The sequence below is a fragment of the Lolium perenne genome, chromosome 3 (genome assembly GCF_019359855.2).
Source record: "Lolium perenne isolate Kyuss_39 chromosome 3, Kyuss_2.0, whole genome shotgun sequence".
Lineage (NCBI taxonomy): Eukaryota > Viridiplantae > Streptophyta > Magnoliopsida > Poales > Poaceae > Lolium > Lolium perenne.
In genome coordinates, this window is record NC_067246.2 from 219693770 (window position 1) to 219765858 (window position 72089).

General features: G+C 41.7%; 3 protein-coding genes and 1 long non-coding RNA gene across 10 annotated transcripts in view; 2 read left to right on the forward strand and 2 right to left on the reverse strand.

Annotated features, from left to right (window-relative positions):
• The first annotated feature begins 22830 nt into the window (after window positions 1-22830).
• LOC127343406 (uncharacterized) lies at window positions 22831-27371 on the forward strand. Of its 7 annotated transcripts, none has more exons than XR_011755736.1 (9): window positions 22831-23107; window positions 23194-23819; window positions 23927-24173; window positions 24811-25156; window positions 25251-25412; window positions 25511-25566; window positions 26274-26576; window positions 26815-26884; window positions 26990-27371. It is a non-coding gene; the product is annotated as an uncharacterized lncRNA (long non-coding RNA). The 7 variants fall into 7 exon arrangements; XR_011755733.1 differs by having other exon boundaries at window positions 22832-23107; window positions 23927-23974; window positions 24044-24173; window positions 24811-25412; XR_011755734.1 differs by having other exon boundaries at window positions 22832-23107; window positions 23927-23974; window positions 24047-24173; window positions 24811-25412.
• Window positions 27372-33696: 6325 nt separating this feature from the next.
• On the forward strand, window positions 33697-38540 carry LOC127339817 (coatomer subunit beta-1-like). The gene is made up of 4 exons (XM_051365627.1): window positions 33697-35745; window positions 36720-37235; window positions 37534-37619; window positions 38336-38540. The coding sequence occupies exons 1-4, from the start codon at window positions 33697-33699 to the stop codon at window positions 38538-38540; spliced, it is 2856 nt and encodes a 951-aa protein (XP_051221587.1).
• Window positions 38541-41697: 3157 nt separating this feature from the next.
• Window positions 41698-54197, reverse strand: LOC127343407 (zinc finger protein BRUTUS). The gene is made up of 14 exons (XM_051369537.2): window positions 53778-54197; window positions 52593-52802; window positions 49364-49558; window positions 48988-49280; window positions 47933-48158; window positions 47674-47842; window positions 46343-47572; window positions 45524-45695; window positions 45221-45442; window positions 44482-44619; window positions 43324-43558; window positions 43180-43239; window positions 42255-42326; window positions 41698-42167 (listed from the first exon to the last, which is right to left on the reverse strand). The coding sequence occupies exons 1-14, from the start codon at window positions 54057-54059 to the stop codon at window positions 42033-42035; spliced, it is 3639 nt and encodes a 1212-aa protein (XP_051225497.1). The 5' UTR covers window positions 54060-54197; the 3' UTR covers window positions 41698-42032.
• Window positions 54198-69719: 15522 nt separating this feature from the next.
• Window positions 69720-72089, reverse strand: part of LOC127343408 (uncharacterized) — a 3541-nt gene continuing 1171 nt past the window's right edge. The window contains exons 2-5 of the mRNA XM_051369538.1: window positions 71661-71721; window positions 71427-71542; window positions 70708-70757; window positions 69720-70221 (exon numbers count right to left, since the gene is read on the reverse strand). Of these exons, the coding sequence (XP_051225498.1) occupies window positions 70179-70221; window positions 70708-70757; window positions 71427-71542; window positions 71661-71721 (270 nt within the window). The 3' untranslated portion in view covers window positions 69720-70178. The remainder of the gene's footprint in view (window positions 70222-70707; window positions 70758-71426; window positions 71543-71660; window positions 71722-72089) is intronic.

Sequence of the window (72089 nt, forward strand, 5' to 3'; positions counted from 1 at the left end):
TAGAGTGATGGACATAAAGGTACCTCCAGCAGCTGAATCCAATAGGTTCCGCGAAGAAAAATTCGGTCCTGCATAAAAGGTTTGGATGATCATCCAAGTAGTCAGTCCATGGGTTGGGCAATTTTTAACCAAAGATTTCATTCTTTCCCATGCTTGGGCAACATGCTCATTATCCAATTGTTTAAAATTCATTATGCTACTTCTCAAAGATATAATTTTAGCAGGAGGATAATATCTACCAATAAAAGCATCCTTGCATTTAGTCCATGAATCAATACTATTCTTAGGCAGAGATAGCAACCAATCTTTAGCTCTTCCTCTTAACGAGAAAGGAAACAATTTTAATTTTATAATGTCACCATCTACATCCTTATACTTTTGCATTTCACATAATTCAACAAAATTATTGAGATGGGCAGCAGCATCATCAGAACTAACACCAGAAAATTGCTCTCGCATAACAAGATTCAGTAAAGCAGGTTTAATTTCAAAGAATTCTGCTGTAGTAGCAGGTGGAGCAATAGGTGTGCATAAGAAATCATTATTATTTGTGGTTGTGAAGTCACACAACTTAGTATTTTCAGGAGTACCCATTTTAGTAATAGTAAATAAAGCAAACTAGATAAAGTAAATGCAACTATCTAATTTTTTTGTGTTTTTAATATAGCAAACAAGATAGCAATTAAAGTAAAACTAGCAACTAATTTTTTTGTGTTTTGTTTTAGTGCAGCAAACAAAGTACTAAATAAAGTAAAGCAAGACAAAAACAAAGTAAAGAGATTGGAGGTGGAGACTCCCCTTGCAGCGTGTCTTGATCTCCCCGGCAACGGCGCCAGAAAACGGTCTTGATACGCGTACATCACGCGTCCGTTGGGAACCCCAAGAGGAAGGTGTGATGCGTACAGCGGCAAGTTTTCCCTCAGTAAGAAACCAAGGTTTATCGAACCAGTAGGAGCCAAGAAGCACGTTGAAGGTTGATGGTGGCGGAGTGTAGTGCGGCGCAACACCAGGGATTCCGGTGCCAACGTGGAACCTGCACAACACAACCAAGATACTTTGTCCCAACGTAACAGTGAGGTTGTCAATCTCACCGGCTTGCTGTAACAAAGGATTAGATGTATAGTGTGGATGATGATTGTTGCAGAAAACAGTAGAACTAGTATTGCAGTTGATTGTATTCGATGTAAAAGAATGGACCGGGGTCCACAGTTCACTAGTGGTGTCTCTCCGATAAGAATAAGCATGTTGGGTGAACAAATTACAGTTGGGCAATTGACAAATAAAGAGGGCATGACCATGCACATACATGTTATGATGAGTATTGTGAGATTTAATTGGGCATTACGACAAAGTACATAGACCGCTATCCAGCATGCATCTATGCCTAAAAAGTCCACCTTCAGGTTATCATCCGAACCCCCTCCAGTATTAAGTTGCAAACAACAGACAATTGCATTAAGTATGGTGCGTAATGTAATCAACAAATATATCCTTAGACATAACATTGATGTTTTATCCCTAGTGGCAACAGCACATCCACAACCTTAGAGGTTTCTGTCACTCCCCCAGATTTAATGGAGACATGAACCCACTATCGAGCATAAATACTCCCTCTTGGAGTTACAAGCAAAAACTTGGCTAGAGCCTCTACTAGCAACGGAGAGCATGCAAGATCATAAACAACACATAGATGATATTGATAATCAACATAACATAGCATTCACTTATTCATCAGATCCCAACAAACACAACATGTAGCATTACAGATAGATGATCTTGATCATGTTAGGCAGCTCACAAGATCCAACAATGATAGCACAATTAGGAGAAGACGACCATCTAGCTACTGCTATGGACCCATAGTCGGGGTGAACTACTCACTCATCACTCCGGAGGCGACCATGGCGGTGAAGAGTCCTCCGGGAGATGATTCCCCTCTCCGGCAGGGTGCCAGAGGCGATCTCCTGAATCCCCCGAGATGGGATTGGCGGCGGTGGCGTCTCTGGAAGGTTTTCCGTATCGTGGCTCTCGGTACTGGAGTTATTCTCGACGAAGGCTTAAGTAGGCGGAAGGGTAGGTCAGGGGGCGCCACGAGGGGCCCACACCACAGGCCGGCGCGGCCAGGGCCTGGGCCGCGCCGCCCTGGTGTGGCGTCGCCTCGTCGCCCCACTTCGTTTCCTCTCCGGACTTCTGGAAGCTTCGTGGAAAAATAAGATCCTGGGCGTTGCTTTCGTCCAATTCCGAGAATATTTCCTTACTAGGATTTCTGAAACCAAAAACAGCAGAAAACAGCAACTGGCTCTTAGGCATCTCGTTAATAGGTTAGTGCCGGAAAATGCATAAATATGACATAAAGTATGTATAAAACATGTAGATATCATCAATAAAGTAGCATGGAACATAAGAAATTATCGATACGTTGGAGACGTATCATGGGGCCGCGGGGTGGGTCGTAGTGTTAAATGGACTTTTCGGGCTACCAGGCTCAGCCCAGTCCGGGTATCGAGCCAACATTTTTAGGCCAAGGCCCGAGTTTTTCGGGCCAGGCCTCGGGCCGGGCTGCCCATGGCCAGGCATGAATGAGGAAATCGGCTACCACATTCGCCTTTCCAGGATGATAATGGATGCTGATATCATAATCTTTGATAAGCTCTATCCACCTTCTCTGTCGCATATTCAGCTCCTTTTGAGTGAATATATACTTCAGGCTCTTGTGATCGGTGTAAATTTCACACCGATTCCCGATGAGGTAGTGGCGCCAAGTCTTGAGAGCATGAACTACGGCAGCTAAATCAAGACCATGAGTTGGGTAGTTCACCTCGTGGGGTTTAAGATGTCGAGATAGGTAAGCGATAACTTTTCCTTCTTGCATCAGAACACTACCAAGTCCAAGCTTGGAAGCGTCACAGTAGATGACAAAGTCTTTGGTGACATCTGGCATGGTCAGGATTGGGGCAGAAACAGGTTGCTTCTTGAGCTCTTGGAAACTTTCCTCACACTTGTCAGTCCATTCAAACTTCTTGCCTTTCTTGAGTAATTGGGTCATGGGTTTGGCAATGCTCGAGAATCCCTCAACAAACTTGCGGTAATATCCCGCTAATCCGAGGAAGGATCTCACTTATGTTGGGTTAGTAGGCGTATTCCGTTCCATGATGGACTTGATCAGAGAGGGGTCAACAGAGACTCCTCCGGCTGAGAGGACATGGCCAAGAAATCCAACTTCCTTGAGCCAAAACTGACACTTTCTGAACTTAGCATAGAGTTTGTGCTCTCTCAGGGTGCCCAAAACAAGTCTCAGGTGTTCCTCATGATCTTCTTTAGTCTTTGAATAGACTAGGATGTCATCGATAAATACCACGGCAAACTTGTCGAGGTATTCCATGAAGACCTTGTTCATGAGATTCATGAAGTAGGCGGGAGCATTGGTAAGTCTGAAGGACATTACGGTGTACTCAAACAATATGTATCGAGTGGTGAAATCCGTCTTGAGAATATCTGACTCCCTAACCTTGAGCTGATGGTATCCGGTACAGAGATCAATCTTGGAGAAAACTCGGGCTCCGTTCATTTGATCAAACAGATCATCAATCTTGGGAAGGGGATATTTGGTTTTGATGGTTACATCGTTGAGTTTCTGGTAATCCACACACAAGCGAATGATACCATCTCGCTTGTCCACAAACAACACGGGTGATCCCCATGGCGAGGCACTTGGTTGGATCAGTCCTTTACTCAACATGTCATCCAACTGCTTCTTCAACTCAATCAACTCTTGGGGGTTCATGCGGTAAGGTCTATGTGCTATAGGTGTTGTTCCGGGGATTAACTCTATGATGAACTCGATATCCCTATTTGGGGGCATACCGGGTAACTCTTCTGGGAACACATCTGGGTACTCACAAACGATTGGGACTAGGTCGATGGTTGGCCCGGAGACACTCTTTTTGCAGTAAGATTGGGATGAAGGTATAGTGGCGATGTATTTCACTTGGACTCCTTCACTATTTATCAAGGTAATGGCTTTTCTGGCACAGTCAATGTGTCCTTTGTATTTGGTCATCCAATCCATCCCAAGTATCACCTCTAGACCTTGGGCTCCTAGAACTATGAGTTCAGCTTGGAATGGTACTCCTTGGATGTCTATGGGGACTTGCTTGCAGGATAGGCGAGTTTTGGGAGTGGATCCGGGTATTTGAACTAGCATGAGTATATCCATAAGGTTTGGTGTCATTCCACTTTTCTTAACAAAGGGTTCGGTAACAAAGGAATGCGATGCTCCGGAATCGAATAAAACTCTTGCAGGGGTGGAGTGGACTAGAAACATACCCATCACGATGTCGGGAGATTCTCCCGCTTCCTCAGCATTGACATGGTTCAGATGTCCCCTGGTAGCATTGGCTTGCTTCTTAGGTGGGAGCTTCTTCCCAGTTGCTGCGCGAGCTTGGCCTTGATTGGGTCTGGGTGCATTCGGGCGCTGAGTGGTGTTCATCTTGGAGGGGCACTCACGAGAGAAGTGTCTAGGCTGTTCACAAGCAAAACAACCATCTCCCGGGGTGCGAGAATTGGAGTTGTTGTGGGGGTTGTTGTAGTTTCCTCCTCCAGAACATTGTGGCATAGCTTGGAGATTTGGGTTGTTGTTGGTGGGGCGATATGTGATATCCCACAAGTATAGGGGATCGTTTGTAGCCTTTTAGATAAGTAAGAGTGTCGAACCCAACGAGGAGCTAAAGGTAGGATAAACATTCTCTGAAGTTCTATCAACCACTGATACAACTCTACGCACACTAAGCGTTTGCAATATCTAGGAAATAAAACTAGAGCGATAATGGGTATGAGAGGTGACTTTACAGAACAATAAAATACACGAAATAAATGTTAATGCTGCAGCAATAATAAAAACTAAACTAACAGTACCATGAGTGTGGAAAGGCGGTGGTAATAGTGGCGGCTTTGTCCAAGATCAATTAGTGAGGATCTTGGGTTCAATGTCTTCGATGCAGCTTTCTATGTAGGAGAGGCTAAATATACATGCTCTCCCTCCGGGATTACAAGTACTATATGATTGGCTTGCTAGCAAACATCCGTAAATACTAGCAAGCATTAAGGTTTCCCCAACCATAGCCTTAAGTAAATGGTCCTCTTACTCCCATACATGCAACTATCCGGTTCGCGTCCTCAGGTTTCTGTCACTCCGGCAGAACTTCCCCCTTCTAGTATACAAGTACTACCAACCCTATGGTGCTTGATCCATGCGCGCACAAATATAATGGGCACCAAGGACGGTAACATATCAACATACAACTCTAATAAACCAAAGAGAAACAACCAATCAATCAATGAACAAATAAACTATGGCAACATGACATAGATCATAGGATTATAACTTATAGCATCAAACACCATGTTTACATAGGGCGGTACAGAGGTTTGTGAGAGGATGGACCACTGAATACAATGAGGAGTTGGTGATGGAGATGGCGGTGAAGACGTCGGAGGGGGGCTCAGCGAGGAGCGCCGGGAGGCGGAGGCGTGGGCGGCGCCGGCGCGGGGGACTCCTTCCCCGCTGCCGGCATCATGGGGGAGCGCCGCCCCTTAGCCTTCTTATTCCTTGAGTTGGTGCTAGTGTAGATGAGTGTTTCCCCCTCCTTGGCTGCTGCCAAGGAGGAGGATTTTCGTGACAATGCTGGGGCCCTCCAAAAATAGGGTTTCCCATCAATATATAGTGTTGGAGATGCAATCTAGGCCATGGGATGGATGCCCCTTTGATCCAAGGGCTCTTGGGCACCTCTATAACCTTCCTAGGAATCCCCTCTGTCCTTCATGAGCCTCACAAATCGTGGCTGGGCCGAAATATCCAGGTATGGAAAGAGTTTGTGTCAAATACGTCACCAACTTTCGGAGTCCCGAGACTGCACGAACCTCCACAGTAATTCTGCTCTGCCGGATGCATCCGTTGTCCGTTCTGGACGAATACGATGTCCAAATTGTTCGGCTTGAAATTCTTTACAACTTTGTAGTTTATGACTTTTCCATTGGATGCCTTTTTGATGGAGTTTTGAAGCGATCTTTGAAAAGTGTTCAGCAGGGACAGATTCCAGGAAATTCCAGATTTCACCATAATGAGCTATTTCCTTCCATATTTGCCTATTTCCTGCACAACAAAGTTGAAACCAAGACTTGTGCACTTTTGCAACTATTAATAGGTTAGTCCCTTAAAACATATAGTAATTGGTGTAAAATAAGCATGGAACATCAAAAATTATAGATACGTTTGCGACATATCAACATCCCCAAGCTTAACTCCTGCTCGTCCTCGAGTAGGTAAGTGATAAAAAGAATAATTTTTGAGGTGATATGCACCTTCAAAGTTCAAAGGATGACTAGATACAAATAATTTAAGAACAAGTAATAACACATTCATGATTCAATCAATAATAATTTTGGGACCATGCACATAGAACTAAGAATGACAACTATGCTCTCATAAGACGGTGCATATAACTTAGAAGATGAAGACTCAACATAAAAGTAAAAGAATGGCCCTTCACAGAGGGAAGCAGAGATTAAACATGTGCTAGAGCTTTTTATTTTGAAAACATAGAGATATAAAATTTTAAGAGAGGCAATTATGTCAACGGTAGCAATAAGTAATATAGGTTATGTATAAAACTTCCTATAAGTTGCAAGCCTCATGCATCAAATACTAATAGTGCCCGCACCTTGTCCTAATTAGCTCGGATTTCCATGGATTATCATCGCATTACATATGTTTCAACCAAGTTTCACAGAGGGGTACCTCCATGCCACCTGTACAAAGGTCTAAGGAGAAAGTTCGCATTGGATTTCTCGCTTTTGATTATTCTCAACTTAGACATCCATACCGGGACAACACAGACAACAGACAAATGGACTCCTCTTTAAGCTTAAAGCTTTTGGCAACATAAATTTCTCATAAGAGATTTTGAGGTTTTAATGTCCATGCTGAAACTTCCACCATGTAAACATGGCTTTGGTTAGCGGCCCAATGTTCTTCTCTAACAATATGCATACTCTAACCTTTTATCATGGTTATCTCCTTTGCTTCAGACAAGACGGAAATGCATAGTAACTCACATGATATTTATCAAAAATATGATGATGGTGTCCCCATGTCAGCATGGTTGCTACACAACAAGCAACTTATAAGAACTAAGATACATAAGTGACATATTTCTCACCACAATATTTTTTAGGCTACTTTCCCATGAGCTATGTATTGCAAAAACAAGGAGTTATTTTGAAGGTTTTAAAGGTAGCACATGTAAATTTACTTGGAGTGGCGGTGAAATACCACATATAGGTAGGTATGGTGGACACTTTTGGCATATTTTGGTTTTTGGTGGTTGGATGCACGAGTAGAGATCATACTCAGTACAGAATGAAGGCTAGCTAAAAGAAAGATAGCGACCAACTAAGAGAGCAATAATGATTATAATCATGCATAGCGACAAAACTTATTAATTAAAGCATATGGTGATATTAAAAGTCTAAACTGAATGATCAATTCACCCAATTGAAACATCAGAGGAGATCTTCCATTTGCATCACTATTAATATGAAACCTTTTTACTCGTATCCAACACCAATCAACTTATTTGAAACAACTCTCATTTATAATATTCATTAAAGATCAGAGAGCTAATCATATATAACTGAAGCATACTAACAAGCTCTGAACAAAATAGGAGTGAAAAACCAGAGCTAAACGCAGTACTAGCAAAAATAAAACGCTCGTTCAACAATAAGAGTGAAAACTAGAGCGGTCATACAATTAAAATGGAGCGTGTCTCTCTCCCAAACAAACATGGTATGATGGTGCCCACTTTATTGAAAATAAAATACACAACAGAAAATAAAGACGCTCCAAGAATAACACATAGTATATGAAGCAATAAAAATATAGTGAACATAAACATGACCTGATATTTTTATTGATGAAGAAGGGGATGCCTTGGGCATCCCCAAGCTTTGACGCTTGTACTTCTTGAATATATCTTGGGGTGACATGGGCATCCCCAAGCTTGAGCTTTTGTCCATTCTTCATCTCATCTCATCATTCTTCTTTCCTACACTTGAAAACTTCCTTCATACAAAACTCATCACAAATCTCATTAGCAGCGTTAGCGCAATGATAATATTAATCAAATCTACAAAGTTCAGTATGACATATGAAAAGCATTTTAATAAGCATTAGATACTGTAGCACAACTTTAATAAGGTTCTTTGATCAAGAGAACTCAAAAAGGTGGGCAAAAAGATGCAAATGCAAAACAGTGCAAGAATCTATCAAAACAGAACAGTTCGTAAAAATTGATTTTTGAAAAATAGTTACGCTGCGTAACTCGAAAAACTCTGAACTAATGAAAGTTAGATAAATACCTGGGGAAGATGCTCATAAATTGGCAGCTCAAACTTACGTTCTGATGATTTTTGGCAATTTTTCTCGTGACGAACCAGAAACAGTAAACAAGATTGCAAATCCCCCAAATACCACTTTCTTACCATTAGAGGCAATTCTTGGCACAAAAACAAAACAAACATGATAAGGAGAGGTCATTACAGTAGTAATGACTTCCAAGACTTAACAAAGCAGTAAATAACAGAAATATAAACATATTAGGTTGTCTCCCATAAAGCTCTTTCTTTATAGCCATTTAAGATGGGCATGATTATTTGATGGAGCTCTCAAACCCCCTTTTTTTGTTGTTTTCCAATTATAAGTGAAACTGACAGAGAAACAAGAACCAAATAAAGAACCTAATAAAACTAAATAGGATAAAACCAAAGATAATAAAAGCAACTATATACAATGCTTACATGTGGATGGGTAATATTGAGTTTGAAGGAGACAACCTCATGTTGGTTGATGAATAGGGGGATGCCTTGGGCATCCCCAAGCTTAGATATTTGCATCTTCTTGAATATTCTTGGGATCCATCTACACATCCCCAATCTTGAGCTCCTGCATCCTCTTGATCATCTCATATCACCATATTGATTGGAACTTAAAAACTGCATCCACATAAAGCTTCACAAAACTCATTAGTAGGTTAGTATTCATTAAATAAAATCCACAATTGTTCAAGTATCCCTAATTTCTATAAAATCTATTAAATATTTAGCCACTGTAATACTTAGGTTTCTTATTATTTCAATCGTACGTCGAAAACGAAGGAAACTTTTGAATACTAAGTAAAATATTTAAACAAAGAGAATAGAAATCTGTCAAAACTGAACACTCTGTAAAGATGTCACACAATGAGATAGTTACGTAGCTCAAATAAAAAAACTCATTATTAATGAAAGACAGATCATAACCTCAGGTATATGCACAAAAAATTTCAGATCAAAATGCCATATTGAGATTTTTCACAAATTTTTGCAACACAACACAGGAAATCTGTCTCAACAGAATCAGTCCGTAAAGATTGAATTATTATATCTGTCTACGTACCTCAAATTAGAAAAGTCAGAACTAACGAAAGTTAGAAAGCAAGCACTACTATGCACTCAAGAAATTTCAGATCAAGATCACGTTCTGGTGATTTTTAAAATTTTCTACAGTGGAGCACAGGAAATCTGTTTTCTAGGCAGCATAGTGACAAACTTGCATAACAAACTAGGGGTTATCTATATATTCTATTTACAGCGGGATATGTACACTATATACTAATACACTATTTACAAGTTTTTAATGAAAAGCTTCCATGAAAAGAATTGTTTTGGTTTCGCAGGCATGAACACAAGTGTTCAAGGTCGACCCCCACTTCACCATTACTCATCTTTCCAATCACTTTTCTTTTCTGAAAACATTTTTTATTTTTTTATATAAGAAGTACAACTAATTTTTTTTGTAATTCGCATTCCCTATACATACAAGAGATAGAGAACAACTAGGTACAGGAAGTAAAACTACTTAGAGATAAAGCAAACAAGTGCACACGAAAATATTCACCTACGCTATGGCTCCCCGGCAACGGCGCCAGAAAAGGTCTTGATATCCCACAAGTATAGGGGATCGTTTGTAGCCTTTTCGATAAATAAGAGTGTCGAACCCAATGGGGAGCTAAAGGTAGGATAAACATTCTCTCAAGTTCTATCAACCACTGATACAACTCTACGCACACTAAGCATTTGCAATATCTAGGAATTAAAACTAGAGCGATAACGGGTATGACAGGTGACTTTGCAGAACAATAAAATACACGGAATAAATGTTAATGCTGCAGCAATAATACAAACTAAACTAACAGTACCATGAGTGTGGAAAGGCGGTGGTAATAGTGGTGGCTTTGTCCAAGATCAATTAGTGAGGATCTTGGGTTCAATATCTTCGATGCAGCTTTCTATGTAGGAGAGGCTAAATATACATGCTCTCCCTCCGGGATTACAAGTACTATATGATTGGCTTGCTAGCAAACATCCGTAAATACTAGCAAGCATTAAGGTTTCCCCAACCATAGCCTTAAGTAAATGGGTCCTCTTACTCCCATACATGCAACTATCCAGTTCGCGTCCTCAGGTTTCTGTCACTCCGGCAGAACTTCCCCCTTCTAGTATACAAGTACTACCAACCCTATGGTGCTTGATCCATGCGCGCACAAATATAATGGGCACCAAGGACGGTAACATATCAACATACAACTCTAATGAACCAAAGAGAAACAACCAATCAATCAATGAACAAATAAACTATGGCAACATGACATAGATCATAGGATTATAACTTATAGCATCAAACACCATGTTTACATAGGGCGGTACAGAGGTTTGTGAGAGGATGGACCACTGAATACAATGAGGAGTTGGTGATGGAGATGGCGGTGAAGACGTCGGAGGGGGGCTCAGCGAGGAGCGCCGGGAGGCGGAGGCGTGGGCGGCGCCGGCGCGGGGGACTCCTTCCCCGCTGCCGGCATCATGGGGGAGCGCCGCCCCTTAGCCTTCTTCTTCCTTGAGTTGGTGCTGGTGTAGATGAGTGTTTCCCCCAGCTTGGCTGCTGCCAAGGAGGAGGATTTTCGTGACAATGTTGGGGCCTCCAAAAATAGGGTTTCCCATCAATATATAGTGTTGGAGATGCAATCTAGGCCATGGGATGGATGCCCCTTTGATCCAAGGGCTCTTGGGCACCTCTATAACCTTCCTAGGAATCCCCTCTATCCTTCATGAGCCTCACAACTCGTGGATGGGCCGAAATATCCAGGTATGGAAAGAGTTTGTGTCAAATACGTCACCAACTTTCGGAGTCCCGAGACTGCACGAACCTCCGCAGTAATTCTGCTCTGCCGGATGCATCCGTTGTCCGTTCTGGACGAATAAGATGTCCAAATTGTTCGGTTTGAAATTCTTTACAACTTTGTAGTTTATGACTTTTCCATTGGACGCCTTTTTGATGGAGTTTTGAAGCGATCTTTGAAAAGTATTCAGCAGGGACAGATTCCAGGAAATTCCAGATTTCACCATAATGAGCTATTTCCTTCCATATTTGCCTATTTCCTGCACAACAAAGTTGAAACAAAGACTTGTGCACTTTTGCAACTATTAATAGGTTAGTCCCTTAAACATATAGTAATTGGTGTAAAACAAGCATGGAACATCAAAAATTATAGATACGTTTGCGACGTATCAATATGCTGGGGCTGGAGCTCGCTGGGTCTGGGGCGCCGGCCTTAGTGGAGGCTGGCCGCGGAACCTTGCATTGCTGGGTCCACTCTACTGCTGCTACATGTTGCGCTTGGATTCCACCATGATGGCAGCATCCACCAGTGCTTCAAGGCCAGGATAGGGAACAACCACTAGGATGCTCTGGATCTCTTCTTGCAAACCATTAAGGAAATGGTCCCTCTTCTTCTCATCAGTGTCGGTGTCATGAGGGCATACCTAGCCAGGGTGTTGAACTTGTCAAGGTACTCGACCACACTAGTGTTGTTCTGCTTCAGGTTGAAGAGCTCATCCCTCTTCATCTTGATCAGTCCCGTTGGGATGTGGGCTTTGCGGAACTTAGTGGTAAACTCCTCCCAGTTGATCACATGGTTTTCATCTTGCATGGCCTTGACATTCTCCCACCATGCCCTAGCAGGTCCAGCAAGGAAGTGCGTGGCGAGAATCACTTTCTCATTGTCTCCAACAACAACAACTTCCAGATTGTTCTCAATGGTGCGGAGCCAATCGTCTGCATCAAGAGGTTCAGTGCACTTGGAGAACACGGGTGGGTTGGTATTCTGGAAGTCTCTAAGTCTGGACCTTGGTGCTTCTTCACCATTCCGTTCATTGTTGTTGTTGTTTTCCGTGGCGCGCTGATTCATATGCTGCAGGGCCATGATATTGGCTTGACTTTCCGCGCGAGTGGCTTGGCGATCTTCCATCGGAAGGTGCAAGATCTAGGCCATGTTGGGTTCTGGTGGGGGTGGAGGGTCTTGCTGGCTTTCGGAACCACCACGGCGAGTTTCAACCATCTGATGAGATAAAGGTATAAGGCAAGGGGGAAAACTCTAGTAGGCAAGTCTCTTCTAGGGGGGGGGGATGTGATGCATAAAAACTTGTTGAAAAACCCAAAAAGTGATAAACACATAAACAAATGCAAACATAACCATATCATAGATACTACCAAAAGATCATAGTTCACAACCACGTCAAGGTCACAGCTGAACCAACATCGTACATCGCGATACAAGATCGACAACATAACTGAACATCACTACGAAGGTGCTCAAACTAATCGTTGTTGAGGACAATGGTGTCACCCTTGAAACGGCGGCTCCACAGGGTCCTCCTCCTCCTCGGCCGACTCCTGGGGTGGAAGGGGTGCTAGCTCCTCGGGCTCGTCATTGATGAAGGCGGGGTCTTCCTCATCCTCATCCTTATCCTGCCCGTACCAGTTGTACCCCTCATCCTCCATGTAGTCGTCGTCATCACTCAGGAGTGCGACATTCTCCTTACGGAGATCCTCACCCTCGTCCTCAAGGGTCTGAATCTTGTCCTCGGCCTCACGGAGGGCGGTCTTGAGGTGAGTCACCTTGACCTTCAACATATAGTTGGACTCTCTAACTCGAAGCTTCAGCCTCCTCTGGCGGCGAGCCTCGAGCTTCGCCAACTTCAGCTCCTCCTTGGCCTCCTCAAGCTCGGACTTCAACATCTCATTCTCCATCATGTTGGAGTCGAGGTTGGCTTGAGTCTGGAAGAGCAGGTACTCCATCTGCGTAGCCTGGCGACCGAGGGGGCAGGTGTAAGGAACCACAGTGGGAACTCCCTCCTCATCGCGGCATCCCAAGCAGACGTGGGGCATTCCCTTCGCCTCCAGCTCCACACGGTGGTGGAACACAAGGAGGGCACGGCTGCCTGCATCACCCGAACAGTCCCTCCTCCCAAGTGCGATCAAACAGCTGAATCTCAATCTCCTCGAGGTTCGCAACATGGGAACCCCGGAGAGTACACACCACCATCCAGGACAGTTCTCCATCCTCCATGCTGTCCATCTGGCCACCCTTCAACTCGGGAAGCAAGCGACCAACTGCCTGCGACACCTCGATGAGAGCGGACTCAAAGAGGTGTCGGGGCTGCACAACACCAAGCTAACGGCTCTTGGTGACATAGGCATCCCGAATGGGCCTGCGGAAGAAGGTACCCAGGGATTACTGAAGGCCCACGACCCAAAGATTACAAAGCCCGAAAGCCCAATAAAGCATTCGGGACGAACTCAAAGACCCTCCCGTTGTTTGTAACTTGTACGTCACGAAACCCTCGGCTCCGCCTCCTATATAAGGGGGAGTCGAGGGAGAAAGAAAGGATCGATTCATTGTCAACACAACCCTAGTTTTTAGCAGTCGAGCACCTTTTCGGCAGAAACCTTCGAGATCTACTTGCCCTCTACTTTCCGTGAAACCCTACTCTACAACTTGTAGGCATTGACAAGTTAATACCTTGTCACTTGGTGTACATAACGTCCACCATCTACACAAATTTTTAAGGTTGTAATTATTAATATGACCAAAGTGTGCAAAATTTTAAGAACATAAAGTAAAGCTTTAAGGATTAATGCAAGTAACTTAAATTTAAGAGAACTTAGGGGAGAGACAAGGCATTATTTCAGCATATAGTCATCTCGTTTTTGATATCGAAATTAGTTTTGTCCTAAATTAACGCCCATGCTAACTAAGGTCTCCTACAGTCAGGATGACCCTGATACCAGCTCTGTGGGGACCCCGGACTACCTGTCTGAAATACCCGATATGCATTCAACTCACGATCCCATGATCAGTGTGCCATGAGCGCATAACCAAACTGATAAACAAAGTTACAACATCCATTACATAGTACCGAAATAATAAGTCTTACAACACGGTCACATGACCAAGTCTTACATAGATGCCACTTTGGGCTGAGTTCATACAAACAGTTGCAACGTATACAAATCAACGGCGTCGGGCCCAAGTCATGCCTTAAACCCTACAGGCAGCTGACCGAGAGATCGTCCTAAGTCGCATAGTCGTCATGGTAACCTCCATCATCTTCAAAGTCCTCCTCATAGTCTGACCAAGTTAATAGCCAGGGACAAAGCCGTGAGTACATTGGAATTGTACTCGCAAACTATCACAAAGGTACTTTGCAAGAATGCAAGATAACGAGTGCTAAACTAGGATGACAAGAAGGAAAGACTATTTTCTCTTGTGGATATAGCAAGTAGAAGAGAAGCAGTTTCTCTTGTGGATATAGCATCCCTACATCTTTGTTGAAGAGGACACTTCAAAAAAAGGTTCTACGACATCTTTATATCTTTGTTGAAGAAGATACTTGAAAAGAGTTTCTTCGACATCTCTATATCTTTGTTGAAGAAGATACTTCAAAATAATTTCTACGACATCTCTATATCTTTGCTGAAGAAGATACTTCAAAAGATTTTCTACGACATCTCTATATCTTTGTTTAATAAGATACTTCAAAAGAGTTTCTACGACATAAAACACTAGGATGGGGAGACCCTGTAATTTTTCCCTTTCCCGGCCATCTCCATATGGCCAACCAAACCATTCCCGTACCCTTCTGGTACTCCGAAACAAGTTCCTTTTTTCCTTTGATAAACACTTTCTAAAAACAAAACTCATCAGGCTAACCAACGGCCATTCCCACCGTCCATGACCGCGGACGCGGCTATTCGAATAGATTTGACTCTACCGAGTTTGCACACTTTCCCCACAAGATCCACGAGTCTATCATGTGGGCATCATCCTTTCATATCAACTATGCCATGACAAAAACTCGGACATAACCTTTCGCCTATTCGCATTAATATGGGAACCTACCCTATGGAGTATGTACCTCCCCGGCAAACCATGGAAGCTCACCTCACTTCTTGGATCGCGACTCCATTGCCACGGCGGGAGACCCATAGTGTCTTCCGGATGGGTAGCCTCAAGGGCTTCCCGTCATACGATTATATCCACCAACGACAATCTGGATTCCGGGGTGTCATCATCCTTATATAGTTGCGAGTTTCCCGCATTAATTTGAACAAACTACAAGATAAGCCACGTGCCCATGTTGGGGTATTGTAGTTGCGCGAGTTAATTGGCATGGGTGAATACTTAGGCGCCAAAGTTTTTGAAAACAAGATTCCTCCTTCCAACCAACTTTTTCAAGATCCTTTCCTTTTATAAGCATACACTTGGATAAAACCAACTTACCCAAGGTTTAGAAAATTCTTTCAACAAGGTAGTTTCCAAGGGGTTCCCAACCTATAGTTTTATGGAGGTGAACTACTTCAAGGAGCATGATGCTAACCACCATACCTCTAAGGGGAGATATTTGAGGTGTCAATGGAAATCAAACATACTTAGGGTAAGTATGCATAGGGTCAATCATAAGTAGAATCAACCCAAGATGGATAAAGAGACAACGATAGCAAGAACATAAACAACAACAAGTAATGCAACAACAAGAGATCAAAAGATGGCTTGCCTTGGTTGGCTAGTCCCTGGTATTCTTCAAATCCTTCACCCACTTCTTCTCCTTCAACTTCATCCACGTTCAAATCTATCGTCGCAAAAAAATAAACGAGCAACAACATACAATCAACACCATAAATCTAATCAAAATCAGGGTTTGACTAAAACAAGTCTAAGTATGCAGGGGTATTTGCTTGGCAAGAATAAAACATGAGTTAGAAATTTTCAATCAAAAGGGGTGGTTGAAGATTTGAATCAAATAAAAGGGTTTTGGGTTCAATGTTTCATGTGACACACAACTATCATGAACAGTAACTAAATAGCGTGAACAGAGGATAACACTAATTTTTCTAGATGGCCAGTACTAAAACAGGAATAGAAAAATTGGATTCACTCAAAAATATTAAACCTACAATTTTAGAAATCAACTTGAGTCTGAACTATAAATAGAGCAAGATACACATGCCAAAAATCATAGAAAATCCTAAAAATATGGGACCAGTGGCATCTGAAAGGTCTTGAAATTCTAGTTATAACGCAACTAGTTTCATTCAATTTGGATGTATAAAACTCAAATTAAGTTCTCTGGTTTCAAACAAATTCTAGACAGAAATTTGAATTTTCAAACAATTAAAAAGGGCGGGAAGGAGTTGGGCCGTGCCTGGGTGCAAAGATGTGCCGGCCCAAGGAGAAAATCCAGGTGGCGTGGGAAGACAAAGAAAAAGGAAAAAATAAAATGGGGCGAGCCTGTGGCGGGCTAGGCCTGCATGGCCACCGTGGCGTGCATGGCCCATGCATCCACGGGATGGAGATCGGACAGCCCGAGGGCGTCGTCTCCTCCACGTCCACGCGGTGCCAGGAAAGAATGGAGGGGGCTGGGGAAGGGGCAGGGCTCAACGGTGAGGCTCGGCGGCGGTTGGCGACGGCGAGGCGAGGTAGCGGCTGCACGTGGGCATCTAGGGGCGGCCTTGGCGTCATCCAGATCCTCCTCAGCAGCTCCGGCCGGCGTCTTCCTCCTCATAGATGCTCCTGGCGTGGAGGCGGCGGTGTCATTCTCAAGCGTCCCTAGGCGAAGAAAGGGGCAAGGTTAGGTTGGGCAGAGGTGGAGGATGGCGATGCATCAAGAGGGAGGCACGGGAGCGGCGGTGACGATCTCCACCTCGTGCGTCACCGCGTGGTGACCACGGGCAGCCTACCGGCGTCCTCGATCAGGGGCAGCTCGAGCAGCGCCGCAACGTATGGCAGGGTGGAGTGGGGTGGTGGGGCATTGTGAAAGGAGAGGAGCGGCTGGGGTGGGGGCTTTTATAGGGGAGGAAGGGGGACATGAGGATCGGCCATGGCCAACGGGCGACGCGGGCGACATCCACACGCGGTAGACGAGGCGGCTGTGCTGGCGACAAAGCATTGGGGAGGGGAACGAGGCGCCAAGCGCGTGAAGACGAGGCGGGGGAAGGGAACCGAGGCGCAAGGCTCCAGCACGTGCGCATGTGTCGCCCTGCCCACACCAGGGTTTTGGCGGGAGAGGGTGGGCGGGCGTTGCTGGGCTGGTGAGAGGGAGAGGGAAGGGGCTAGCTAGGGTTTGGGCTGGGCCAGGGGTGATGGGAAGGGTGGAGAAGAGAGGGGGCTTGTCCCCGGCCCAAACAGAGAAGAAAAGTGAGGGAGGGAAAAGAGAGAAAGAAAGAGAGGGGGAAGTGTCCACTCTTAGGATTTGCTCCCTGGAAAAAGAGAGAAAAAGAGAGAGAGGGGCAGGGACCAATGAGAGAGGGTTCATGCAAGAGGCTTGCATGCCCTTGAGGCAAAAATATTGGAAAGAGGGGTATAGCACAAGAAATGGAGAAAATGAAAAGAGAGAGGTGGTGTGATGGTGGTGGTGATGATGCCACCCTAATTGGTGGTGTCCAAAATTAAGGGAGGGAAGTGTTCCCCCTTAGTTTAGAGAATTTTTGGCACAAGAGTCAAGGTCCACTAGGGTATAGTTCAAGTGATGAGGGTCACTTGGGAGAGGGGAATACCAAGTAAGAGGGAAACATTATGGTTCAAGATGGTCTTCTTGGTACTTAGGGTTTAAGGTGGAAAACTACACACAAATAGAATTTTACATACTACCATATGCAAGAATCTACCCTATGCACACACAAAGTAGCATGAAGAAAAGTTTTTGTTGGCTCCAGAATTTTAAAGCTGGAAAATATGCAAAGTTGGAAAAGTGGGTTGTTACAAAGAGGCCCGGCTAGACATGCTTTTCGGGTTTTTGGCCACGCCACACTTGGGTCTAGTTTTCATACGTCGTGTTTTCCTTGGCCTGGCCTGCAACCCAGCCTGGCATCCAGCTTGGTAGTACACCTAGGCACGACCAGCCCGGTGCGGGCGGTTCGACCCTACCCGGCCCGAAAATCCAAGGCCAGGCCAGGTTTGCATGTTGAGTAGGGTTCGGGCCTGAATTTCGAGCCAAACGACGGGCTAGGCTGAGCTCGGGCTTGCAGAATACTAGATTTGGCTTAGTTTGGGCTGGGCTTGTCGGGCCAGGCCTAACTTGTAAGCCTGAAGGTCGGGTTTGGGAATTTAGGTTCGGGCTTTTTTAGGCCCGGACCGAGAAATGCCCAGATGTAATTGGAGGTGACCTCTATAACCTGGAGCGGTATTAGTTGACACACGACCGTAATGCCGCTTAACATTTTCTGGAAAATATGCATTGGAACAACTAGAACTGTGCATTGTCACAACGGGCGGAAAAAGAAGTACCTCCTCAGACTTAAATTGTAGGGTCAATAAATCGAGAGCAGATTTGGTGCATCCAGGTGCCAATGCTCCTAGTTTTTGTAAAATTTAAAAATTATAATTGTGTGTTTCAAAAAATCATAAATTTTATTTCAAGAATACATACACATGTTCTGAATACGTGCAAATTTTTGGTAGAAATTGCATTGCATTTTGATTTACGGAAAAAATACAAATATATAGGGCATGTAATATCCTAGGATTCGATACGTTTGGAGGGTAGAATTAGAAAAGGGTTGTGCATTGCATCGCAAAAGTAGGGAAAATTTCGCTCTTAATTGCATAAAAACCTAACAGGGAACACGTTTCTCTCTCCACACCAGCTAGGGTTAGGGTTTCGAGAGTGCGACAAACTTGGATATGATCTCTTATGAATTAGGGTTTTGCGAAGAGGGGGAACATTTGCATCTCACACTTTGAGTTGTGTGGTTGAATTTGAAATGAGTTTGAGGTGCAATTCAAACTCAAACAACACTAAGACAATTAATAATTCAAATAATAATATATTATAATTGGATAATATAAATAAGAAAAGAATATCACAATAAGCTCATTATAGAAAACTTGAGCTTTATTGATAATCACACACAAGATACATTGTCTTTACAATATTCAAATGGAATAATTATTACATAACACAATTTAGAAAATGATAAATGAAAAAGAAAAAGGAAAATTAAAATATATAGAAGAACTAGCTAAACTAAACCATCTTCATCTTCTTGATCTTCTTGATCAACAACAATTTGAAGGAGAAGTCCTTGATCACCCTGTTTTGATCCCTACATAGATAAAAAGAAAATAGAAAAGCAAATTATGCCAAATGGCAATGCCACTTGGCAAGTCAGAAACAAAGCTAAATAGGCAGGATAAGATCAACCAGGCCGGAGCTGATCCAAAGCTCCACAAGTACCAACCAGTGAGCAGTACAAGCAGCTCACAAGGATGAGTGCATTCTCACCAACACACACACACACAAGAGGAGTCACCAAACTGGCACAACACTTGCTGTCGACCAAGGAAGCCACCACTGGCTGGTATAAAGACTTTTCAGTCACCAAACCCTAGTGTCATCAACACAAGCTCCAGCGAGGTAAGAACAACAAGAACAACAAGAACATCAAAAACAGCAAAAACACCCCAGTCCCAAAACCATCCAGTATCTATTCCACCAAGAACAGATAGATGTTGAGCAAGAATGGAGTAGAACCAACACAGACAGCTAGGAGGAGTAGGACAAGCACCAAACCCAACAGCGAGAAGCAAAACCTCTACACCAACACCATCTAGGAGCAGGAGTGAGGTACACATCAAATCATGGACAAACCAGATGGGTTTGTCCATATAATATTGCACAGGCATGGTACACACAAACACACAAGGGTGGAAAACCCAATTTGATCATCATTTGGTCATAGACCAAGTGACTCTGGTGAAAATGGCAAAGCATCCAGAGAGGAATCAAACTATTGTACATGGTTATGCCAACCATATACATGATAGCATCTTCCAAATGGAAATAGGAAAGAAAACCATCCCAGATCACTCACCACAACTACCAGAATACACTATCCCTTTTAAACCATCAGAAAAAGGAAGTATAAATGTTTCTGCCAAAAAAATTCAACATCAAAAGGTGCTGGCAATCCAAATGGATCACCCAGCAAGCACTTATCCCATCACAGCAAGCCAACAAGGTGGGAGATACCAAAACAGCAGGCTAGATGCTGCTAAGGCAAACTCAACCATCCAAAAAGCATCCAAACAGCTAGCCAAACATAAATATCATCACCCAGAAGGGTTCAAGATGGAGCTAGGGTCCCCAACAACAGTTGGCATCCCTCTAGCTCAAACATACACATCATAAGATTCATCACTGCAAGCAGTTCATCTCATTTATCCAGTAATTCATAATAAGCTATGAAGATAAATGAAGTAAACAAGTAACCAACAATAGAAACACTTGCAAATGATCCAGTAGATCACTGCAAGCATAAGCACATGCTTTATCAAGCATTAGAAACCACCAGTACATGGTGAGGTGCTACACAAGTACATGAAGCACCATTAGCAAGCACAAATAAGGGTACAGTGAGCAATCATCAAGCAACTGATGATCATATGATCATCAGAGCTTGCTAGAACCAACAATAGCATCAGTAACTCCTAACAGTTACTGAATTAACACAGCCAAGACATAACTGAATACACAGTAACTTCATATATAACTTTATAATTGTATCCAGAAGCACATCATCCAAAATGGATGAATTTGTGCCACTGAACAATCAAACAAGCTATATAAATAGATAGAGCTTCACAGTAATGCACACATGCACAACCGACACTTGCAATTGCAAGTACTGCAAGCTGCAGTATGTCAGAAATGCATATAAGGAGGACACGCACATGCATTTGAGCCACAGTAACAATAATAGTCAATCAAGCAAGTAATTGAGGAGACAATAGCATGACCAGAGGCACATCAGGAGCAGCATAGCAGTAAGGGCATGAACAACATAGCAGCAACAATAGTGCAACAGTAGGCCAAGCACTAGAGCAAGCATAGCAGCAACGACAAGCATGGCATAGATGGCAGGAGCACAATCACAACCACAGGAACACAAGCATGGCAGTAGGAGCAACCCTACTGGTGAACTGGCAAGTCCAGTGCACCAGGGCAATCGATGCCAAGGCATCCAGAGGTGGAAGATGAGGTAGCACAGGTGAGAGCTAGAGAGGAGAAGGAGACACCTACCTATTGCAGAAGCACAACGAGTGCCACCGTGGCGGCACGGCGGCATAGCGTGGCCACGACAACGCCAAGACGCGGCCAAGCCAAGGGTCCGCCAAGCATTGGAGCTCTAGCGTAGCACCAGCGAGACGCACAACAACCCCACGGCGTCCCTGAACATCGGCGTACCACGAATCGCCGCGAGCACCGCGCAAGCCCTAGGCGCCGTAGGGTTGGGGGCGAGCGGAGGAGGTCATTCTTTCCAGATCGACGCGGACCAGTAGGTGCGCCATCGAGAGGCGGAGCAGATGCGACCAACCGCGTCGCCGGCGCTGGTGATTTCAGCGTCGCGGGAGCGAGAGGGGTTAGGGTTAGGCATGCGAGAGAGGAAGGGGCGAGTGAGGCCGAACGGGCCGGACCAGGCTGAGCTAGTCCGACCTAACCCACTGGGTTCGCCTGACAGGTGGGCCCAGGGGCAAAATGGTCATTTCACATTTCAATTTAAACAGGAACTTTGACATAAATCCATAAATGATAAATAACTGTAAAAAATATAGAAAAATATGAAAACCACTTAAAATTTTATTCTCTATAATAAACAAATATTAGATGGAATATTTGAACCTAATGAATATTAATCATTATTTATTCCAAGAATAATGCATTAATAAAAGCAATTAAAATAAACTTCATATTTTTAACCATTAAATAAGTCCATAAATTACTTTGGACTTAACCAATGCTTGGAATTATTCCAAGATATTATTTCCACTCTTAAGTAGTACTATTAATTATTCTTATTCGCCACCTCCGACATTTAAATAATTAAACACCGGGAAGGGGGGAACAACCCTAAAAACTGAAAGCATGCATATCTGAATCTTTAAACATTGCTCTTATCGGACAATGATGCTATCTTTCAGAAACAGAGGATCAGGTCAGTCCAAACAATTCAACTGCACTAGCTTGCAGTCACCAGGCAAGTTCATCGCTTGCTCATGTCAATTTGAGTATCTATTATATACTAAAAGCAAAATAAGGGGTTTTAAATAAAGACACGAGGTTAATCCACATCATCCAAATTATTTTTTATCGACACGAGGTTAATCCACATCATCCAAATTATTTTTTATCGTTGGATCTGTAACTTGTGACCAGGATTTAACAAGAGAATTTTTTTTACGTAAACGTACACATGTATAATATGGACGTGAACTTGACACGATCTAATTTTTCTCTACTACTTAAAAAGACTAAAGTGGTTCCTTATTCTGTCATCCACAATACGTTCCTTTCGTCGTCGCGCTTTCTCGTCGTCCGCACCTATCCTCCGTCATCCCGCAAGCGCCAAACTGGGCCAAGCCCAACGCCACAATCCTCCGCATCCACTGCACCCCGCTCCAGCCCACCACTTGATGCGGACGGACGCAACCCCAGACTACGACGAGATCCGGAGGGGGTCGTCCTCCACTGCATCCCGAAACTGGGCGCCGAGCCTGGAGCGGGGCTGTGGCGCCGCGTGCTCGAGTCGTCCTCCACTGCATCCCGAAGCTGGGCGCCGACGAGCTCCGACGGTCCGGATTGACCTCTCCCCAGTCCGCTCGTCGCGGCGGCGCAGGTACAGCCCCTCCCTCCCGTGGCACCCCATCTCTCTCGTGGCACCCCATCCCCACCTCACCAGCCTCAGCCCATCTCATCTCCCAGGCGGAAGAAATTGACCGGAGTTAGGTGAGGGAGATAGAAACCCAAAGAGGGCAGTGGCGGCCTCACAGCCTTCACCACACGGATCCGACCTTCACCATCTCCCCCTCGGTTGTTCTTCGTCTTCCACAACACGTCTCAGTGACATGGAGGCCCGACGCCCTTCCCAGATCGCGAGCAAGAGCAGTTGCCGGGTCGCCCCGGAGTCCTTCTCTCACAGCGCTTGGTCTCCAGTGCCCGCAGCCACGACCCGGTCAGCTGGCCACGACTCCGTGCTATTCGTGGCCACGATCGACATCCGCGCTCCGTAACTGTGAAAGGAGGGTTCTATCTCGGACTACAAGTGCCTGGACACGATTTGTTTATGCTTTCCGGGGTTTCTTATTCGTATTGCTTTAGCCTGAATCCTAACGTAATTTGAAAATGTGCGTTGTTGGGTTCGCCCGTTTGGATGGTTCCTAACATGGGGGCGTCTTGTGTCTGTGGTAGTAGTGGTGGCGCAGACAAGAGCGGTAAGCATGGTGGAGAGCCAGCCGCTGAAGGTCTTTCAGACATTGTGGTTACTTGGATAATCACAAATTTCAGCAGGATCAATAGGATGAAGCACTACTTGGATGTGTTTGTTATAGGTGCATACAAATGTTGAGCCCTTCCTCTTCACTTATTACAAGATGCAACAGTAGAATGATTTCTGAATGTTTTATCTTGATAACATCAGTGGCTTGCTTTGATGCAGGTGTGTTCTTCTTTTCCCCAAAGGGAATAAAGTGGAGCACCTTTTGATGTAAGTACTTGATACTCAACCAACCTCCCATACGATTCGAACTGATCTGCTCAATTTATCTTGGCGCAGAAGGTTCCCTGACGGGACGGTGTCCGACACAGCAGCTACGACCGCGGCAGGCCACTGACGATGTGCATCGGTGCAGGCAAGGTGCAAAGAATTCAGTCACCAAAAAGTACAAATTCAACCTCTTCACAAGGTAGCCATCTCCTCAACATTTTTCCTTGCAATGATCAATATATAAATCCTATCGGTCTTGTATCTTCATGTTCTTATATAAAATAGATTGACGATTGTTTACTGTTCTTATTTGTTGTGATGTCCACATCGCATCCCATAACCCTTTGAAGTTTGTTTGTCTTCTTCACAAAATTTCCAATATTACTTGTACAATGTATTTGTTTTTGGCATCTGAAACATAAATAGATGCAATTTGAATTATGGATTGTTACTGGAAGTTACTTGTTTTCTCTTAAGGCATGAATCCTTGGACTGATGTCTGAATCATGTTTCATTTTATAATAGGAAAACTAAGAAGGTGTAATTTCCAATATCAGGTTTTAGGTCGATGTGTTAGTTTTTGTCTCGTTTCGATTTCGACTATGAATTTTCTTACTCATTTGCTTGTGCATTTACCATGAGAGTACTATGCAAATGATAGCTCATTTTTCCTGGAGATCAATTTGTTTAGCACAGAAGTGACGCGAGTTTGTTTTATGCTTTATTGTGTTGGTCAACTTCTTGAAGTGCTTGCCGTGTATTTGTTAAGGAACATGACGTAATCCTTGCTTTTTATCTCATCCATAATATTTTTGTCTTGTCACTTGATCTGCCAGCCCCACAATCCTTGCTTGCAATACAAAGGAGATACAGGAATTTGGTAACATTGATAGTAAAATAAAATGTGATAGATGGAAGCTAACTGAAGCTGTGACCACACTAAAGGGCTGCAGTGTGTGAAGAACAGCTACGCCTCAATGGCTGAGTACCTAGGCATCCTCGAACCGCTGCTGGTCTGTGTGGTTCCAGAAGGTTCCAGTGGTGTGTCGTACGTTGCCGACATTATTCCCCTTGAAGAAATGAAGGAAATAACCAAGAATTTCAGCAGTGATGCTCTTATGGGAGAGGGGTTGGCATGCGGGAGTTCTATTTGGTGTACTGAAAAATGGCAAGAAATGTGTGGTAAAGATGACCGACTCTAGCAAACAGCGTGACCAAGATTCCCTTGCGTAGGTTCAGACCCTATTTTGTTCTCACATGATCTCTCTTTTGCAAGTGTTGGTTGTTTCAAGACTCAAGCATGACAATGTCATACAGTCTGCGACAAGGTTTACACCATGGTGAGGAACAGTAACTAAGCATTCTACTTTCATAGACTCTTAGTGTGTTGCATTCACGACAGAAGCTTTCAGCCTCAAATTGCATAACGCTTGTTGAGGTAAGATGTCATTTATAGTTGGCCTCATTTCTGTCAGTAATATAAGAGCTACAAAAGCTTCTCTAGAAAACTGATGTATATGCGGTTCTTGATCACAGGTAAAAAGGGTGTCAAGGGATCCCAGCCAGGATAAGTCTTATCATCGATCCATCGGGTGAGGGTTGCTGTAAGCACCACAAGATGGCTTGTAGCATGCCGCGGTGGCCTATCCGACTGATTCTACGCCGCCGCAGCCTACTCCGGCTTGGCCGCAAACTCTTGCCTGGATAAACAATGAACATTACTCTACCCTTTATGTTTAAAATGTGATAGATAAAATCAATTTGTCGTCTGGATAGAACACATTTTGAGTGCTTGTAGCGTGCTATGTGTGATGGAAAAATTCAAAAATGTACTTGTGCTAAAACCTAGCTAATTACAAAAGCACACCTTCTGGAAAGCAATGGATTGAAAGAGCTGTGTTTGTAGTATGATATCGTCCTTAGTACTTACTATTAGTAGCATATGGTGGTTGGAGTAGCAGGTGGGCTTTGCATGCATGTCGCGAAGTCATGTTATAGTTTGTAATTGGGTAGAATCATCTCTTATTCCTTTTAATCTGAAAATGTATCTAGCTAGGTTCGCACCCAAAAATCTGTAGGGAAATATCCAGTTTTGTCATGCATGTACGGGTCATTCTGATGCATAGAACAAATATTTTTCTATTGTGCATATAGGATTCGTAGATCACGTAGTGAAGTGCATCTGTCAAAATCATGTGATGATAGCCCTTTTCTATGTATAAGTTTCTGTTATTCGAATTGAAAAAATAGCCTACATGAGATATGTAACTAGAGTTAACATGTTGCCCTTTTTGTGCAGGCTTTTTCTTTTAGGCATTTTCTCACATCAAAAATTATTTCCAGTGTCCTATGGACATAAGAATTGAAGCAAATCTCTGAAAGTTAATAACTTGCGATAACTCCTTTCTACACATTGGCCAAAACTTCTGTACTGGTGATAAACTATCATGATGGAGCCAAGGTTGCTGTATGAAATCTCAATTGTTATCAGAGATCTGCACCTTCGCGAATCTACGGCCATATCTTTCTGGTACCTGAAGCCTGGTGTCTACTGAACTGAGCGCTGCAACTTAATGGAGCAGTTACACCCAATTTCTTATTTGTGAGTTCTTTGATCCCGCCTCCTTATGTACCTCTTTGCTGGTACCTTCTACTCTTTGTTTGGCTTGCAGGTCACTACTCCTCACATCTCCTAGAACTAACTAACTTGCTTATGCTTATTGTTTCTGCAATTCTACCATGTAGGTTCATGAGAAGCTTTTAGATGGCTTAGAAATGATGAGGAAATTTGTTCTATATTCAAGTATAACTGACATATGATAGTTTTATCTTATTTACAGCCTAGACATTGATAGCCTGAGTGTGCTTGAGGGACATTTTCCGAGTATGATGGCCTGTTCCTACATTAAGGTAGGTACTGAAGAAAGATATGCTTTCTCACTTGCTAATGTCGATTTGATTTAGACCAACGGTAACCCTATACATGACTGGACATCAATATGTGTTCCATGGTAGAGTGCATATCATGTACACGCCACAAGGAAATGGATGATGCGACAAAGAGGCAGGGGAGGACGCGATTGTAGTGGCAGCAACAAGGAGGCAAGGGATGAGGATGAGATGTTTTTCGCCTTAGCAGCGGGGATGGGGCTGTCCTCGCACTGGCGGCGGAGAGGCAGGTCGTTCGGAGAGATAGTGAGAGGGAGTGAGCTTGAGAGTGGAGAATTGGGATTATGAGTGAGGCTGAGTTTTTCTTCTGATGTGTCCATGTCCGTTCGGCTATTTAGCATTAACGAGTTCTTTTTTGTCTATATAAAGGTCAAGATTGTAAAGGGTTCATACAAAATGTTTGTAAAGGGATTAAAACATATGTTATTTAAGATCGTTTTAAATTTAATATCAGTGCATTGATATTTTTGTGATAGTTGTTTTCATTTGATAATGATAAAAAATGTCTCATCAAAATTCGACAATACATGTCGTCTAATTTTCTTTAGTATGTTAACAAGCATTGAAACCGAGTAAAAAGTGGAAGATTTTACCTTCTGTCTAGATGATGAACCGAGCTGGACAGGAGGCCTGGATCGAGTGTTCTAGCTGAAGGTGGTCGTTTTTTGTGTGGGGAGCCGAAGGTGGTCGTTGCCGGCCGTATGCCGTCGGAGGATGCAACCAGGTAAACCAACGATGCTGGTCGACGTGGGCTTGGATGCGGCAACGGTGATGTTGGTATCCTTGCTGTGGGCCTCGAAGGAGGGTGACGGTTGGTCGGCGGAGGAGGAAGTTGCGAGAGATAAGGGAATTTGGTGAGGTTGTGCGCGCTTGGGCTTCGGTGCCGCGGGCAGACTGCGTCTTGACAGCGAAGTCGCGCCGACGCTGATGATTGGAGCTGGCTGGTGGAGGCTGCGGAGCGGATAGGAGGTGGGAAGAGGACAAGGCGGGGAGGCGAGATCCAAAGAGTTGAAGGCGTTGAAGGGGACGTGACGAGAGGAACATAATGGAGACGAACAAGACGGGAGTGATGGGAGCGAGGGGAATGAATGAGGAAGAAAGAGATATATATATGTTTCTTTAGGTAAAAAAAATTTATGCAAGAAGATATAACATCGAGAACCATAGTCCCAGTGTTACAAAAATCCATCGTACTACCGTATATATAAATTCTAGAATCTAGACTATGTAACACCGGAGATTCACTATTGATCATGTATATCTACATGACACCCAAAGCATATATTTTAAATGTGGATTTTTTTTTGAAGAAAAACTTCTGCATATTCAACCTATGCAAGTCAAGTTTCGTGAAAGTCTATCCTTTTTGTGTTATGTGTAAAACAAATATAAAAAATCTTGTAAAAAGCTTTTTTAGCATCAAATTTTATATTTTTTACACACAACATATAAGATATTTGTTTTCTTGAAACAACTTGGTGATACCATAAAACATGGAGATGTACGCGGCATATTCCCGGTCAGAAATTTTAACATTTTAACATACATTTAAAAATCAAGAGCATATTCTATTAGGTTCCAAAATGTCTTAATCTTTACTACTCATCTGATACATATTAAATAACCCTAATTTACGGAAATTTACAAATCGTAGAGTTGCATTCTAAATCAAAAGTTTGATGTAACCTTAACAGTTGCCATGTTTGCCAAATTCACTCTCGGCATTACTTCATGAATGGTTAAATTTACACTCCCATCAATATATTAATTAATCTATTTGGCAGAGAGGTGCATCTAATTTATTGAGTTTGTGGATTGAAAAGATGTATGTAAAGATGTGTTATTGTGCTTTGATCGTAACCATGTTTCACTTCATTTATCCTTGGCTTGCATGTGCTGAAGAGGTTTGAGGAAACAACCTAAAAAACATTAGCATCCGCACCACCGGCTTGCCGATGAAGTTTTTTTAGCTGAAGGTTTTCTAAACCCCTTTTGTATATTTGACACAGAAGACTACGATCCAGGGTTGTCTCTGGATATTTATGAATATCAATGTGTTGTTTGGACTAATCAAAAAATAAATATTTCTTCGGTTATAGCTGTGTTTGCAGCACCCACATTTTGTGAGACAATAATACATCTAAAAGGAGATATCGTTGAGTTTACAGTTATGACGACCCAGAACGCATGTGTGGGACTTACCGCGGAAGAGTAACAAGAAGACCTAGAACTTGGAACCACGAAGATGCACACAAAAATGTTGTCTTGTTATTGCGTTCTGTATTGTTATGTTGTAGTACATTATGATATTCATGATTTCTTTTGAATTTTCATAGTGAGTTGTGAATTATATATATGCATTAAGAAATAAAAATTGAGGTCCCGTGGCAACGCACGGGCATTTATACTAGTCTTTAAAAAAAAATCAAGACCACCACGTTTAGGTTTGTAACTTACGGCTGAGATTTTATGACAAAAATAGTAGTTCCAGTTTCTTTATTTGACACGGGAAATCAAGGAACGTAAAAATGTAGTTCTAGAGGAAACATGGAAACCTGAGTCTCTTTCCCATACAAGTAAAAGGCCATTATTATTATTTTTTAACCATAAGAGTTCAATTTGATCACGTCTAAGTAAACCATGTACGTACATGTTTGCTTATCATGTCACGTTTAGACCAATTGTTTAAAAAAAATCGGTAAGTTGTCCATGTACTATACAGATGCCGGACGCGTCGTGTTTGTAAACTTCTGAAACCACACGATGCATGGCGATGTCTAGACTATGGACGTGAAATGTATTAAAATCAGAATTCAGTTTTTTTTGCGGGAAATTCACCGATCTATTAATAATCATCATCAGTAGTAGTACAAATAACCCAAAAAATAAAAAAAATTATAAATTGGTACTCGGACCACCTAGCGACGAGTACAAACACTAGCACGCCGAATAGTAACCACATGTTCCATAGGCCACGCCAGCAGGAACTGAGCGACAGAGCCAACAAGGAGAACGTGTTGTGCATCGAGTTGCTACCGTCGTCCCGCCTTCGAGCCTAGCAGCCTAGAAGACGAAGATGAACATTGAGATAAATAGTGTGAAGTGATTTTATACTATAAATAAATTGAGTATATTTAAAAAATCGAAAGAACGGAATGTTACCATCTCCCTATCGAGAAGGATGTAGAAGATTCATCTAAATTTAGATGTATCTTTACACTAAATAATGCATAGATATATCTAAAATTAGAAAATATGTGACATCCTTTTCGAGATGGAGGTAGTACAAAGTAGAGCACATGTTTGTATGATATACGAAAAAATATTATGCATAAATATTGAGCACGAATCTTGCTCCACAAGTATTTAGCTTGAAGCGTGACATACCAAGTCTTTTATCGCAGCTTCAGTTGCAGTTAATATGATCGGTTATTGCCCTAAGCGCACACGCTCAAGGTGAGTTCATGTTACCGTGTAGGTCACATATACATGCCATGGGATCTATCACAACTCATTTTTAATCAGTTATTATGAGCAAAGAGTGTAATTGGTTCCGAACGGTAAATAAGTCCCGTGTTAGATAAACTATAATCGATAGAGTGTAATGTTTCAAACAAACATGTTAGAAAAAGCTCTATAAATAATTATGTATAATTTATCATACGATTTTGGATTTAAAGCTCATCGACATGTTTGGCTACATCTGTTTACGATTTTTTACAAATGTTAATTTCAAGATAGACATGTCCAAGTTTTAGGCCGGTACACACAAATTTATGTCTATACTGATTCGGACTCCGGGTGAGAGCTTATGACGCGGTAAAATAAACAACAATTATATTAGTATTTCTAATTTATTCATATTTAATGCTGTTTTGTGCTGATTTAATTTATTTTATCAAAATTTCCACATTTGTGTAAGGATATAGAATCAGGACAAGATTGCTCCATATACATCAAGAGTTAGTTTTATAAATATGATGTGAACAACATCACAGTTTTTATTTGGAATCAAACTGAGTGATACATAAGTAATCAGCAGAAAAGAGACTAAGAACAGTATGCACATGGAGGTGGTTCTTTGTTCTATCATTAGAGAGAACAATGTTGTAAGTGTAAGAGAAATATGTTGGATTGTCATGATAAAAATACACTAATGCAAGGTAACACCTTCGATATCCACTCAACAAATCAGCGGACTTTTAGTTACCAAAAAATAAATTATAAATCATGTGACATGGTATTATTGAAAATTTCATAGTAAATATTCTTCACAATTAAAATGATTCAAAAATAATATCACAACTGTGATTTTTTACCTCATATAATTTTGTGGGAGAATTTTCAATTTCTATTATATATATGACACCATAAATTTATATCATTAAGAGCTTTAACCTGTTAAAGATGATGCCCTCACAATTGCGAGGGCCATCTTGCTAGTTTTTATAAAATTATTTGCGAAGTACTATGCTTATCACTCTTGCATGAAAAGCAAAAATGCTACTTTCATAATTATGAATATGACTATGTGGTGGGCGATGGAACCATGGTATGAGTATGGTGGAGGTTCCATTGCAAAGGATTTGTATCCATCTAGGATTAACAACAAATATCGTTCGGTGATTCTTGTGTCGTTAGACCCGTGTTAACCATAAGATCTGGAGTGGGACAGAATAGTCAGTTGTGTTTCTTCCTCTCGTTCATCAACAGATGTGCTTACCGTAGTTAGTTGAGTCCTGAGGGACAACCAGAGTGGTTGGGGAGCCCTAAGTCCCCACGGTAATGCAGTCTATGATGGGTTGTAACGACCGGCGAAGGTATCATGGTCGTGGAACCTGATAGTAGTCGAGGTCGGATGGTATCCAATGGGTACGCTGACCGGAGAGGACCCAAGGTCTAACTACAACAAAGGGTGGGTATTCGGGGTCGTGGAGGAACACAATGATTGGCTAGGACCTTATACCAGGCCTCACACCACGGAAGTGTGAACGGGAAAGCTGGCCGGTTGGCACCAAGGTTAAGATCTCTTATGGGTAAAGCAACACACCTCTGCAGAGTGTAATGAATCGTGACATGTCACTCCCTGTTCCGGGTTTTGGAACTGCGAACGCGGTTGGAAAGGAACTCCATGAAGTTCTAGACACCCGGTGAAGGCTGACGGACATAGCTCTTCAGAATAAAAGAAACCTTTTGAAGAAATACTTATGAAAACTTGTGTTGGCATTTGACTTTCTGGTCTAATGCCGTAGCTAGTGCATTAAACACCTCTTTCCTATAATGAACTTGTTGAGTACGCTTGTACTCATACCTCTTATAATCTCATGTTTAGATTGTCTGAATCACCTAGAGGAGGCCACTGAAGGACAAGAAGGAGCAGATGGGATCTGCTATGAAGAACCAGACCTCTCTGGAGGAGTAGAGGGGGTCGATTACCTGATTGTGTACGGAACCGGGGAGGTTCCGAAAGAAGACCACGCTTGAGCAACACTAGTAGTAGCAGTAGTCGAGCAACACGAACTCTATAGTATTTAGTTGCTCGAATCGAATGGTGCTAAGCCTTTTTATACCTATATTGTATAAGTTAAGTAGGGTTCACCTAAAACCTAGGAGTTATCCTCTATGAACCCAGGAGGAGCTCCAATGTGATGTATATATATGGTTTGTAATCTTAAGAGACTGAAATAAAGACCAGCTATGCTTCTATTGTACTACTCCGAGGGATATAATATTTGCGGATTGGTACTTCGCACATGTTATGTCAACGACTGGCGTACTACAACATGCAGTGGTATGCAGGGTCACCACAGAGCAGTGGTGATCATGTGCCAAAAAATACTCAAATACTGTGGGCAGTGGTGATCATATGCCAAAAAAGATTTTTCGCAATAAATCTTGATATATTTTCACGTCAAAAAATAGATATATTTTTTTCAAGGATACGTCATGGACAGACGTATCGGTTTCATAGAAGAAGAGACCAAGGGGCCAAAAATACAACACGCCTCTGGCGCCAACGCCATGGGTGCAACACCACGCTAACCGAGGGGGTAGCACACACGGGTAAAGCAACTACTCGCGGCATCTTCAATTTTCTACAGGCGCAAGGATGTCTCTAAGCAGTCTAGCCGCTCACCAAAGCTCCGCATCATGAGAGATCTTCTGGATCACCATATCCTTGAAAGGAGCCGCACCTTCAAAGATCACATCATTTCGATGATGCTAGAGACTCCATCATATAAGCACCATCGTCGTCCATAGGTCTCGATCGTCTCGACTAAAACATAGTTGGAGAGGGAGTAGTAAGAACGGCCAAGCCCCTTTGCAGCAAAATTAGTGGAGGGCAGATTGATAGAGTAGTGATTTCAGACTACTCACAATGGAAGTATCATAGCTAGTATCATGCACTACATGCATGCAAAAAGCTGATGTGGCACATCAATTAATGATGAAAGAGATGATAGTAGTATCATAGGTAGATACCGTATCATAGCACGTAGAACTAGGAAAATTAATGCCAAACAAATCTTGTACACACTTTTGTATTGAGATTCTACAAATCATTAAATACATGTAACATATGATACTACTACATGATACTACTACTATGCATTGTGAAGATAGTATCGTACAGTAGCATCATATGCATGATACTACTATATGATACTTTCCATTGTGACTAGTCTCAGGATGTAATTAGACTAATAAATAAATAATAACCATTTAATAACAGCTTAATGGTGAGATAAACGGGTAGGGGGGGGGGGGGTACCATGGGCGAGAAACCCTGCACCCTCCTTGTGCACTTCGACGAGGGCTCCCCCGACGTGGTAGAGAAGGTCATGGTCGACCTCCAGGGCAGCGACGTCGCTGCCAAGATCGCCGCCATGAAGCTCGCCATCATGCTCCTCCTCAACGGCACCACGCTCCCGGCCCTCTTACGCACGCTCACCCTCTACGTCCTCCCCCGCAGGGAGCCGATCTTTGAGAAGCTCTTCTTCCTCTACCTCGAGATCATCGACAAGCGGGACGCTGCCTCTGGCGAGGTCTGCCCGGATATCGTGCTCTTCGTGAAGTACTTCCGCTACAACCTGGAAAAGCGCAACGAGTACGTCCGCGCCATCACGCTGCGGCTGCTCTGCCGCTTCCGTGAGCCCGAGCTGCTCCACCCGCTTCTGCCTTGCATCATCGCCAACCTCGAGCACGAGCAGGGTTTTGTCCGCCGCCATGCTCTATCCGCAGTCTTAGCAGTATACCACCTGCCTCGCGGTCACATGCCCCTCCCATACGCCGACATGTGCAACCTCGTGCTGCGTGCTGTCGCGTTCGATCAGGATGCTGATGTCAGGAGGACCGCTTTCGTCTTCCTATGCGACTGCGCACAGGACCTCGCCGTCAGTTACCTGCTTGACAACGCCCCCCACGTCGCTAAGTGGCCTGACCCGCTCCAGATGGCTGCCCTCGACCTCATTTGCAACAAGGTATGCCGCTCTTTGGACCACTCTGGTGAGGGTGGGTACATGAAGATCATCTTCTCCATCCTGTCCAATTGCAGAACTGCTGCTGTCCAATACAAGTGCGCCGGCACACTCTTGTCCCTGTCCTCCCGGCCGATCTCTGTAGTCCAAGTCGCTGCCAAGACGTACTGCAAGCTGCTCACTTCCCAGAGTGATAACAACGTGAAGCTCGTTATCCTGGACCGCCTCAATGAGCTCTGCACCTCACACCGTCATGTGATGGTCAATTTTGTCATGGACGTGCTTCACTCACTCGCGATCCCCAATGTGGATATCAGAAGGAAGGTGCTCGATGTGGTGCTTGGTTTGCTCGCTGCACGAAATGTGCAGGAGGTGGTGCTATATCTCAAGAAGGAGGTTGTTAAGATGCAGGGAATTGAGATTGAGGAAGCCGGCGAGTACCATCAGATGCTGGTGCAGGCAATCCATGCCTGTGCTGTGGAGCACCCTCAAGTGGCCGGATCGGTGGTGCAGCTCCTTGTGGACTTCCTTGGTGAAAGTAACGGTGCCATAGCGTGTGATGTCGTTCTTTTTGTGCGTGAGATCATGGAGACCAACCCCATGCTGCGTGAGTCCATGATACAGAGGTTGTTTTCTGCATTCGGTCAGATCCAAGAATCCTTTGTCTGTTCACGTGCTCTCTGGATGCTTGCGGAGTACTCGTTTTCGGTATATGAGGTTGAGAGTGCCATATCTACCATAAAGCAGAGCATTGGAGATCTGTCATTCTACTCTGTATCTGACGAAAGGGAGTCGACCGATACATCGAAGCCAGCCCATCCAATGATGAATTCATGTACTGCGTGTTCTAAAAGATCTACCGTTCTTGCAGATGACGCCTATGCCACACATATTTTTGCCGCAAATGCTGCCATTTCTGCTCCAATTGCTCATGGGTTGCTGGCTTCCAAAAAGTATCTCAGATCTCTCGTGGTGTCAGGTGATTTTCACTTGGCTGCCGTTGTTGCATGTACACTTACCAAGCTTGTGCTGAGGCTGGAAGAGGTTCAGCCTTCTAAGGTTGAAGTAAATAAGGCATCTACAGAGTCCTTGTTGATCATGGTGTCCTTTCTGCAGCTGGGCCAGTCCTTTTGCGCTCGCCACCCTGTTGACCGGGACTGGTATAATAGGATTGTGATCTGTGTGAAGTTGCTTTGTAATTCTAGTGTTGATGTAAAGAAGGTTTGGTTGCTGTCATTCCGTCAGAGCTTTGCAGAGATGCTTGCTGAGAAGATGAAGATCAAGGCACCGATTTCCCATGCGCAACCTGATGACCCCATTGATTTCTACCACCTGAAGAGGAGGGTAAGAGAAAAATTACTTCTGGCTTCTCTTGTTTTGGTTTTCGTGGAATTCCTAAATCCTAAATCCATTTTTACTGCCTGATGTTAATATTGCTTACTAATTCACCAAATTTCAACTAAACTGTAGAATGATGAAAGATTTTGAAAGGAAGCATGCCTTGATACACAGTAACCAGTATAGTAGAACATTCTGGAGACATGTTGTATTCACCCAAATTAAAGTCCAATTAAATTTTTATTGAGTATAATGAATTGTTCAGGTGTATATTATATCATTCGGTGGAAGAACTAGAAACAGAATCGTCACCTGAGTTTACAGTTACTTATTTTCAAAAGCGCTTTGTTATGATGTACACAGTATTTCTGGTTTTTGAGATATGTTTAAACAAGTCTTGCTCATGTTCTTTATGGTGATTATGTTTAAACAAATATAGTGAAATGTCCACTGGTCATGGTCCTTTTCCTGATCTTCCTTTTCATTACAGGACCTCCTTTAGTTTTATATTGACCTTCTATTGTCATGGATAGTTAATGGCTCGACTAGAAGTTTTCTGTTGGAATAGTTGTTATGGTTGATAGGTTGAATCATTTGAAACTTTTAAGAATGTTTCAATTCTGTAGGTATTATATTAATAAACTTTTATATGATCATAGAAGAAAAATTCCCTGCTTGATGTTAAATCATAACAGGAGTGCATCCTTCAACAGGAGTTCATATATGTTGAGTATAAAGAGACATGGGCCGCATTGTCGGTATGTGGCATAAAGGTTGACCTTATCATTAAATATGGCAATACATGAACTGGAGACTTTTTTTACACTGTAATCAGAGGCATAACAAATCTATGTTAGTTATCTTGCTGTATTATCAGAGTGGTAACAAAGCCATAGGTTTCATCTCTACAAGAGTGTGACAATTTATTCTTCTGCAATTTTCCGTACAATATAAATTTCTTTTTGCATTTATTCGTGTAGGCATTGAACCAACGTGAGTTGGATGATGATTATCGAGATTATTTAAAATCTATAACTGTTGATGTTATGACGGGTGCAGATGATGCAAATAGACTGAAACGCCTTGTTCAGCTGACGGGGTTCAGTGATCCTGTCTATGCTGAAGCATATGTTATGGTTAATCAATACTATTACAATGCAGTAGTTGATGTTACAGTCATAAACCGAACAAACGAAGCACTTCAGAACTTGTGCTTGGAGTTTGTAACAGAGGGTAAAAATGTGATAATTACTGACCGCTCTGAGAACTACACCTTGGCTCCTCAGGAAAGCAAGCAAATTCAGGTTAACATCGAGATTACTACAGCGAACAGTGCAGTCATACTTGGTCATATCTTTTATGAAACTACTGATGGAAAGGAGCATTCAGAGGTCCTAAAAGTTATTTTAATTAACATCCTGGATTACATGTCGCCTGCTACATGCACTGATATTGCTTTTCGGAATATGTGGATAGAGTCTCTGTTTCAATATAAGGTACCATAGCTAGTTCTGTAATTTTTGAATTTGCAAGATTGCTGCTTTTATTTCATTGTATTGTACTCTACTGAACAGTGCATGTCTTTCTAGCATTTTCTATGGGTGGCCATAAATTAGCGAGTACTACTATCACATGTTATTTAAATAAATATGTTCTTCTTTATACAGCTACATTCTTGTCATACTAATATGAAGATGCTCTATATTTCACCAAATAATTTTCATGGCCATGCTCCTTTTTCGTGCAAATCTTATGTGTTGGTGTATACTACTGATATTCTTTCCTTTTCATCAGTTGAAGGTTAACACGGTGCTTCATGATGAGAGGGAATTCCTGAACCATATAATCAAGTCAACAAACATGACATGTCTAACACCACTGTAAGTCTGAAAGAGAAATGGCCTTTCACGTTGATCTACAGAGTACAATTTTTGGTGCTTTGATGCATTAATAATACATTTTTCTCAAAAATGCCTGTAGTCATACGCAAAAGCTTGATATATCTCTTATTAACACAACCATGAATTCGAATTTCACGATTTGTTACTAGTTAAATGTTTATGTATTCTAGATATATTAGATTAATGGCTTTTTACCAGAATTGTCCCTTTCAGCATTAAGGTACATTTAGGCTAAGGTAACTTACTGTTTCTTTCCAAGGTTTGCAGCCTAATATTCGGATGTAATATGAACTGAGCTTTATATCACACAAACTAGAAGTTATGTAGTAATTAAGGTCTTCATCTCACCAAACCAGAATTGCACACACAAGAGCTCAAAATGGCCCATCCTCTTTTTTAATCATTTTATACTTTACTATCCTTTCCAGCCATGCATATTCTATGACTGTCCAAACAGACATAGTGGAAACTTCATAATTTAATTTTGTATGGCAAAATATGACTTTTACTAAATCAGCGACAACTAGTATAGAAATGGAGGAGTAAGAATGGAAGCAAGCCAAGCCCAATTGCTAAGCTGCTATGACCAGAGTATGCTTGAATCTTGCGTTCCGCTGCTAGTTGAATTGCTAACGTTTGTACCATTTGTACTTCATATGCTAGCTTCTCTACTCATATCTTAACTGTGATTTCAGGTGGGCACTTGATGGAGACTGCGGACTTATAGCCGCCAATCTTTACGCCAAGAGTGTGTTTGGCGAAGATGTTCTGATGAACATCTGTGTTGAGAAGCAGGCCGATGGTGAACTCAGTGGCTGCATCAGTATTAAGGGCAATGTCGAAGGAATGGTGCTCAATTTAGGTGAAACTCTGTCACAAGTAATACGGCCACTCATATAAGCTACTACATGGTTTAATGATAAAACTAATTTTATCTGTTGTCTTCTTTTGTGGGGCAATGCTATACATCTGTTATTCATCTGCTAGGTAAGCACTAGAATCGGCGTCCGATCCTAATTATCCATTGGACTAGTTTTCTTCCGTCGGATTAGAAGCATGCAGTGCGTCTGGTCGTGGTGTCTCCTAATTAAGACTGTTCAGTTGTAACGTTGCCGCATATCACGTCTGATCTCCCTGAAATTTTTGTACTCTGCCGCTTCCTCTATGCTTCAATTCCATCACAAGAACCAGAAAAATAGCGCATCGTATGCATCGTCTTATTGGTACTGTAATTTGGAAGCAAATTTTGCGTACTGATTAAAGGAAGCATGTGCATAGGTACTAAGAAACATTCTTTTTTGTTAAGATGGGAACTATTTCTAGTTCCAAAATACCGTTATTCTATTAAGTGATAGTTGAAGCAATTATGTTGGTTTACGAAACTTTGTTCTCCAGAAGTTGAAGCATGTCAGGTGTAATGTGATACCCAAAACCTTGTATGGTAGCAAATAAATTATCCTTAGGGAGCACACTTATTCTGGTATCTGCCAAATATGTTGTAGCATATAAGCAATCATTCATTAAGTATTGCTGAAACAATAATGTGTACAAACTAAGAATCACATTAATGTATTCTTGAATTACTTGTCGAATGAAAATTCGGAAGCACATCTTTAGGTTTTAGGAAATACTTGTTGAATGCTAATTCGGAAGCATGTGTTCTAATAACGCACCTTCTGTCTTATCGAGTCCAATTCTTACTGGTTTGCTCCTTATTTCTTGCTATTAGATAATGGGCTCTAAGTTCTTGATGAATTTTTAACTTGCCAAGACTTCGGTTCTAATACAAGAGTTTTCCTCTGGACGAATTTGCTAATACAGTGTTCAGCTTGTTCACCTGAGGTTCATCTATCTCTTTAAAACATTCTTGCACATGAGGAGCTCCATCCAGGCCTCTTGATTTTTGGCCGTTGGATCAGATGATGTGGCACTCTCTCATTTAGATAAAAGTGTATGCGGCTTTGAAAATGGCAGTATGTTGAGTCTATGTGTTGAGTCAAGTTGTACTGGTTCAGTATATACTTTGGAATAATATGGCTTATATCTTGGCATGAGATAATGAAGATTGCGTTAGAGCTTCTTTGGCAAAAATAACTTCCATAAGCAAGGTCATGCTTTATATCTCTTTTTTTCCTGTCCGAAAGAAACAAATACCGACCCTCATATAAACCATATCATCTAGGCAGGCTGTCCCTTGGCTAATGTCTTATTTCCTTATCTTAAGGTTTAAAATGGAGCCTGTTATCGGAAATTCAATTCGGCTCCCGGGTGCGTATGCTCCCTCTACCAACAAAACATATTTTGATGTGTGGAAAAATTTTGACAAAAAATTGTACATGTACATCTCTATAATATATGTGTATGCGTCAAGTTTCACGAAAAAATAATATTTTTTGTGGCCTATGTAAAAAAAAAAAAAACTTATCATGTGAAAAGCATTGTTTTCAGCACTGAATTTTATCTTTTTTACACACATCACATGATAAGTTCATTTTTTATTAAACGGCTTTGTGAGCGTATAGCACGTGAAGATGTACTTGCGAATTATTTGTTTCAATTTTTTTGAAATTTAAAATATGTGTAAGATGCATTTCAAAATATAGAGAGCATATGCTCCCATGTTCCAAAACACCACTCCCGCCTGTTATGATCTAAGAATGCTAAAATCCGCTCCCTACCCTAAGCCCGGTTGATAAATTCTCCTCTCTTCATTACAGATATACCAGTCGGCTCAAGGTTACTACTAGTGGGCACTATCAGGTTGTTGCGGTACGCCCTATCGGGCATGCTTCCACTTCTCAATCCATTACGCATGTTGTCCCAAACCAAAAAGCTCATGGATACACCGCGTCAGCCACACCGTACAACAATGCTAGGCAGGTGGAACGGCGAAGCGCACATGTCGGTCTAGTAGTACTACCTCAGTTCAGGTTTAATCGAATGCATAAGCTACTTTTTCTACACTGCTCGTGTCGATTTAATCCGAAAGGAGGGAGTACATGATAAGTGGCCCAAAACAAAGAAATGTTCTCTCTCTTATGCCAAAAGTGCATATTACTTTTTTCCAAGAGTCTTGAAGTTTAACTAGATATATCAAAAATATAACAATATTGATTTGAGACTGTAGATATTGATATATGTTTCTACATATGTGATCGAACTCTACACCTTTGATTTCCAAAAAAAAAAAAGATATACTGCATTTTGACATAGAGGGAGTAAGATCAATCAAACCATATGTGCTAACCTTGCAGTTTGGTAGTACTCTCTCCATTCCCTCCATATCGATTTATTAGTTTTACCTGCAGCTCTAGGTGATCAATTTAACCAACTTAATATGTGACATAAATTACAAAATCGTACTACCTCCGTTTTCAAGCATTAAGGTGCCCTCGTACGTGTTTTTTGTTTGATAAAGAATTACTTCAAATAGGTAAAGGTTGTTTGTATGAAATTACTATCATTAAGAAGTGTTTTTCAATACGAATCCAACGATAGTAATTACATATAATATAATCAAGATTTTGTTGCTCAACTTTTATGATCAAATTTCGTTTTGAAATACGCGTGCGCCTTATTCCTTAAAACGGAGATAGTATATCACTAGAAACTTTAGATGTTACATTTTCTGATGGTATAACTTTTGTGTTATATAGTGATATTACATAGGTTAAATTGACAATCTAGGTACACGTGTAAGACTAATAAACCGATATGGAAAGAGTATTATCTTGTAGCGTTCGTGTGCGACTAAATCTGAATTCAGAAAGTCTATTTAAAATGAGGAGATTTAGAGGTGTATTGACGTATAAATTTGTTTGGATGCCACAAGAGCCTGATTTTACTATGGGTACAGGCTGGACCGTATCTTAGCAAGGATGCGATGAAAGGAAACGTTTTCTTTTTTTAGATTGAAAGGAACGTTCTTGGGGTATCGGCTTTCACCCATCCAAGCGACCAAAATAGGAAATAGTTTGAAAGAGAAGGCTGCAAGTAATAACATTTCAAGGAGAAATTCAATCAACCATTTCAAGTACGTATGTGAGGAACACAAGAATGATGCGTAAAAATGGTCGTTTGAACGAGTGGAACCACCCATCCAATAGAAGGATTATGTAATCGCGTCGGCATTTGTGTGTACTGTATAGTGTGTATGTATACTTTGACGTGGACACTGAGGCTTTGGGGCAGGATGTACCTGACAGGATGAAGTTCAGTCCGGTGTCCATTTTTACAACTAGTAGCACTACGCCTAGTAAATTGCACGCTATGCTTGACAAAAATGACTGGCTATGGGATGAAAAAATATACTCCAGTAGCTATGCTACACAAGCTTCTGTAAGACTATTTACAGAGATACAAACTAAACAAAAGAAAGAATATTCCCCTCTACTAGTTTGGCATAGAACAATCTGCCGTATCAGTTTTAATGACTCTGGTATTGTAAGAACCACAGGAGCCGCATTTGTGGTACAGCCAATGAAATTGAGATCTCCCTTTTCTTTCACAGTCATTACAAAGAATATCCTGGAGGAATAGTGCAACAAAATATAAATACCACATCTGTGCAGCGGATAAAAATAATGAAACCCAAGAATAGAAGAGCTTAAATACCTGGCACCTATCACGGTATTCCTCTGGAAGCTCTTCAGCAGCCAACAGCGCATCAAGCATGCCAAAGTACACCTGCACATAGACAAATGGAGAAAGATATCAGTTCCGTAAGAATCATAAAGTTGCTTTAAAGTTTAAGACAATCAGCTCACAAGCAACAGCCATTATAGTGTTGATGTTGTAAGTTATGCCAGTAGTTTGTTTACCTCTACAGCATGTAGTCTACACCAGATTAAGTTAAGGGAATAACTAAAACAATTGAAAACCATTAAGATTTCCACACTATTCTGAGATTATTATGGTAATAATCAGATACTTATTGGACAAAATGGTGTTACGGAAGCTAATCGATCGGCAGCTATACCTCAAACAAGCTAAAAGCTGGTGGGTTTTGGTTGGCTTCTCACTTAATGGCAATAAAATATAACACTTCCTCTTTCCTTTCTCAGAAAATACTGAAATTTATCTACGTAGAAGAAAACGTTCATGAACTGGGGAGGAATCATTCATCACTCAGCGTGGCTCGAGCAAAAAGATCTGAGTGTGTATTTTGGCATCTTGGGAACAATTTTAAACAACAAGAGCACAGGTGAAGTCACCCTCAGGCGTCAGGATTAGAGGTATCTCTAGAAAAACATCATAAAATACAACAGAAGAGATAGAACATTTTTATTGGGTTGCCCTCGAATGGATGTACATGCTTCCAGTTTTGAACTAACGGAAAAAAGTTACGGAGTACAGTTTTTGCTTTCATTTCATGGAAAGTTGTATCAGCTTGGTCGAATGCCCTTCAGATGAAGGACAAAAAAAGAGAAAAAATCGTTCACTAAGAATGTGAAAACAAATTATGGGACTCAAGATGAAGATACACTCATTCACGTAAACTGAAAAATATCTGTAACTCCATAAAAATGATGTAGCTTACCGCCATATCTCCCAAGGATTTGCAGCAGATAGGACAAGTGTAGTGACTACATGTGTATGCCTGGGATTGAAAATTGTCAGAAGCATGTTTGACACCAGAGGATATATAAAAAAATTGCATGATTATGTTAGCAGATGCTAGTACCTGAAAGCAAGCTGAATGCATGAAGTGGCCACACGGAAGAGCTCTAACCGCCGCGCTTGATGTAAATAGAAAGTCACAGCAGATTGGACAGTTTGTCTCTAGCCCTTTCTCCCGACATTTGTGTTCTGTTAGTTTCATTCCAAGGCAGCAATTGCACTTCATGCAATGGAAGAAATCAACACCAAGACCTTTCCCAAGACGACACAGATTACAAAACGGACAATGGTACACAGTCCTGTAAAATATCCCAGCATCAGCAGAGACTATTGCTTACCATAAAAACATATAATACCCAGATTTCAATCTCCAGTATGTTGCCTATGGTACAGCATGTGCACTTGGCAAACCAACAGGATCTAATTTGCATTATTGCATTTGGACAACTAAGCACAGCATTGGCAAAATTAACCCAGGGTGACATCCAAATATTTAAGAATCCAGCAACGTGTTGTTTCTTCTTAAGGGTCTGCTGATGCCTTTTTCATGATGAAGCCAACTAATATATACCGAGCATAATTATTGGAAACCAATAGCTAGGATAAACAATAACATGGTGAAGGTAGATTCTAAGAGAGATAAAAAAAATTCGTTATCTGGAAAACTTAAGAGAAGTAATCAAATCCCTCAAACGTGTTTCTCAAAACAATATGAAGTTTCAGCTTCAATTCAAAAGGTAGTACATTCAACAGACTATTTTGTTTACCAAAGATTGGCTATTTTTCAATTTTATTTTTCTCTGACAATTTCATAGGTGAACAGAACAGGTTTGCACTATATATATTCCCTGGCGAAAATATCTTACGGAACTGTTGGCAGCAGTACTGGTTGTGCCTGCTCTCTATTAGATGTACAGATATTCCTCAGTTTTTTGCATGATCTCTATTGTTACTGACTACAGGTACATACGAGCTTAGTATGTTTCAGATATAAATAATGTCAATGACAAACTTTGATGCAATCCAATCTGAATTTGAGTTCGGATTCGGATGTGGGTGTCCTACATGTCACGAAAATACATAGAAACTAACACCAAAACAATATATTGGTCTATAAACAAGAGTAAAAACGCATGTCAGTTGTTGAATGCCACAAAGAATCTTATCCCAGTGCCAATTTCATACCAGAGAATGATCTTTAAATAATGTTGGTGAATGTTACCTTTCGTCATCGAAAAATTTGCAGATATTACAGTAATACTTTGCCATGGATAGCCCATTGCAAGATGGAGTTTGGCAATTTGGACCGACAGGTTGAACCTTCAGACAAACCATGCACATCATCTCCTGTGTTGCTTTCCTACAGGTAGCAAGTAACATTGGTACATTTACGTTTTGATATGATTGAAATGGTCTGGAGAAAAGAATGTACACTAGTAAAGTTACTTTTTCTTCCTGAGAATACAAGAATTTATATTCATTAATTTACATTCTATATATTACTGCTAGGTGAAGCGCCGCAGGAGCATGCTGAACGGTCATAGAAATGAATAGAAAGGTCAAGGAACAGAAAGATTTCAGCTCAGATCGAATTCATACTTATTTGTTCACATTAATAATGCAACCACATATGTACAAGCAAAGCCAACTATATGTATTAAGTATGCAAGAAAAGGGATAAATAAGATATCAAATCAGAAATGTAAATGGAAAAACTACTCATAAAAATGTGAGAAATTTATATTTTTCATGAAGAAAGAAACTGCAAGTTTCTCTCAGTTTTCTATGTATTTTCGTTATTCTTTACTAGATGCTGATTAGCAGATGAAATTGGGCTTACAGAAAAAGGATCAATGCACTCTAGCATGAGTGCATGACCAGACAGTAGCGCAGTATTAAGTACCCTTCAGTAGTAACAACATGAAAACCAGTCAAGTGTTTTTGCAGAATACAGAATTTACCTTTCCATTGTATGGTCGCTAACTTTATCATGGCAGAATCTGCACGTGAACAGCTTGTTACAGCAAGCGGCAACAAGCTTACAATTCCTTTTGTAGTGCTCACAACCAAATATTTGCTTCTCCTGGTCGCGGTATGAAGAAACACATCCAGGTATACCAGCCCCTCCACTGCACTCTTCTAATCTTTGATCTGGTAGCTTTTGCTGAGCAGCTATCCAGCGGCTGGGATGCACATGTATCAATATATGTTTTCCCTAAAATAATTCTTAACAAATAGTTTACTGAAATATGAAGACGACAAACCTAGTCATGAGATTTTGGATTAGATAGGCCTTTCGCCTTGGATCAAGTGTAGGGTCTCTTGAAACCTTTCGCACCTCTGCCTCAAGTTCACTCTGGTTCATTCGAAAGATGTCCTTCCAACCAGGCTTGAACGTCGGGTCATTCTGGTCAAGCTTGTCTTGCGAATGAGTATCTGTAAATAGAAATGGCAAATAATAGTTGTCAAACCACAAAATGGATAAGAAAAGGAACCAGTCATAGAACTACTTCCAGACTAAGCAAGCATTAGATACAAAAATATCTCAAACACACATCAGAATTCTCGCCATTTTGTATTAGAAGAACACCGAGACCCCAAAAGGCACCAAACTTACAAGATAGCAAACCAAAACCAAAGCAACTTTAACAAACCAAACAAACAGAACTAAATTAAGCAATGTTTATGAATTCATTGTAGCATAATTCTGCAGCAGTAAGACCCACTTCCGTAACTTTAACTCATGGCCTGTTTGTTCTCTATGAAACACCCAAGATATGCTCTTTGATAAATCTTCATAGCTTGCACATTCCAAATTATTATTAGCAGTTGATAGGTCTTCTTGTTTCTTTACAAAAAAATTAGCCCAACATTGCACCTACAATTCACTGGACCAAGGTAGGGCCCTCAAAAGTTGATGATTACTAGTTTGCTTGTCTCCAATATGTTAAGCCATATACAGCACAATGTGTAACATTTATAATTTATTCTGACAGACATGGTATTAATAAATGGGGCACATTACAAGTTGAAAACATTGCTAGAGATAGAGGGCAATGCCATAAGAAACCAACTCCACAAACCTTCTGGAACAGAGGATGTCTCTGCCGAAGAATCAGACGGAACTCCCTTCCACCACTCATTCAGCCACTCGCCAAACATCGTATTCTTGGTTGCTTGCTTCCATGTATCCAGCATCTTGTTCTGTTCCTCTTGATTAAGTGCTGATGTAACCCAAGGTAACATTGATTGGAGGACCTCAGCACCTGTTGTACCAATTATGCGACCTACAAGCTTATCTTGTTCCTCCACAGAAAAATGTTTGTCAAACAATGGCCACAGCTCAAGTTCTTCTCTGTGGACATGATTAGACAACGCGGCCCGGATAGACTTGCACATTCCTTGAAGCTTTGTAGCAAGCTCATTGTACTTTCTAGTCAAATCTATCCCACTAGATGATTTCAAATAGTTTTCCTTTGATTCTTCAGTATCAGGCTGGTTCAAACTCTCATGTAGCAGTGAAAGCTCACAGAGAACATTAGATATATCTTCAAATAATTGCTCTTCCTGCTTGTGATCAAGAGTGTACGAGTGGCTCACATTGTGCAGTGGCTCTTTTGATTCTAAAGCAGGAAACACAATCTCATCCTCAGCATTGCTGTGTGCTCTGTAAAGACCCCATAATAAACGAAATCTTCCAATGAATTGGCGAAGGCAAGACTCATCACCATCAATAAGCTTTCCAGATTCAACATCTAAATACTCCAAATCCTTGCGAATCGCCTTGTGGAATTTGAATATGGTGTCGATTGGCCTTGAAATGCCATCAGAACAAGACAATGAGGTGTCTGTATCCCATGAAAAAAGGCTCGAATACAATGAAGGTGCAGACGAATTGTATGATAAAGAGAGATAGGAATTTGCAGAAGCCAGTGAACCAATACCAAGGTTATTGGTTTCTACTCTCAACCCAGGAATGCAACAAGGTTTTTTGCTACATGGGCGTGCTTCAGTGTCAGCAATTTGAGAACAGCAATTGCCATTAGTACCAAGAACAGATTCAGCATCATTTCCTCGCTTGCCTGGCCTAGAGCCATTTTCATCTTCCAAACGCAGAGCAACATCTGCACTGCTACGTGAAGCACATGGACAAAATGATTGACATTTTTTCAGCTCATCCACATCGTCCAACAGGCATCTTGCTGCCCCCGTTGTTAAGCATATATATTCTCCAGAATTGGATTTGTCCTCTGAGCGAGATTTGCATGCCCAACCAGAGAAAAGTGTGACCAGTGCGGTTTCAGATGATGGTGCTGTTTCATGAGAATCTTTTAGCAAATTCCCGAAAAAAGCTTCAAAGCTAAGTTTAATGCATAAAGACAACAGCACAAAATAACCAGAGTAAAGAGATGACCTGCCAAGCGCATATTCTGAAGAAAAGAAGATGCCTCCTCATCGCTCAGTTTTGATACCAACCATGGTAAAACACGTTCCAATAGCTTCAACGGCATGACACACAGACTTTTGTATAGAAGTTCCCTTTGCTTCTCAGGAGAGAAAAGAACCCTAGCTTGGGGAAGCACCTAGGTAATTAAACCAAATATGAAACTTCATCTTGCAAAACAATAGTTCCATTGATCAAGCAAAATCAGTACTAAGTAGTTAGTACTCACCTTGGTTTCTTCATTACAGAAGTGTTTCTCAATTGCCTCCATTATCTGATCAGCATGTGAACACAACTCGGAGTAAAATTCTGCTGCAGTTGATTTTGCTCCTGCCATTTGAATTTGCTGAATTAAGCGTCTAAAATTGTTAAATCGCCGTTCTTCTTCAGCATGCTCCAGCACGAAGGACAATTCGCTATTGACTGCAGGAAATACAACCTGATCCTCGGCGATACTGTGGATAATAAGAAAAATGCAAGGGGTGAAATTAAAGAAGGTATGTGGTCTACTTTTCCAGTGAAAACTGTCAAAAATGAGCCAGGCAAAGCCATGTTGTAATCCTAATACATGATGGGTATATGACTAGCATGCCACCAGTACATGCACACAACAAATTCTTATAGGTACATTAAAACCATAATACATATGTCCAGACTCTTCTCAGATTTAAGTGTTCCTAAATTTGAGAGGAATTAGCACATTTGGTAGTGTTTGTCATCTCATGTTACTAGGATGAAGAAAAAAAATCATGGGAGTATGACAACTGCATTTATTTGATAATGACGAACTCACGGCATAAGTTTGTACCAAATCATGCAATGATAAACATCGTATTTAGGTGTTCTTTAGATATCTTGAAGAGTGGAACCATATGCTAACTATGAATCAGTTTGCTATTGCTGTATTGTTCTGCAAAATACTGGGATCTGGTTATTTAAGATAAGTCATAATTCCTACCAAGTATAGAAAATTATCTACTTTACAAACTTGCAGTCCTTCAAAGAAGCTAACAGATAATTAATATAAACTTGCAACCTAGATGTCACCAGTCCATACAATGTCAAACAGTGCATAAGCCACCAAACTGTCCATGCAACAAGCCCAGGATATGTAGGTACACAAGGAATGTGAATACATATAGGTTAAGCATTGAAAAACATATGCTATACTAGATGCCAACTTGCATAAAAAGCAATATTAAAATTAGTGGATTGTATGTACCACAGTTGCACAATGGGATCTTACAAAAATATGTGAATACGTGAAGCTTCAACGATACATACCTGTGGAAGATGCACACATCTGCAATAAACTGCAGCCTCACATTGAAGGCTGATATATCAGCAAAATCTCCAGACTGCTGCATACTTCTTGTCTCCTCTGCTATATCATTCATTTCTTTACGGATAGCATTATGCCAATACAAGATCTCATCAATGGGATACCTGTCAACCTGACCATCAGCTTGATCAACAACGGAGGCATCCTTGCAGCTATGACTTCTTTCAAAATTATCACTGACGATACTCTGCGCCACTTCTCTTGTTGCTTTCCCTTCGATCCAAGTAAACACAACCTTCACAAATTGTAAAACTCAAATTTAAAAGGACAGCAAGCAAGTTATTGCCTGAAATTATAAAGAGTCGCAGATGTGAAGACCTGCTGAAGAAGTTTCTCTTCAGGTACTATTTTACATAAGCAGTTACGAATATCTTCATGTTCATCAGATGAAACAGAAGCTGTAAGCCATGGAAGGAACTCCGCCAGCATGTTTACAGGAATGCTGCATAAGAACTGCCACACTAAATCAGCCTGTTCTTCATACGAAAATTTCTTGGTAAGCAACGGGAAGACCTACAAAATTCAAATGATCAGACACGAACAGGTATGAAATATGATCAGCCACACTAACACTATCTATTTTGAGTAAATACATCTGATATGATCTTAGAATGCAGAGAGCGCAATAGATACATGACCATGCAAAACACATAATGCGACAAAAAATCTAACACACTTTCTAAACTCCCAGAGATAGGTTCTGCTTCATGCACGTTAATATTGCAACCCACTTCTCTGTCTGCGCTACTCACCAAACTAAAGTGAAAGCTTCTCATTGATAATGAGAGGCCTCTTTAGAGTACAGCAGCAATGGATACAAGAACCAAATACTGTTTACTAATTGGAGGCTACGTCATTGCACGATATCATCAAATTAGAGTAAGTTGCACTTTCCGCCTGGTAGATGATACTTTTGTCACTTTGCACCAGGTCCGGCACATAATATTGCATTGCACCAGGTATTGTACGAAGACATGTTTGAAAGGGCCTGTTTTGATTACTACCAAAGCTAACCCTACCAAAATATTGGTCAGCCCACGAGATTTGGCAACCGTTTCGATCGCTACCAAATAATTGGCTCGCCGAACCCACCTGCCGCGTGCAAGCGCTTTTTTTGCCAACTTGCAGGCGAGTCGAAGGCGCTGCAAAACTCCGCCAAAAAATTGGCAAGCAGAGTTGCCCTCGTTTCCATGGTGGGTCCCATGTACTTTGCCTTTTTTTCAATTGCTACTCAGTTTTGGCAGGGCGAGTATATGTGGGCCATGTACCTTCTATTTTGATACTCACTAGCTTTGTCTTGTAATTAGCAAACGTGTGCACTAGGTATTCCAGGTACTCGACGAGCGTGTATCATCTTGGGTCTCGTTGGCATCAGCATGTCCAACCCCAACTCAATAAACCAAACAGTTGGTAGTACTCTACTTCCTTTTATTAATTGACAGGTTGATGTTTAGCGAGAGAAGAAGAATCAACAAGTGTATGTCATGGAGATTGGCGAGCTGGATGCTCAAACAGTTGGAGAAAGAGAACGACACATACATAACGTGGATCATATAAATATTTATGCATGTTTAATTGTTTATACCTCCTCTGCAATTAGAGTTTCAGTGACCAACTATTCTAATAGTTTATACAGATATTAGACAAATTACATGAACATGGAACTCTGTATGCCAAATGTATGTGACTATATACATCTTTTTCCTTTTTTTAGAAGACTTACTATATACATCTATTTAAGCGTTAGTAACTTAGCATATACATCTAGAGTGCAAAAGAAAAGGAGAAAGTTAGATGCATGTCCACCTAGAAAGCACAGAGAAGGGGAAGCTTGATAGATGTATATATGTACTCTCTAGTGCAAATCAAAGAATGGAGAAAAAATCTAAACAGAGGCATGGCAATAAAAAATCTAGAATCATACTACTCCTAACTTTCTCGCAAAAGAATCACAACTCCTAACCAAGAACTATTCGGGAAAATCGGTTAATAAAAAGGCATATATGTGACCATGCAAGACCAATAAGTAATTAATGACATGCATAACGATGTTATTCAATTTACAAGTACTACCTCCCTTCCATTTTGATTGACTCTGATTTAGTAAAAAGTTGTACTAAATCAGAGTCAATAAAAAGGAACGGAGGGAGTATGTATTAGGGTCAGAATTAAAATGTCCGTGAGAGTTCAGAGCTGCCGCCAAAATAATACTCCGGTACTCCCTCCATCCCACGAAGGTTGTCTGAGATTTGTCAAAATTTGGATGTATCTAGATACTATTTAGTGTCTAGATACATCCAAAGTTTGACAAATCTCAGACAACCTTCATGGGACGGAGGGAGTATGCTTAATCGAGATCTTTATGTATTGCCTAAGATTTACTAATCAGATGCTTCCCCTCACATCAAATTAGAAAAACTAAAAACCGCTCATTAATCGGAGAGATGAAAATGTTGTGTCGCTTTGTGAATAACTCAGGCCATATATATACAGCAAGATTTCATATCACAAGGTGAGGAATATTCATGTAATGAATCAAGAGTTGTAATAGGAAAAAAAAACAATTCGTGCATGTCAAAGGGAAATGTGTAAAGCATATCAGATAAAAATGTACAGGTATTACCTATTTGCACATCTTATGAATCAATAATATTGTCTAAGATGTATATAAAGTATTGACTAAGATACGTATGCAGCAAGTGCAGGTGCACAGGTTTATGACTAGTTTATTCAAGAGGATTCATATATAAGGTAAATACTTCTAAAATGCAGAAGAAGAGTACACAGTCTAAAATGCCTGCATGACAGTGAGAACTGTTGCGACCGTTTAACCAGAATAAAAAAACTGGTACCATGCCAACCCTTAGTAATGACAAACAATGACAATAGAGTAGCAACTAGAAGACCACAGCTGTCTCACTACCATTGGTTCTATGTTTCCACCTATGACCTACCATTACTAACAATAAGAGTATAACGGGAAAGTATATCATATAATTGCTCAAAATACTTGAAGTATAAGTTTGCCAGGTTGTCGTTAGCACCCTAGTAAAGGAGATTGTGAGCATTCAAATGAATGATGTCAGAATCGTGATTCCGAATCGGATCGGAACCTCTACGGTAGGATCGCAAACCGTAGAATCTTAACTTTTAGAAACGTAAAATCTTAGATTCTACCTAGCAGGTTCGTTGAATCGTTCCACTCAATTTAGGTCGTAAAGTCGTAGAATCGTATAGTAGAATCATGATTCTGACAACTATAGTGTAACAAGGGCAAGACAGTTGGACAACCTAGTAATAAGATGTTTTCGCTAAGGATTTCTCAACACAACTACAACAAGAGAATGCCTTAATCAAACTACTAATAAGAGCATGGGTAAGAAATTTTCACAGTGAGATTGTCATCGAAATACAATTGTTCTAGAAATTAAAATTAGTTCAAACATAAGAGACTGAGCAACATACTGTTTTCCTTATCTTGAGAGATATGAACTGATTAATATGAGAAGAGGCCATTTAAAAGGTGAAGATGGTAACTGGTACCAACCTGCTCTTCTTCCTTGGACATATGCTGGGTGAGGCATGTTTGTATGGCTCCTGTACAGGATGCAAGTTCCCTCAGAAGGGCATCATCATTTTGTATATCGAGTTGTAATAAAGCAAGCAGCTGGGAAAAGAGGTCATGTTCCCCTTTATGCTCTAGAGAATAGGTCCCTGCAACATTCTTGACTCGAATATCAAGTGCTGGAAAGATAACCTGTGATTGCCAAAACAATACGTATGAGCGTGTTTTTAACATAAAACTATTGGACGGAGAACTCGAAACTAATTTGCATAACTACTACATAGAAAGATAGCATTAAAAAGATAGACCGTCAAGACAGCTTTGAACAAGCAACAACCACGGTTCTTCCAATAGTCGAGCAAATAAAACAAGTTCACAACAGTGCTAACAGTTGCGTGCTTGAACACGGAGCTTCTATATTGGCGGAAATAGAAGATCGAGGTGCATTTGCTTGCCAGTTAGACTCGGCTACTAAAACAGGCGCTAGTGAAAGTTCGCTCTCATTCTGCAGGGCAACTATCAGATTTAAATAATATTTTGAGAAAGTTTCTGGCCTCCAATTGCCCCTGACTAACAGTTTGAAAATTAAGGCAGCTCTACCCGACTCAATCCAATATGTGAAAAGTTGCTGTGTGCTCCAATCAAAGTGACAAAGCATCACTACAGAAGAACGACAGAAGGACTCACATGATGATGTCAATATCAAAATTCCCAATATGGTTTCAATTGAACAGAGAGGCTATTGTATCACGGCCTACACAATTCGGGCAGTATCTCCTTACGTCAACATCAGAGGCCAGAAGGGCAAAAAAGTGCGACCAATTGCTCATATGAGCAAGGCAGATTCAGCCGAACAATGTAATACCGTGCACTGTTGCATAGAAAAGCTAGCCCGTGAGAAGATTCTACAGCACCATGGTATGGAGTCCACCGGATTCAGATCCTAACAGTGCTGGAACGATTCCATCCCCATCCCGCGCGCCCAGTTCCTCCAAACCCGAGGGGAACAATTCCGCAACCCTAAAACCCAACGAAATTCGCGCGCGCCCGCGGCGCAGCCATCCCCCCAATACCCGAATCCGCGACAGCTAAACGAAGGAGAAGAGAAAAACTAGGGAGGGAAACGAAATGGGGCTCGGATGAAACGGAGGGCGGTGGCAGCCGTACCGCGTCCTCGGCGTCGCAGTGGTGCTTGTAGATGTTGACGAAGGAGCGGCAGCGGTCGGCGAGCGCGCCCACGTCGCCGGCGCGCTCCGTGGCGAGGCGCACGGCGGCGCCGTGCAGCCCCTCGAGCTCGGCGCGGATCGCCTTGTGGAAGTAGAGGAATATGAGCATCGGCGCCTCGGCGGCCGACCCCGGGGCCGCCTCCGCCGTCGCCGGCGGGGGCGGCGACCGCGGCATCACCGCGGCGAGCGTCCCCTCGCCCGCCATGGGCGTGGGCGTGGCCATCCGCTGCCTCCGGTGAGGCCCAGCGACTCCGCCACGGCACTGCGCGCTCGCGCGCGCCTAGGGTGTTGGTGTTGGCTTGGCTTCGCAGGGCTTGGCCTCGTCTCGTCTCGTCTCAGCCTGTGGAGAGGGAAGAGGAATGGATTTGGCGTCGCGTTGGCTTTTTCAGGGTCTCTTTCGCTCGCCGGGGCCGAAATATTTTCTTCTTTTCCCTCTTCTTGTCCTCTATCTATCTGCTTAGTTTTCTGCCGAGGAGAAGACTAGGCTGTCGTCTCTTCTAATTCATTGTTTTCGAGTATTCCAGTGTTTGGTTTAGGTCATCTCATCTCGTCTCAGATAACAGAAAAATACAAACAAAAACTCCCCACTAATTTACGGTCATATTCAAGCAGGAAAAAACCAGACCGGCAGAAATTGAATTAACCCGCTTGGATGTGACTAGTACTTATGGATTGCCCTTTGTCCTGTTGGTTGACACCTGAAAACACAGATCATGGCATGTGAGGTTGATTAAGTATGGAGTAAACTTCTGAGATGACACAATGCAAACTAAATCCAAAGTAATTTGTGGGTTCAAGCAGCAAAGAACCAGAAGAGCAGAAATTGAATGAACTCGTTATAATTGGACTAGTAGGAGAAATGGCTTATGGGATTGATCAAGTATGAACTATACCTATAAAAGCTTTAATGGGGAAATAATTGTATGTTGATCAAGAACATGAATTATGTTATTAAACGACAATTTGCTTCACATGAGGTCTCAATAAACTCCATTTATCAAAGTATAAGGCACTCATACAAATACCAAGATTGGCCTTGCAAAAGACTTATTCTACGTCATCTACCACTAACCTATTGTCGGTACTCGGGAATAAATCCACAAGATGAATCAACATGGGGCCAAAGACAAAATTATGGTGTGACAAGATAACACATGGTTTTATGTGCGCTAATGATGTCAAGTCGAACATGGGATTATCATTCGTGAAACATTGTTTAGATTCAACACTTTTACAAGTCATGGCGTGTGACACTGCTTGATATAGCTTTGAGGTAAGATCACGGGTCTCCACTCTAGAGAACAACCAGCAACGCTAGCCCGCGATGGGTCACAACCTGTATTGAACTAGTCCTACTCAAATCCATGTGACAAAGGGGTAGCCGACTCACCGCCTCTACCTGTTGAGGTCCTACTACCGGTGGCGCCGCCGAGAAGGACCACTACCCAACCCTCATCGATGCCGCTAGGCCAGCCCACCGGCCGCAAGTCAGGGTCACACCTAAAGGGTGTGTGATCCTAGATCCTTCGCTACATAATACTATCATAGATCAATTAGACGCCTCGTACTCGCACATCTACACTAGAGACACAACCATGAGTGCCACCCATAATGACCTCGCCATCTCCCTTGCAAGATTGTTGATCTTTGTGTCATCTCCCCTACATGAATACCATAGGATGAGAGGTCTCCCCGCCACATTCGCCGATGGTCGCGTTGGCTTTCCTAATGTGTTTCACATATGGTAATGAGGTGGGAGGTTGGAGGTGCGGCTAGGGTTTGGCTCTCCGAGACCGCCCTCTAGGTGATGAACATGAGTGAAGACACTCCTTGTCGTACCATGGTTGTGTGGTGAAATAAATAGATGGTATGTACTCTCAGTGGAGCTTTACATTGAAATATTGGTATAGCTTGCTTTACAATGTGTAATTAGATTTACCAGTTAAAAAATAATTGAAGGTTGAATAAGTATTCTCTTTTCTTTAAAAAAGACATTATTGTTGTAAAAAAACATAAACTTTGGCCAGTCTCACATGATATATGATAATGCTAATGTATGTTTCAGGTATGGCCAGTTTCACATGGTATATGTGGTTCATAATGCTAACGTATGTTGGAGGTAGATTGTCGAACGGTAAAGGTTTCTTCCAAAGAAAGTTAAACTCCATAAAAACATGTATTTCCTGTATATGCATTAGCTTCAAGAAATTAGCATAGTAACTATTGACTAAAGTTGAGAAAAGTAGTGACAATGAAATTGCTTATTTTGGTATAGGCTTATAGCACATTGCTTGTTGTTGTATCACATAACATGGTCATGCTTGACATGGAATATATACCCATGTTTATGGATAATATTTAGTTGAACGCCTTATGCATATTCGGTTGACAAACGATAATGATATTTCTGTTTGGAGCCTTACCAATTCGGGTACCTTTACTATCAAATCTTTGTATCTTGACTTATTAGATGATAATACGAAGTACCTTCGTAAATATATTTGGAAAATAAAAGTACCTTTAAAGATCAAGATCTTTATGTGGTTTCTCCACCAAAACATTATTCTAACCAAAGATAATCTTGCCAAAATAAATTGGCAAGGTTGCAAAAATATGTCTTATGTGATAAAGATGAATCTATTCAACACATGTTTATTGAATGCCCTTTAGCGAAGATTGTATGGTGCATCCCTTATATGACATTTATTTTGCCCCCTGCAGCTAATATCACTAATCTCTTTGGCAATTGGTTAAGCGGCATTGTAAGAGATTAGTGCAGATTCAGGTGGGAGTTTGTGCAATTGTTTGGACTATCTGAAATGTTCGTAATGAAGTTTCCTTTAACAAACCAAAACCTCAACCTTTCTTGCAGATAACCCCTATGGCTATTCATTGGATCCGTACGTGGTCATATCTCCTACCCGAGGAACAGTGGAATGCCATGGAGTCTAGATGCAACCAAGATAACACATGGTTTTATGTGCGCTATGTTGTCAAGTCGAACCGAGTAAGTCGGACATGGGATTATCATCCGTGAAACTTAGTTAGAGTCAACACTTTCACAAGTCATGACATGTGATACTACTTGATATAGCTTTGAGGTAAGATCATGGGTCTCCTCTCTAAAGAACAACTACCAACGCTGGCTGGCGATGGGTCACAACATGTATTTAAGTAATCCTACACAAATCCATGTGACTAAGGAGTAGCCGACTTGCCGCCGCTACCCGCTCCAGGCCTACTACCAATAGTGCCGCTGAGAAGGACCACTACCCAATCCTCATTGATGCCTCTAGGTTAGCCCACCGGCTGCTAGTCGGGGTCACACCTAAAGGGTGTGTGATCCTAGATCCTTCGCTATGGAATGATGTCATTAATTGATTAGATGCTTCGCAGTCGCACCTCTACAGTAGAGACACAACCATGAGCGCCACCCTAATGACCTCGCCTCCCTTGCAAGATTGTTGATCTTTGTGCCATCTCCCCTACGTGAATACCATAGGGATGATAGGTCTCCCCACCGCATTCGCCGATGGGCGTGCTGGCTTTCCTAATGTGTTTCTCATATGGTAATGAGGTGGGAGGCTAGAGATGCGGCTAGGGTTTGGCTCTCCCAGGACGCCCTCTAGGTGATGAACACGAGTCAAGACACTTGATGTCCTACCATAGTTGTGCAGAGGAATAAATAGATGGTATGTACTCTCAATGGAGCTTTACATTGAAATGTTGGTATAGCTTGATTTACAATGTGCAGTTCGGTTTATCAGTACTAAAATACTTCAGGGTTGAATAAGTATTCACTTTGAATTAAAACAACATTATTCTTGTAAAAAAAATATCATAAAAGCTGGCCAATCTCACATTATATATGGGGTGGATTACGCTAACGTGTGTTTCATGTACAGATGTCAAACTGTAAAAGGTTTCTTAAAAAGGGATGTGAACAACACCAAAGCCCACATTTTCCGAATATGCATTAGCTTCAAGAAATGAACATAAGTATTGATTAAAGTTGGAGAAAACTAGAGAAAATGAAAGTGGTTATTTTTGTTATAGCTCATTTTTGTTGTATCACATAATATGGTCATGTTTGACCTGGAAAATATCGCTATGTTTTATGGACAACTTTTATAAAAGACATTGATACAAAATATTATTTTGCAAATTTTGCTGCCATAGAAACAACACTCTTTTCATAGAAACAACACTATCTTTGTAGAAAGATATAATTTAGAAAACTATATATGTTAGAGTCTGACCTATGGTTATTTCATTTGGTGTATCAGGTCACATGTTGCCCTCTTTTGCGTGTAGGATTGAAAAAATTTTGTCTTCCGGAAAAAAAAAATCCTTACAAAAGGTACAAGAACATAGTATAGCTTCTCGTCATTTCGTTTTATCGTGGATATGTATCCCTTAATCATGGAAACAAAGGAAAACGTTCAAGAAACACCTTGTAAGACTCCAAATGATGCACACGTGGAAAATCTCTCCCTCCCTCTTTGCGCACCACATAATGAAGTATGGATTACGAACATGAAAAACGATTAAATCATCACATGTGCAGGCCTATCGATGAATGTATTGCCCACCTGTATAAGAATTTTTTTTTCTCTTGGTTGACGGTTGATAGTGTTGACACACAGGTTAGCTGAGAGTAGAATGACATTTTCAATACTAACGGAAGTAACAAGTCCTCATGTAAATAGAAAAAAGATGTGACTATTTCTCGGTCTAGAACTAACTTCGTTCTCAATCAGATGATCTCATATTGCAACTCATGACTAATCCGAATCACGATGCAAATAAAATAACGTAAGGTTTAACTGAGCACGAAACTAGTTCTCTGAGCTAGCTGAGAACTAGCAAATCCCTAGAAGAAATTATAAAGGTGCTCCCTCCTTTTGTTACTATCCACTTTGTTCGACACAACGCCTCACAAAAAGGTCAGGTGACCCTAGTTGTGTGCGATAATCATGCCATCCACACGCCCAGATTATTTGCGTGTTGGAGTATCCATCCTCTGAAATGTGGTACACGCGCACTCAACCCCTCCGGGCTTTAAGGAAGCGGCACTGGACTGTTTTTTAGTGCACTCACATTTGTAGCCATGGATTTTCCTGGGCGTAGATCGCTTAATTAGACCGAACAAAACCATGCCGTTCTAGTAGGAGTATAAATATTGAAAGGGTGTGGCTAGATTAGCAGGGGCCGGATGAATGCACAAATCAAAACTGAATTCCAGAGCACAAAAGGCAATCTATCTGATTATATTTCTGTCCGGTCCCTATCAGTCCAACTCTAGTTAATCTCATCGCCAACCTCCGTCTCTCCAACTACAGCCTTATCTTCAACTTCACCGGTCATTTTTGGTATGGACACCTGGAAAGGATAAAAGCAAGGCCACGATCGAGATGTGTGGAGCTGCCAAGAAGGAAAAAAAAACTAGGCTAGCTAGGAAAGGAGGCACGATCAGATCAGGAGTGAGTGTTGTTTTTTAATGGAATGCGCTGCTGCTTCTTCCACCTCTGGAAAGGCGCCTCGAGCAAGCTAGCCAGAGATGGTACGTAGCGGCCCGAGCGTCGGAAGTGGTTTTGCTGCGGCGTGCGGGGGGAGTGATCCGGCGCACTCTGGTCAGCGGAATGCGGGCGGAGTGCGTGATGGAGATCGGTGGTTGATGCGGCGTGCGCGTGCACCCAGATCTTGCCCAAGTTTCCGCGGTCGCTGAGTAGTTTATTGGATTGACGAACGCCCAACCGGAGTGCCAAAGCCTTGCCGCTTTCGGATACGGAGCAACGCGCTGCATGCGTGCGTGCGTGTGTGGTGATGAACCTGAGAAAGCAGGGCTGATTTTAGTTTCCCAGGGAATCATGGATACTTTATGTGTGTGGTGCTGCCATCGTGTGTAATTCTGGTGGATTAGAGTGCTTATTATTTTCGAGAATACGTCCTAAAAACGTATCAATCACATAAAAAATAACCGACGGCCGATACAACGTCACAAGGCTACAACTCCACACATAGCCAAGTTGATACAAAGCCAAGCCAACACAACCGCTACCAATGACCCGATGAACGACTAGCCCTTGCCCCAACATCCTACCGAAAGTTGTGAGGAGATGGAGCATAGAGCCTCATAACCGCGTCACGAGCACGACCACGACTCCAAGGCTACCCGGATCAACATGCCTCCCCTCATTAGCCTAGAGGAGTCGACGAGTAGAAGGCAAGTTCTTTCGGACCAGGGGAAGACATCGACTAGGTTGCATCCACCACGTCATACATTGCGCCTCGGAGACCCATGCCCTGGCTAGCAGCCTGCACGGCAGCGGATCACATTGCCACAACCTCCAGTATCACATCGGCCTCTCCCTAGATAGCCTCGGCAAGGGCATCACCACACGCACCCACCTCGACCACATGCCCCTCCATACCGCGACCACACACCCTCCCTGTGCCTCTACCGCGTGCCGCTGCGTCGACCGCCGCTGCTCAGGCCAACGACCCTTGCAGCCAGGGACGCGTCGCATGAGAAACCCCGCCTTCATTGTCGGCGCGGGCTTTGCCCAGTCACGTCCTCCGATGGAGGCGGGGGAGGTCCGGTGTCAACAACTCATCACAGTGCTTATTATTATGTGTCTAACAAGCCACGCTTCCCTCTTAGATTTTATTTGATGCGTCAACTTTTTATTCATAGAGGATGCGACTAATCCTCGGTCGATTTATAATCAACTTAATTCTCGATCACCCGATTTTATGTGTAATTCACGTGTAACATGAAAAAAGAATGTGCAATTCTAATTTTGATGAATCACAACAGAAATTTAACGATATGTTTAGAGTTGACCTAGAACTGACTTCATTCTCAGTTGATCTAGAACAAGCAAAAGGGTTTATATATATATACCTTGTTGCTAGATAGGGCAAGTGGAAAATATTTTGGATTTCCGTCTCAGAAACTACATTGTACTTACATTTGATGCTAAGCACTAAGCAGCACGAACACCAAGTAGCTTGCGTGAACAACAAAGATGAGGTTCACACCTTTCGTTCTGGATGATTGAAGATTGATCAGCACGCACATCTAGCTAGCACCCTGGCACGACAGAAGCTAGTAGGATCTGAGTGTACCTCTGGATCGATCCCTGACAGGGTGGTGGGAGGCAAAATGCTAGTCTCTGGTCAAACGGAAGTGATCGCCATCAACCAATCCATTATATGTGCATGGTTACACGGATAACATTAACTTTTCTTTCTATCTGCCACTCATGTCCTATCTTCATGCTTCTTTTCTTCTAGAGTAGATCGGAGGAGATATTGTTACTTATTTCTTAGATAGAAGGAAACCATGAAGTAGTTGATTACTTATTATCGTGATTGCAATCATGGAGCAAATAACCAACCAATCGATCATCACGGGGTAGGCATTTCACATTACGATTCACTAGTAGTACAAGCTCATGAGTCATGAGCAACCGGAAAATGAACTGGACGCCCTGCCAAAAAAAGAAGTAGTTATATTAATCTTTCCCTTTCTCTCCAAGTAATTATTGATGAGGTTGTGGCTTTTTTTTTTGAGGTTGTGGCTTGAAGACGAGGTCAATGGAAACACATGAAGACGTGGCGGTCGACAACAAGGGGAGGAGGTGAAGACCTGATAATATGCGTCATGGCTATTGGAGTTGGAAATTTCAGGCCGCTAGATTTTAGTACACCCCTAGCCAACCAGAGTGCAAACTTGAGGTTTGACACTTTTGTGACTCATAAAGGTGGAATATTCTTTCAGTGGGAGACAACGTTTCTATAGATAGCGATGTTTTTGTGGTGACTTCATCAAGTTCAAAACCCTTCAGATCAGTTTCTTGGACTCAGCCTCTCGGAAGTGCTTATAAGGATAGGGTGTGCGTGCTCGCACGTGTTTATAGGGGGTGGATGTATGTATGTATGTATGTATGTATTTGTGAGCGTCTGTGTCTGTATTGTGTTTCGTAAAAAAAGGAGGGCAAGTTTTAATGAAGCTTTCCTCAAGTTATATGGAATGAAAACTTAAAATTTATAGGGAAATGATTAGATCCCTTTAGCTCGCTATATTTTCAGCTTTTAGGGAGTCAATCGACTTGAGAAAGGGTAGAGGTACTTGTACCTCCTGGACACTTAATTTTATAGGAAAGAGGGAGTAAGGTAAAATGCACTTTCAATTTTGGATATATATGTTCCTGGCACCAGAAAAACATTTAAAAATTTCAAAAAAATCTGAACAAAAATCTCACATGTATATGTCGACAATCTATGCATGCATGCCAAGTTCCGTGGAAAACCGACTATTTTTTTGTTTCCTGTGTAAAAAGGACTATTTTAGATATGACACACAATATCGGTTTTCCGTGAAACGATTTTGCGAACACATAGAACATCAAGATGTATGCCTGAAATTTTTTGTCAGAAATATTTGACATTTTATAATCAGTTTAAAATTCATTTTAAACCAGAGAATATGCTCCTTGGTGCAAAAAACGCCATGTCCTGGAGAAGTCCTTACTCTAAACTAGCAAAAATAATGTACTCCGTACTACTTTTCCAAAATGGCGAAAACTTAAGTCTAGAACAAGGATTTGGTTACATGTAAGAAAAAAATCTCAAGAAAAATTTGAATTTCAAATTCAATAGCGTCCAACTATTTCAAATACAATTGTTGGAGGAGGAGACATAGAAAGTTTAGGGCAAATGAGTTAGACAATGGGATTATATCGAAAGAGGACACACATAGGCTTTAGGTTGGACCAACCAACCAGTCCAAATTCAAAGGGGCCAAGATTTTTTGACCAATAAACTCATTTACCGCGGGGGGGGTAACCAAATGCCTGGTCCAAAAAGAGAAACAGTTTGCGGTGAGAATTTTATGCGTCAACGCCCAACACCGGGCATAATGATACTTTTCCCTTCCTTTGCCTTTTGGAAGAAAAAAATACATTCCTACATGAAAAGGCAGGAAAAGAAAAACACGTGCTCAATCAGGGTGACCTTTTGGATCTGGAAGAAATACGTCTAATTTAATAAGGTCATAATTAATATACTCACATGTAACAGGAATATTAATCAAAGTTGACAAGTCATGTGGAAGTTCATAACTATGTGTACAAACGCCAATTGTTTTCTTGTCGCGTATATGGGTGAGCATTTCATTGCAGAACGTTGATCGGAATGTCCATATCATGGTGACTCACGCGTGCTAGCTAGCTGACAGACAGAAACAGTATGAACACTACATGGCTGGAGAAATAAAATCTTTCATGCTGTCCTTGTGGTGATAATACCATGGCAGAAATAGTATGAACACTTCATGGCAGGAGAAATAAAATCTTTCATGCTGTCCTTGTGGTGATAATACCAGGGCGCTTCAAAAGAAATTCTTATCTGTTAGGTACACCAACAGCTCGTGCACCTGCACCAAGCAACCAACAAGTTTTGCAAAGTAGCCAAGGTTGAACATGCGGAAATCGTCAACGCGGATCTAGGTACAGTAGAACCGATCTTTTGAACACCTAATTATAATTTCTAGAAAATTAAAGAAAATCGTGCATGTAAGTATAGAGTAGAAACTTACTCCAGAAAAGTTTTATAGAAAGTTATAATAGTTTGCAAACAATGCAAAAAATCACAAATTATTAATGGAATTTATAGGCATTGTATAGCACATCTAGATTGTGTTAGCTTTTCAAAGTTCTCTAACTCTCCAAAGTACAATTTTCTAGTTTTTCTTTTTTAGAATTTTGGGCTCCGGTATGGTGCTCTTTTTCCGATTTCTCACTCAACGGTGCTCGGCTTAGAAATTTAACATGGACTCGCGCACACATGCACATCACTCATAGGCAGAGTCACACATGCGCTCACACAACGTCGACCGAGAGTTGCCAAGCTTCAAAATTGATAAAGTCACCCCATACGCCCTTCAAACATGAGGAGGTCCTTGGTGAGCTGGATGCAACCGTCCAACCTGAGGGTAATTCTGAATATATTGTGCTCATCTTGCTTTGGTGATTCTTACATTAAATTTGAAATTGTTGTTTCCGCTTACCCGTTTTCACTCAAGTTATGGAGCCTAAATTATCTCAACAGTTACATATGTAAACTAGCAGAGCTCCATGTAAAGTGATAAGTGACCGATGTATGTATGAGGCCAGACAAAAGTTTCCCCACAATGTGGGACCATTTAGGTTGCCAAGTCACATCCGACGTGTAGCACTCGTACCAGCCGTCTTAATTTTAGGCACTATTTGAACCATTCCGAGTAGTGGAATAGCAAAGGTCAAAAATGTCAAACTTGTAACACATATATAATTTATGCTTTTTTTTTCTGAACATGTCTGATACTACTACCAGCTTAACAAACCTTGTTGTACCACTATTTTTCAGAGGTCAAACGACGTTTGGTTGTGCTTGGACCGTACGAATACGTCCAGCAGTATTTTTATGTAGCAGGGGAGTCAAACTCGACAGGCTAGCTAGCATGTATTGCCAAATCGGAATCTCCAGTCCACCTCAGCACGGTCAAGGCCTCAAACCGGCGATCTCCAATCCACCTCAGCAAGGTCAAAGGCCTAGTTTCCGTGTACAGCATGCGCCTGTCCGTGGCGTAATTGTTTTTGCCCAAGGAAACGGGAGCTGAGAAAGTGGCAGGCGCGTGGCGGTACGGGTCTGGCACGAGCCGGTCACGGGCCAGCGCGTAGCCCCGCCATGGCAGACCACGCGACCCCTCACAGACAAATCGGTGGGATCTCTGATCGCGACCGATCCAATAAACTGCTGCCGAGTGTTCCAACTACCCAAGTTCAAAGAAAAAGTTCTCCAACCACCGCTAAACCTAGCGAGACAACGACCAAATGAGAATGGGATGACCCCAACGGCAGATGGTTTTCTGTTTTCGGGTCCAACCTACGATTCTAGCGATATAGTTTTCTCCGAAAATACGTGCTATCCTCAATCTCCTCTGTTATACGTGGCGTGCTGGCGTGCTGCTGAATTTTTTTTTTTTTTGAGAAACACAGTACAAACGCAGGCGCTCACATACACGCGCATACACTCACCCCTATGAACGCACACACGCACACACCCTACCCCTATGAGCACCTCCTAAGACCGAGCATGGCGTGATTGGATCTTGAAATTGACGAAGTCACCACAGGCACCTCGCTGTCGACGGGAACGTCGCCTCCCACTGAAAGAATATTCCGCCTTTATGAGACACACAGATGTCAAACCTGGGGTTTGAACTCTGGTGGGCTGGGGGTACAACCACCCACCTAACCACCCAACCTCAGGTTGGTTCTCGGCGTGCTGCTGAACTTGATAAACGGCATGTTGTATTTTCATATCTCAAAAGAAATCGAATAAATATTTTGCATGTAGAGGATGCACGTATATACGTGCGAGTTATTTTTCATACTTAAATTTGAAGTATGTCATTAGTGAAAAATAACAAATTTTAAATATGCAGTCCGAAGAAAACTTCCTCGCCATACTTTTCAGTACCTTAACGGCCGGTACACTGTAAGGCAAGCCTGAAGTAAGTAATATCCATGTTCAGAATATTCCCGTTAGATTTTCTCGTGCTATCCTCAATCCCTCAATCTCCTCAGTTTTTAAAGTCTACTGATGTATTGATAATTATCCATAGTACTATAAAAAACTTAAACAATCATATAGGTTTTTAGACCACCTAGCGACGACTATAGACATTAGCGTAAGCTAAATATGCACGCAGTTCTCGCCCTGGAGTCGGCCAAATATTATTGTAGTAGACAAACAAGAAATGAACATACTAAGTCCCAAATACTAGCGCACCAGAGCAACAATCATAAAACCTCCAATATCACATGAACAACTCGGCAAGCCACCTCCAATAATGTCACACGAGCCCATGATCCAAATGTATCCCTAGTTTCCTTTTTGATGGGCATCCTTGGAGTTCTCAGAATGTAGGGATAGGAAAAAATGCATAATTAAGATGTCACGTGCTGAATGGAGTAGAGAGTGATGGAGTGAAAATACATTGAACTTTTAGAAGAAAATTCAAAATGAGCTCCGGTAAGATAATTCTTAGGATCCAAATCCAACAAAATCCTCAGGGCATGTATAATGGTTGAGAAGTTCTGTCTTCTCTTAGCGGTTCATGTCATCTGGCGAAGACAATAAATATAAATAATATAATATTTTATTATTTATTGTCATCTCTAGCAATTAATTAGAATTAGGTAAAATTTAATAGAAAATTGTGTTGATAAAAAGACACATGTATAATGGAGGAAATGATCTTCTCTTATTTTGATAGGGATCATCAACCTTATCTTTCTTCTTTCTCTCTCCTCCAACTAAGCAAAAAGTCTAACTTAACGATCTAAGAAGTACGAAGTACATTTTATTTGTAGCTTCCATACATAACCAAAAGAAATGGAAAATATTCCTCATTTTATTTTACCTTCCCGCGGTCGTCTCGGCTTTCCTCGAGTTAGAAATAGAAAAATATTTTGTTTTCCAATAAAAGAAAGCGCTCGGAGGCGATGCTTGTAATGGAGTCAAACGCTTCAGTCCAGCACTAAAATGCCCCAATCTCCGTTTCGGAACAAATGATGCAATCATGCGACCATCACGCTACGATCCACCCTAGTCATACGTGTCTGCTAATTAACAAAAGAGAAGCGAACGGCAAGAGATAGCACTAGTATATTAACATGCTGGCCAAATCGCCAAGCCCAGCATACTAGTCTATTTAACCGCTAATCGCCTCCGCTAATCGTGACAGATCAAGCCGTAGACATGGATTACATATTTCACTGCCGGTTGAATTGGAGCCACAAGTTCAGCCGTTCAGGTGGACACCACATGAACGAAATTAAGCACAGCCACTTATTAGACAATCAGCTGACTTAATCCTCGGGCTCTCTCAGGCACGAGAACAGTTCGTTAGAGCATGACAGCCATCCGTTTTATTTATGGTTGCACGTGATTAGGGCAAGTTGCTTTCTCCATAACTGAGGGTGTCTCCAACGTAGGATTTAGAAGGGGACATAAGGCCTGTGAGCGCTGCATAGCTCTTAATTCTGAATCTCAAACCTTTTATGCCATTGAAGCGAGATGTTGATTGGCATCGATCGTGCATTCGTGCAGAGCATCTTTTTTATTATTTATAAAGGACGCTTTATTACTTAAGAAATTTAAACATTACAACTGACTTCTGCATAGTTGGGATGCACACAACCGAACAAGTCCAAAAATAGCAACTGGAAAAGGGAAAAAAAAACATCCTACAAGAACACAATGTGTAAACTGTAAAACTGACTAAGGTGTTGGATGTCAGGTTACGCTACCATCCATGTTAGATAAAAAATATTTCTCGCCCCAACAGTGTAAACACCTCTATAAATATGTCACGATTCTCTACGCTGCATAGCACTATGCCACCATGGCAAAGAATGCCAGGCAAAACTTTTTTTTTAACAGGAGTAAAAGCTTTGCCCAGTGCAGGCAAAACTCACAGATACATGAAGAGGGGAACGCTGCAGCGCGAAACGCATGATGTGTGGTACTGATCCCTGCGAACAGCTGGAACTTCATGCTCATTGCACGTGATGATATAAGTTATAACCATCCATAGAGTCAGTCAGTCATATGCATTGTGTCCTCGATCAAGGTCGAATTAACAACTCTGAATCAGAGGGCTCTCAAGCCTCAAGATGGCATGAAAACGGGAGGTGGAAAAGTTGATCGCATCATTCGCGTTCGTCGGTAGATATCTTCAAATATATCGGCTGCGCTGACACCAATCACCATGTGTTCAACTTGAGTTGAACGCGCACGGTCCACCTACGCATCCTGGGTTTAAAATATTTGTGCTAAAAGAAATATCGGCGGCTTCCTCTAAACATTATACACGCTATATCCTACTATATTCTAAATACTGTTAAGAAATAATAGCCTGAAAGTAAAAAACTTTTAATAAGAAAAGTAAAGGGTATAATCGTCCAAAAGTGACAAATCACATACATAACCACATAAAATAGCTCTGTTATTTTTTAGAAATCTGATACCAACATTTCATGAGGCAACAACATAATATAAATTATTTATTAAAAATCATTAGCAGTATTGATATTATCTTTCAATTTCGAAGAGGAACTAACATCAGGCTGTGGTTCATCACCACGACAAGCATAAAGATAAGCATAAAGCAACCGTTTTTTTCTTAAGGAGGAAAGTCAGGGCCTTTGGCCAATAGGCTGGAATAGTGCTCCACACCGACACGCCGCAAGCTACTTCGCAAAATTAGGCTGGATTTGCGTCCACGCGGACACGCCGCACATCCTATCCTCTCTTATCCTCCCATGCCCCGATAGTATGTGACATGGCGGAGATCATTCCACTCCACACCGCTCCACCTTCTGCCCTAGGAAACCATGGTCGGAGCGCATAAGTGATTAGATCTTTGCAGAAAGTAGATGGGAGACAATGTTTGGTAACACAGTTCAGTGATAACGCCTACATCTGCGGGGCATGCTTTTATGGGCGCTCCTTCCCAGGTACTATCACAGTACCAGCGACGACAAGCCTGCCACGGTATACAAACATGTCAGATCTATAAATGCTACGCTGTCCAGCGCCCCTGTCATGGGCGCGTGACTGTCCCCGAAAATCAGTCTTGTGTCTAGCCTAGCTTTCGTCAAGTCTATTTTGGCTACCCCGGGTGCTTTTATATACTAGGCCCAGGTTACAGAGTTCGACTCTAACACGTAACCTACCTGCACAGTCCAAGTCCAACCGCATCATATACATATATTCGACACAATTTCAACATAGTGTTTAATGCATTGGTAAGGGAAATGAAGTTAAGCTCAAGCAAAAAAGAAGGAGAGTTGAAGATACTCTCCGAGGAGAACATGATCATGTCACCCGACTTGACCGTCATGACCCCAGATAGAAGGGCTTGGTTCAAGGAAAAGCAAAAGTTGATTCAAGATGGATCATGATCGAGTTGATCACTCAATATTTATCTTGGTGTATGTGTTTATTCATGAACTATGCCCATATTATGATACTTTTGAGACTTTCCTTGAATGTCGGATAGACTTTGAATTTATCTGCTATTATTTCATAGCTATTTGTTTGCATTTGTGATAAAATGGACATACCGATGATTTTACAAATTAAAAACGGAAAGGAGCAGACCAAATGTGTCGTCGCGTTATATGCGATGGCTAACCCAAGAAAGATATGTGCTGGAGGGCTAACCGTGTGGCCACAAAAAAAAACTAAAACGGACAGAATTTTTGTCCGATTCGGGTTGCCGTGTTGGAGATGCCCCTCAAAAGACATGTCAAGAGTTCACCTCACAAGTTTGTGAACAAATGGCATTTCTGCATACTCAAACTTTTCCCTAGGAAATGCCAATATTGGATTTCTCTTCTCCTACTAGTTTAGACTAGTTTAAGAGAGGATTTGCACCGACTACACCAACACCAGCGGCGGAGAGCCCACAGCATTTGCACTTTGGTTAAACCTTTTGACTTCACGCCTGTTGTTTTGATCGGATTCAATCCACATCAGACAGGCCTGACATCAGATGTCCCTTCTTCCGTTTATTCACTTATTTAGTTGCATCCTTTCTGAGCACGGTAGCTTTCAGTTTCGGATTTCGACGATCTTACGCTTTCGAGAAGCATATCTGACATTAAACGAGATAGATACTGATTTGTCTTCAAGAACGAGCTTGTGTGCAAGTTCGCATGGCAGCTGCGAGTTGAAGTATGCCGCTGACCCGAGATTACAGTGCAAACAGAAGAATAGATGGCCATCAGAATTCACAAACCGCCCAACCCAAACGAAGCACAAGTGAATAACAAGGGTTTAGAAAATAGATAAACTGCCACCAATCAAAAACAAAATAGAGTACTCCCTCCAATCCATAAGTGTTGGGGCTTTAGTTCAAATTTCCTAAATACTAATTTACAAGCAAGCATCGGTATATCATACTCCAGAGACAACATCTGAGATAGATACCTTTCCTGTCTCGTTAAGATAGCGGGAGGCTATTCCACAACTTGTGTGGGCCTGAAGTACCCAACAGAAGATCTGGGCAGGTACTTAAAAACAAAAAGGAACACAGGAATGTCTAACCACACAGGGAAACCTGCAAATCAGGAAGCTTGCTGCCCAATTCTTGCTATGCCTGCTAAAAGAAAGATGGATCCATCCAGCTAGGAAGAAGGTAATAACAACTTTCTGGGGTCGACTTTTCTTAATTTACATGGAGGGATGGTTTGCTCTGAGAACACAATTGATCTTCAGGAATTCACATATTCGCTTTTCTCTCCCACCGCTCTTTAACATCAAGCCTGAAAATATGATATACATGTCATCAAAACGAGAGTCGCTCATTCTTTTCACAGAAAACAGGAGGCAAACTACATTAGAATTTGTGCACCGTGGTCTTACAAAAATGTCACACCATTCTGGCCTACCAACATTCCATCAGAACTATGGTGATTCTGCTTCCGAAAGATATTGTATTCTGACAGTTTATTTCATTTCCATCGGATAAACTTGGTCATAAAAATCTCATGATAAGCTAGGATTATCCCATTACTAAATTGCAGTGTGGATCATCCCCACCCTGTATTATCCACTACTCCACATACAAAATTTTACAAGTTAAGCTGTACAACGAGTTTTGCATAACAGAAGGTGCGCTAATAAATTTTTATGATGAAAAGAAGGACCTGAACTGCCAGAATGCTAAATAATTACATTGAAAGTATCATAAGACAAAGATAGAGTTGAAAACAGAAGTTAAATGATAGAATACAACAATGAAATAGTACCCCCAGCGTAACTTCCTTTTGTTCCTTAAGGGCAGGGACGTTGCATGATTCTGCAAATATACGGGGATAAGATTCACCATGGTATATATATGAAATCATATTTGTGAACTCAATTAGGTAACTAATGGTCTACTAACATCAAAATAAGATCAATGATCTTGAAAATATGAAGTCTAATAAATGTCTTAAAGATGTAAATGTATCTAACAGCAACAAAGTCAACTCAACTGGCTACCAATGTAAAAACGTAACTGATCAACTTTTGATTCTATCAAGACGAACATATGACAAAACAAAACATGGGCAACAGTAGATAACAAAAGATACTCTATGATAGTGCATTATTCATCTATTTGGTAAACCTATGCAAGAAGTACACACTTAGTATCCTTTGATGCCAATAGATACTTTTACCTGAAACCGTACTATAGTAGAGCACTAAGATTAAAAGATCATCTATAATCTAGTTCACTTCTTGGCCATGAAGCAATTTGTTTCATAACTTGAGCAAATTTTAATACCCAAAGATCAATTGGAAGACATTACTTGGGTTAATAAACCAAAGATTATGTAGTAATCAATATGCATTTCTACAGATAGCCCAATTTTGTTTCTAATTTTCTGTCCTATGATTGAAGATTCAAGAAAAAGCAATATTATTCATGAATTTAGGTGAAAAGAGACTGTAGCCGAAAGTTCTGAAGTATGAGCAGACATACCTCTTGGGTACCTGTAGTTGATGCTGTATGATGTACATCTGTTGCAGTGTTATCAACGGATTTATCCTTATTACTGAATTTAGAATTGGATACTTTAGCATTCCTATTAGTGCTTCCTACAAATTTCCAATTTCATGAATAAATTGCTTAGAAGCCTCATCGCTGGCGGTAATCTCACACACATGAGAGAGAGAGAGAGAGAGAGAGAGAGAGAGAGAGAGAGAGAGACAGTACCTTTAGATTTTCCTTTGTATTTTGGTTTTTCGTTTATTTGTAGGCATTTCTTGTGTAATTCCTGCAACATTTACATCTTTAAGAACTTGGCGGTTCTTGGAAGAAAAAACACACTAGAGTTCATAACTTCCAAATAAAGTAGAGATGCCAACTTATCATGTCCAGATGTCCTAGATAAAAACTCAAAACAAATTTCTGAAACTTTCTTGATTAATTCATGGTGTTTTTTTTTCTGAGAGAAGTAGTCCACGGTTGAGATTCTTGAGAATGGGAAGTTCTACATTACAACTTGAATTTATCTTACGAAAGTATGGATACCAGGATCTACTAATGATGGTCGTATGACACAAGACAGAAAATAAGCTCAAACCAAAATAGCACATCCAGTTCACTGACAGGATGCAGATAAGGGTATAGCAGTGTAGCACT

What these genes read in the sequence shown, in the direction of transcription:
- LOC127339817 (XM_051365627.1), top strand. Translation starts at nt 33,697, where the DNA reads ATGGGCGAGAAACCCTGCACCCTCCTTGTGCACTTCGACGAGGGCTCC. An exon ending in TCTACCACCTGAAGAGGAGG is followed by an intron (nt 35,746 to 36,719) that starts GTAAGAGAAAAA and finishes TTATTCGTGTAG; the next exon opens with GCATTGAACCAACGTGAGTT. An exon ending in ATGACATGTCTAACACCACT is followed by an intron (nt 37,620 to 38,335) that starts GTAAGTCTGAAA and finishes CTGTGATTTCAG; the next exon opens with GTGGGCACTTGATGGAGACT.
- LOC127343407 (XM_051369537.2), bottom strand. Translation starts at nt 54,059, where the DNA reads ATGGCCACGCCCACGCCCATGGCGGGCGAGGGGACGCTCGCCGCGGTG. An exon ending in ACTGCGACGCCGAGGACGCG is followed by an intron (nt 52,803 to 53,777) that starts GTACGGCTGCCA and finishes TGGCAATCACAG; the next exon opens with GTTATCTTTCCAGCACTTGA. An exon ending in AATCCTTGGGAGATATGGCG is followed by an intron (nt 42,327 to 43,179) that starts GTAAGCTACATC and finishes GTCTATGTGCAG; the next exon opens with GTGTACTTTGGCATGCTTGA.